Source organism: Ceratotherium simum, chromosome 30 (genome assembly GCF_057802395.1).
Source record: "Ceratotherium simum simum isolate JZ-2026a chromosome 30, ASM5780239v1, whole genome shotgun sequence".
Taxonomy (NCBI): domain Eukaryota; kingdom Metazoa; phylum Chordata; class Mammalia; order Perissodactyla; family Rhinocerotidae; genus Ceratotherium; species Ceratotherium simum.
Window position 1 is genome coordinate 9,503,553 of NC_141929.1, and position 72,089 is coordinate 9,575,641.

The following is a 72,089-nucleotide window of genomic DNA, read 5'->3' on the forward strand; positions in this document are numbered from 1 at the left end:
CTGAAAACCAAATTTAACTGGGATTTCTGTGTTTTTATTGCCTAAATCTGGCAACTCAGACCTGACTTCAGTGGCAGAGATGGGAAGAGAACTGATATTTCAGACTCATTCCCCAATCACACCTCTGCCAGGAAGGTCGCCAGCTTGGGAGGGCTGGTTTGAGCATCCTGCCAAATGGCAGGGTGATTATACCCTTGGCAAGAAAGGGACAAACAGAGAAAATCCATTTCTTGGTTAACTTGATGCTAGAGCAGGCCTTCACTGAGGTCCACATATATCCCTGGGTCAACGCTAACCATTCACATGTGTTATTTGATTTCATGTTGATGACTATCTGAGGAGTAGGACTTCTAGCTCTGTTTCTATCTGTACAGATTCCCTGTGCCCTACTGTGGAAGCTGACCCTGCCAGGGATCCAGCCCAGGGCCCCCGGCCCCGAGATGCAGAGCTGGACCCAACAGTGGCTGACACAGACTTCACCCGTCACTCACTGGAGGCGTTTAGTTCTGCTCTTCAATCTCTGGATACTTTACAATGTTCCTGCTTCAAAAAGGAGCACTCCATGGTGCCTGCTGTCCCAGGTGAGTCAGAATCCAAAGGCGAACATGGTTGGTGATAAGCGAGAAAGGACGCAGTCCAAGAGCCCAGGTGGACGAGTTTGGGTTGGCCACACCCAGCACTGAGTCAGAATCCCCGCTCCGTCATGCCTGTGGGACTTTGGGCAAGTTACATGCAATTGTCTGGGCTTCAGTTTCATTTGCTAAATAATCGGGATAATAATACACACACCATAGGCATAGTTAGGATTTAATGAGAGAATGCATGAGAAGTACGCATCAATTGATCTATTATCTACCTCAAAGGATTGGTGGAGAAGTGTAAAAGGGATCTAAAGTAAAGAAATGTAGTATGTGCTTCATAAAAGGTGATTATGATCGTTGTTACCAGTATCCTTTGGAATTGGTTACTGGTTTACCAAAAGCCACTCAAAATTCTGTTCCTATCACAGAAGGATTGGATAAATGACTTCTTTGATATATTAGCTTTTCACCTGGGAGACCCAGCTTGCTGATCTGACCCAGGTTAAAATGACTGAAAATCAATTTCATTTGACAGCTGTGGAAAAAACGGAATGCATGCACACACTGATGAGCAGCAGAGCCCTGCAGTGTTGCCACTAAGCGAGACCCAGAAAGGGCCTGCTGTCCACGATCTTGTCGCCTGCTTCCCACTGGGGGCTGCCTGCCTGGCCACCCATCACCCATCATAAGATGGGTGGTCTCCCTGCCTCACTGATCCCGTGGTCTCCGGGGCCTGCAAGGTGCACACAGGAGCCCAGGCACTGGGGCCCCACTTGTTTCTCTGCTCCTGGGGCCTGGTCTTAGAGACGCATCCCAAACCTGCAAACTCAAGAGCATTCTCTGCTGCCATGTAGCATGGTTAGTGACCACAAAACAGGTGGAATGACTGGGATCTGAGAGCTGTGGCTATTAGAAAGATCCATGAAAGCCAAGGGTAATTTTGTCCACCTATCTCTTGCCAAAGAACAGATGACTTCAGTCCCTGCTCCCTCCCTGCCTTACCCCCACCAAACCCCTATTTTCGGGTCCCCATACCGTTCCAATCTCAAGTGTTCCCATCAAGTCCATCTGCCCAACTCTTGAAATGACACATCCTCTGAGGCCACTAGGCATAGGTCAGGCTACCTTGTGTAACCTCAAGAAAACCCTTGGCCTCCTGGAGCCTCCATTCCCATGTTTGTCAAGTGGGGAGAATAAATCAGCATTAGCACTGCCTGCCTTATGTTGTTGCTGTAAGAACCAGGGGACATATTAAAGCCAAAAGGGCTTTGTGAACTGGGTGTGCCTTCAAATGGGAGTTGAGGAGTGTTCTCCGTGCGCTAGAACACTGTGAATGTTCTCCGTGTGAGAGGAGGGACATTACTCACTGACCTCATTCTCCTGGCCATTTTTCCATCTGTCCTGATTTTCTTCCACTGGCCCCAGGGCAGGGGTGGGATTGTCACAGGGTCACTTCCACAAGAGACTGTTCTCCCTGAGTTTTTAGCACAAGTAACCCAGTACCCAAATTGAAGAATCTGGCTACTTAGAGATCCTCCCTATGGGTTTATTTTAAACTAATTGCTAAGAATAGTCACTAATCATTACGACATAAATAAATCCTATGGCTGCTTCACCTGCCATATGGAGATGCCCCTGTAAGAAACAGCATCTTCACAGACCATACCTGCCCCTGAAGATATCTGCCTTGAGTTATATGGTCTCTCATTCTCTCTCTCATCTTCATATTTCATGAACTACTTTCCTGATCAATGAGCCACGTGGACCACACACTATTCTCTCAGTTTGAGCTACTCTGGAAGATGCTTGCCTATTTTTTTAAGTACAGACCACATGGAACTCCATAAAAAATTGACTGTGTGCCAGGCATTGTGCCAATAATTTATTTAATCAACACTGTCATCTCTAAGGGTTAGGTACTATTATTATCCCATTTTATAGATGAGGAAAATGAGACCAGGAGAGATTAAGCAATTTGCTCAGAACTAAGACCTAAGAATTAAGAGCCAGGATTCAAAGCAAGAATTCAAAGGAAGGCCTTGAAAACACTTTCCACTAGGCCTGTGAATTAACTCACAATGCTTTTGTGTGGACAAAAGACCTGCGAGCTGGTGCTGGGGTTGGCCTCATTTCACAGAGGAGGGGCAGCTGGGGAGCCTTCGTGTGATGAGTTGAATGAAGAGATGAAAGATGCCCTTGAACCTCAGCATGTGGGAGGGGCCTGGAAGATGCTGTGACCCAGCCTCAAGGCAACTGAAGAATACTCCGTGTGTGTGATTATGCAAAAGATTGTTTAATGAATTGCATGGCTCACTTGTCACAATATCTGCCTTCATGAAGTGTCTTTCATCTTGGATCTCCAAAGCAGGTGTAAAAGCTGTAATTAATTGTAATGATTGTTGTGTTTTTTAATAGTTACCTGCTATAATGTCCCTTTGACAGGTGAAGGTGCTGAGGCCTTGGGTCAGAGAGAGATACCCTAAATGTGGAGACCTAAGACATAAACTAGCCAAGGCTCTCCCACCTTGGGGAGCAGGACCCACTGCAAATGCCTTATAGCCTCACAGGAAGGCTTAGCACGTCATAAACAAAGAACCGCCATGGACCATACAACTCCATCTCCTCTTGCCTTTAGGAGGGGCTCCCATTTCTTTCTGGATGGAGGAAAGTGGTCACTTTCTAGGCATTTTCAAACACTTAGGTGTAAACAGTCCTTTCCACGATAAAGGCAAAAAGGGGTGAAGATTCAAGATGCTACTGTAGCACACACCGACCTCAATTTACTCATTGATCACACAAGGGCAGGAGTCATGATAAATTCTAAATCACAATGATTTAGCATCCTTTTAGGTGATGGTCAGTCAGGTGCAGCTACAAGAGGAGACGAGGAGAGGCTCAGGAGAACAAAAGTTATCATACCCACAGGTGCTGGGGGCAGGAGGCACAGCACGCCATGCAGGGCCACATGGAAAGATACCAGCGTGTTCAGGAGGCAGCAGACAGGAGCAAGGTGAACACTTAGGCCACAGCCTTTGTTGGGGTTCCCGTGGGAAAGACAAAACAGGGCAGAAGAAACAGTTTAGGATTGGTGAGTTTCAATAACGTCAACAGGCTTCAGGCTCTAGGGGTGGTCCCTAATTGCCCGGTACCTTCCCTTATGATTAAGGCAGAGGAATATTGCCTCCTGGGGTGTATGGACCAGATGGAGGAAGTCTGGCTCTGGGTTGATTTATTTGCATATCAAAGACATGCTGGGCCCTTTGCCACCTCTAGGAACTGACTAATCCAGGGAGGGACAGTCTCTCTCCAGCCAGAAAGGTTTTTTAAGATGTCAAAACATCATAATATACAGAAAATAAAATGTACACACATATATATATACACACACACAGACAATACAACAACTAGCTTCCATAAAACACTGTGTGTGTGTGTGTGTGTGTGTGTGCGCGCGCGCGTGCACTCGCGTGTGTGGGGGTGCTGGGCTGGAAGAGGTAGATGAGGTTTGGGAAGAGAGTAGAGAGAAACTTTCTCCTATCTCTTAAAAAAAGCAAGAATTAAGAACTAGATGACCTTAGCTTCTCTTGGAGGAGTTCATAAGATCTCCCTACATGAGAGTTTCTTTTCTCCCTCCCTTTCCATTGACTCCAGTGACTGCACATTTGACTCCAGGATAGTCTGAAATACAGAAATGATGACAACCTGGGCCACTGTAAGCTGCATAGAGAACACCTTCAGTTAGGCTTAGAGTTGCCTTTGGATTCCTCTATTGTCTTGCCCTTTCATAGCATTCTAATGAAACTAGAATATTCTTCCAGTTCTATTTCTTCAGATGTTGTAATTCTGAAAATCTCTGTCACAATGATCACTCAGTGTAGCTACGTGGATTCTCAGTGCAACCCTGTGAGGTAAACAAGATTTGTCCCAAGGCATTAGTAAGTGAAGAGCCAGGGTTCAAACCAAGGGCTTTCTTCTTCTAAAACTACCCCACTGTGTGTGAGTAAGACAGAGACAAACCTTGGCGGAGCAGCCATTTCTTAGGAAGTGATGAAGTGGAAACTCACCTTTGGAAAATAAATTCTGTAGAAAGAAACAAGGTGGTTTCTTTGGGGCAGACTAATGAGAATCTTTTAATAATCAGAAGGTCCATCGTGGGAGTAGATCCAGACCCTTTACCCCTCTTCAGTTCAACTCCTAGGTATGTACTCTGGAAAAACTCTTATTCATGTGCATCAGAAAACATGGACAAGAATGCCATATAGTCATAGTTCTTCTTTTTTTTTTGTGAGGAGATCAGCCCTGTGCTAACATCTGCCAATCCTTCTCTTTTTTTGCTGAGGAAGACTGGCCCTGGGCTAACATCCATGCCCATCTTCCTCCACTTTATATGGGACGCTGCCACAGTATGGCTTGCCAAGCAGTGCGTCGGTGCGCACCCGGGATCCGAACCAGCGGACCCCGGGCCGCCGCAGCAGAGCGCGTGCACTTAACAGCTTGTGCCGCCAGGCCAGCCCCCACATAGTCATATTTCTAAAAGCAAAACAACCACACAGAAACCAGGTAACTGAAAATTACCCCATTACCATCAACAGAAGGGTAAATAAATAGAACACTATATAGTAGAGAAAATAAGTAAACTGCATATAGGTACAGGCACCAACATAGATGAATCTTAGAAACATAACATTGATAGGAAGAAACAAGTCCTGTAAGATAATATAGAATATAGTGACATTTTTAGAAAGCTGAGAAACAAGCCCCCACCCCATGTGTAGCTGAGGTGTACCTACATAAGAAGTACAAATCTAAAGAAAAGCAAGAGACAGAGACCCATAAACATAAAATTCATGACAGTGGTTACTCAATAAGGGAAAGTGAGGGGCCTTGGGAAGGAAGAGTCATCAATATTGGTTTATGGTTCTGAAGACATTCTTTTCCAGGCATTTTGTATTCAGTTTCATGACTAACATATAGATTACATATATAACTTTATATGTCTCAAAAATACATATTTCAAGAGAGAAGCTTCCTAGCACAAATGGCCCAAAGGCAAACTGTTTCGTTCAGTGAAAGTAGATAAACATGAACTTCAAGAAAAATACAAGGCATGTGGAGTGTTGGGGGAAATGGGGGGTCCAGGGGGGCTTGGGAAGAAGAGGAAAGTAAAGAAAAAAACGGAAGCTAGAAAGTTGTGAGAACAAATGTCTATGGGTCTTGATTTTCTTTCTCCTTTCTCCATAAGATGTTCTCTTCTTACACCCTCTAAGATGCTTTTTTAAGGACCCGTGGACAAGGGGAAAAACAGAAGCCCCCCTCCCAGGACGTGAGGCTCCCCCACTTTCATGCTGGCGAATACATAGGCTGGAGAGGGAACCGACCTCAGAGTCACACTCGCAGGGCCCTATTTCCACTCTGAAAGTGTGACCTGATCGAGGTCTTCATGCCTCCCAATAATGGGGGGCATGTGAACAAAATAGATACATGCTCGCGTCGTAGACTGCGAAATGCCGTGCTTCTATGCAGGTCGTTGGAGCCACGAGGAGACACAGGGTCCCAGCTCGCTTGCTCTGCCCATAAAGATCCTCGCCTCATTTTCCATTTCATCCCGGTTGCACTTCACCATATTCAGAAATACCTCTCAGTTTGGGAAGTTAGAGTTTGAAAGAGGTAGAAGTGAAATTCCTCCCAAATATGACTGACCCTACAACACAAAATATCCTAATACAAAGTAAGAAGGAAATCATCTGGATACGACCAAGATCTGTTATTGAATATCTTAAAATGCTTATGTTTGGATTTTGGACTTAATGTTGTTTTGAATTTGTATATGGATTAGATACTCAGTTAAAAAACACCTTAAGGATAATCATAATGATGTTAATAATACTAATGTCATCCATTGTTGGGTAATGTCAAGAATGTGCTGCACACACACAGGTGGAATCACATCCGGCGCCTATTTATCTTCAGAGCAGTATTCTGAGGTCAGTATCATTGTCCATTTACTGATGGGGTTTGGGGGGCACTGAAACATAAAGCAACTTTGCCTCAGAACATTCCACGATTGAAGCAGCCGTGCTGGGATTTGAACCTCGGTCAGTCTGGCGATGAAGACACTCATATTATATCCAAGTCCTGATATATTATTTTCCAAAGATTTAACAGCCAGGAGAATGTAACAGCCAAGCTGAGAATAACCCTCTTTTACGAAGGGCTTCAATTTATTTAACACATTCACCTACTCAGAGCAATTAATTTCCAAGCGTTTGCGAGCCGCCTGCCTTCGGCTCCAGCTCTGAAGAGGGAGGGCAGATGTCTGTATCTCGGTGAAGCCATGGATGGAAGGAAAAAGCAAATCTATTCTGATTCTGCCTGCCAAGCCACACGGCTCCCTCCAAAAATCAAGAGTTGTTTCTATTGGCAAAGGACATTAAAAACCCGATGGTGGTTGATTGGAGTGGATCTCACATCAGCTGCCTTGGCTCCTGAGTTCTCTGGGCTGCTGTCTGGCTTTGTTCCCAGTGACAGGGTAAAGACCATGCCAAATGCCCCTCAGTCCAGGCCTGGGGTGAGGCGCTGACCACGCAGCTTTGCATGGGGTCCACAGCACAGCTCTGAAAGTTAGGGCCTCCACGGGCACCTTGCTAAAGAGGAAACTGGGACCAGAGAGGGAAGGACATTTGGCCAATGTTGAACAGCTCTCAGGAGGCCAGAAGAGTTTAAGAGTGGCTTGTCTGCTCCAAAGCTTCTGCCATTTACAACCCAGCAGGCAATCTCTCCAAGGCAGGGCTTCTGACTAGGGGAGACTGTACCCCCCTCCCACCCCTGGGCATAGTAAGTAATGCCTGGAGACATTTTTGGTTGTCACCAAAATGGGGCTGGGGGCTGCTGCTTGCATCTGGTAGAGGCCCGGGTGCTGCTAAGTATCCTACAATGCATAGGACACCTCTCTCCCCCAACAAAGAATTTTTCAGCCCCAAATGTCAGCGGTGCCAAGGTTGAGAAAACTTGGGCTAAGTTTGGCATTAAGGACAGAAATGGGAGAGAGTTAAGTCCACTGTTGGAAAGGGGACCCTATTAACAGCAACCTGCCTGTATTCTGCAGGCCCAGGCTCTAGCCTGCCTGACTCTTAGTAAATCCTGTGCCATCCTCTAGGTGGGATAGTTTGAAACACCCAGAGACAGCAGAGAACTCCATTTTCCTTCCTAAATCTCTCTCAAGGGGCATACGGCTTTGAGGAGCTGTCAGGTGTAGGGGAGTGAGATGGGAGTGGAGGAGAAGGGGTACCTTTCCTCCAGATGTGTGGGTGATTATAGACAGGTGACACTGGGCACCCAGACTGCATCTCTAGGGAAAAGTCCTGCTGCCCAAGAATCACTTCTCAGAATCAAAGGGAGTGGAACGTTGCCTGTGAAGGGTTAAGCCTGTATCTTCTCTTGCTGGCCTGTCTCCCAGGCTAAGTGAAGGCTGCTTCATCTCAGATGGATATGAAAGACGAGCGGGGCAGATTGAAAACAGCTGTACGCCCAGTGAATGGGCCACACGGCCACAGTGCCACGCCGAGGTTTAGCTCCATCCTGCCCTTTTGTTTGACTTTGGAGGAGCAGCACAAATAAATACAGTAGGTTCTGTTTAAACAAAGAGCTCTGATCAATAGAGGTTTGTATAGCTTACGACCTTCAACCATAAACAGAAATTTGAGGTAAAAATCCACAAATCCCAGATCAATTACCAGATTATTTACCCTTTTGCACTGCTAATGTTCCAATCTGCCTTGCATATTAAATAGCCGGGGAAGAAAAGGATTTTTGTTACAGGGCAGAGGGAGGGCTGTGTGGATCCATGAGTCATGGTAATCAAAGTGTGGGCCATACGTTTTCTATATAAACCCTGCTGCAGTGATGGCGCAAATCAGCTAAGACAAATTTAAAATTCCAGGACTTTCCAGCCGATGTTACCAGTAGCTTTCATAATCTTTCTTTTTTTGGAGGGGCTTTAACCATCTGCCACAAAATTGTCATTGCATTGTGGTTTGCTGTAAAGGAAAGTACACGTTTTAGGGGCTTCACCCCCACTCTGGTCCTTGGCAGCTGTGAATCCTGGAGAAAACCCCTGCCCTGGGTTGCTCTGGGCTCAGTTTCCCAGGATGTAAACTTGGGTTTGCATGGAACGGTCACTCCCCAGCTCTGTACCAAGGGCAAGTTGTTTAATCTCTGGAAATCCCTGTTTTCTCATCTATAAAATGGAAAAAAACCAATACGCTTGACCTCCTGGCATTGTGATGAGAATGAAATAATGGGTGGCTTATAGAAGCACAGCCCACGTCTGGGGTACAGGAAGTGGCACTCAGTGGGCCGGAGCTACCGTTGTCATCATCATCGCCATAATCCTCAGTGTCCCTTCTCCTCTAATGTCCTGACTTTTGACATATCCATGATATTTTGGGATGAACTCTGAGTCAAACGCTTGGGAGAGAGGCTGGGAATGAAGAACTGGGGACTGTTCGGGAGAGGAGCGTGTAGTGCCGCTAGGACGAGAGGAGAAACATTTTCCTCACAAGTCACCCTCAAGACCCCGGCAGGGAAAGGTGATGGTGCCTTCAGACCACCCACATCCCCTCTCATCCACCCATAGAAGTCTTCTGCTTGAGTGTTTGCTCATCAGAATCTGTAGATCTATTATATTTCCTGCAAAGAAATGGCTTAAGTGCCCCCCACCCATGATAACCCTCTACAGGATGCTGGTTTCAGCAAACACAATGCCCACCCCATCTGCTAAACTGTAAATCCCTCTGAGGGCAGGACCTATGCCCATCTTGTTCACCTCTGATCTCTAGCCCCTAACCCTGTGAAGGGCCCAGAAGGAGCCTCAGTACACATTTGCTAGATGAATGGTCCTCAGGACTCTCTCCCTTCTCTCTCTAGCCTGGATCATAGACTTGAACCTTTCCCTATACTCCCCTCCTCTGGTCTCCTAAGCCAATCACAGAGAAAATGTTAGGAGGTATCCTATTCTCCATGTTTCTTTTCCTCTTATCCATAGTATAGGAATGACAGAGAAAGCAATCTGTGCCCGGCACTGTATGGAGAGCTTGACATATGTAGACTCACGAATTCACACAGCAACACCATTTCAACCACATTTTACAAATGGGAGGAGTGAGTGTTAGGGAGATTATTCATAAACTGCAAAATGGCAGATGAGACTCCAAACAAGGTTTGCCCGACGCTTAACCATTAGGCCAGTGGTTCTCAAACTTAAGCAGCATCAGAATGACTTGGAAGGCTTGTTCAAACACAGGTTACTGGACCACATTCCAGAATTCATGCTTCAGGAGGTCTGGGATGGGGCCGGTGAATGTGCACTTCCAATAAGTTGGCAGGTGCGGCCGCTGCTGCCGTCCAGGGACAACTTTTGAGAAACATTGCACTAAGCGTACTTCTTCTCTGGCCAAGTTTCCAGCACCCTTTCCACAAGAGAGCAGACAAGAATCCTCACCAGCACACAATGGATCCCAGCCCTAAATTTCTGGATATCCAGTGGAATACATTTGTATCTTCAAATGGAAGACAACTTAAGTCAATGACCAAGTTCTATTATAATTGTTCTTCTCACATTTTGCTGAGAGAACCAACTTACTTTGGAATCATCTGTGTCCTACAATTCATCCTCAAGTATTATATGCAAGTTGAACTGAGAGTGAAATTCTCATTAACCAAGTCTTGTGAAACTTTTTTTGGACTAAGGTGTAGGGGATGGGAGGGAGGTCCAGGGGCTGAAGAAAATTCTTCCAAATTAACCAAGAGGTCTAATTAGAGCAGAGGTTGGCTGTTTCTTTAAAAGAAAAGCAGTTTCTTGCATTGTAATTATTCTACATATTATAAAATGTGGAAAGTAATGGGGTGAGGGAGAAGGATTAGAGACTTACATTCCTTAGTAATGAACTACATAAGCAGTAAAAGCCCAAGTTAGAGTATTTTTTCCAAACTTTCACTCAATAAATATCCTGTCTCCGAAGTATCACAAATTCCAAATTAGCAGCATGTGGATTCATGAAATCCATTCACTTCTCCATTCATGCATCCCACAAACATTTACTGAAGCCTCTCCTCTGTGCCGGGCATCTGCTGGGTGCTGGGCCAGGGGAGAGTCAAAGGGGTGTATGCAGTTCTGAGATGTTGACGTTAACAGAAATAAGATATAGGCCATATCCTTGAGGAGTTCACAGGACAGTGGGAGACAAAGAGTCATGGAAGAGATGTTTGTGCCTTTGTAAGTGGGTGGAAAGATTGGGGAAGGGGTTTCCAGACAAAGGAACAGCATATAATGATAGAAGCTGTAGTAGATTGGTTGGTGCTCCATCCAGGTCCCCTTTACGAGGCCACTGCATCTGTCCCCCAGCTGCTGTGCTGATGGCTGAGGGCTCAGAGCTGCTCCCTTCTTAGCCAACTGGAACCTCCTTGCCAAAGAGGTTATACCATCTACCCTGCCTCCTCCCCACCCAGGGGCCAGCCCATGACTGACTGTGTGGTGGGTTATCTTGAAGTAAGGGTCCACCAATTCTTTGGTGTAATTCTTACTACAGAGCTTCTCCTGGGATCAAGCTAAAACTCCACCTGAGGCCTTGCTTAGCTCTTTCCCCTGTCCTATATTCCATGGTTCCATTCTTCTTGAGAGCACTCCTTCAGTAAATCATACACATCAACCCTGTCTCAGGCGCTACTTCTAGGGAACTTGATCTAAGAAGGAAGTGTAGTGGCTGATCTATGGTCCCTGGAGCCACATTCCTGCGTTTGTTATCCTGGCTCTGACATTTACTAGGTGTAGGATTCTGGATAAGTTACTCAGCCTGGACTAGAACTACTAATAGAAGCCCAATGGATCCAGGAGGTAGATTCCCCAACTCCCATCTTTTCTTTGCCCCATCCCTTTTAAGGAGCACCATCATGTGCATACATGTGTGCACATCAACACACACACGCACACACATACACACACACACACACACCAGGTAATAAGAAGAAGCAAGAGGAGCAACCGGGGGCTTGGGGACCTGCCACATAGATAACCTCTCCCTAAAGACTTGAGAATTAGACGGTAACTGGGCATCCTCAACCTAAGCTGGGATTCCATTGTGTGCATCCTGGCCTTCAGTCAATGCCCGCTCCGACAGACCTCTAAGATCCATCTATGTCAGTTTGAATGCTTTTAGAAACAAATTGTAGAAAACAACTAGCTGAAGCTGTAGGAAAATCCATTATTTTGTATAACACATATTGCCCAGAAGTAGGGCAGATTACAGGATGAGTCCATTCTGTGTTCAAGGATGTCAACAAAGACTTGGATTTTTTTTCCATTTTTCTGCTCTGCTATCACCAGCATTGGCCTGTGTTACCTTAGGGGGCAACAATAGGGAGCACCATACCTCCTTGTTCCCCGTTGCAGGCTACAGTTCCTTCTTCCATCTGATGGGTCCATCTCAGACCATGTGTCTGGCAGGGACCAACAACAGTTAACAGGAAAATACCCTGCTCTGATTATGTTAAACTAATCAAGACCCACATTCCCAGCTGGGAATAGCATGAAGGCAGTGTGGTGTCTCCAATGATTAATAGCTTGGACTCTGGAGCCAGAACACTAGGATTCAAATTCTGCCTGAGCCACTTACTAGCTATACGGCTTCAGGCACGTTGTTGATTTCTCTGTGCCTCAGTTTCCTCATATGTATGATAGAGGTAATAATATGCTCACTTCACAGGGTTGTTATGTGGATTGGACAAATTAGTAAATGGCAGGCACTTTGACAGAACACAGTTCCTAGCAAGCACAAGTGTTAGCTCTTACATATTGTGTTGTGTCTGAGCAACATCGGGGTACAGCTGGGAAAGACACATAGAGCCATAGATCTTAGGAAGGCAACTAGCAGGTCCATTATACCGTCTCCTCAGCCCAAGTCGATGTTCTAACCGTGTTCAGCTCAGCATCCTGAGTTGCGACATCCTGGCCAGGTGAATACGGTTTAAAAACCACTGCATTTCTGAAATGGTTCTTGGCTTTCAAAGTACATCCCCAAGCATTTGGAAATTGCAGCTCTGAGCCCTCGTCTTAGTAATACCATCTCTCCCCAAGCCCCACCTGAAGCCCATCATTAAATCGCCTCTGAGATGGGGCAGAATTGTCAGCTCTGGGAGACACTACCTCATAACGGGGGGGGGGGGGGGGGGGGGAGGACCCACCTGTCTGCCCGTCAATCAGGGGCTGCACCACCAGGGAGAGGTTGTCCTGGGCAGGCCTGGTGTGCTTCCACAATCAATGAGAAGGCAGACTGAGCTAATCACATTTTGCCCCTTCCGGGCCTCGAAGACTGAAGCCCTTGCACGCTGGAGCTGTGGGGACAGGAATAAGAGTCAGGCTGGCCAAAGGGTGTGCGAAGGAAGAAAGGACTGCAGTGAGCATAGAGATAAAAGCATCAGGAGAAGGTGGAAACACCTCCTGGCAGGGCTGTTTATAGATGCCCAGTTAGTTAATAGTCTACACTGACCCTGAAGTTGGCGTTTGTATACTGAGACATCTGGATGGGTTTCAGACGATCACTGAACCCCTTTATTTATATCCATGTATGTGAGCCTGGGCCGCTGGACTTTTCCAGTGGGAAGGGCTGCAACTTCCAATGGTTTCTCAGAAAGGTCAAGATCACTGCACTGAAATGAACTCCTCAAATCACAGAATTAACCCCCTCTCTTCCTTGCCCATTGTCTGATGGCTTCTCACCTCCAACAGGAATATCGTTAGCAAGTTGTATCACTCAGATCCAGTAATTTGTAAAACTGAGGCCAGGATCTGGGGATGTTAAGGACCCCAGTGCATCCTGCTGAGGGAGTGGTCCAGGCCGCACCTTGCCCGAGCCGCCAAAACGGAGTCAGAGAAGCTCATTGCTGGGCTCTAACATGATTTGATATTTTGCACAAGGATGAAATTAATGAGCGAGAGGCCTGAACTCCGCGGCCATGCGGAGCTCCACTCCTCACTCAGCAAGGCTCAAAATTCCACCAGTGCGTCGCCTGGGGCAGCAACTCAAGTGTGGCCTGGGCATCAAACAGTTCCTTACCAGTTTACAACCAGATAAGTACAGAGGTGGAGGTCTGCATTTAGGAAATTTATAGCAATTTCACACAGTAATTTTGTCTGCTTAACCTAATAGTTTAAAAAACGGGGCTTGCATTTTCTATGGCTTATTCTTTTATTTCTTTTTTCTAATAATTCATTTTTGTTATATTTTATAACCCTATTAGTTTGAAATAAGGATAAAATTAAAAACAAAAAAACAGCTCTTCACATAGAGTTGGAGAAGCACCGACCCAGGGAATCTTCGCCGGGTTCCTGTCTGGGCACCTCTGCCCACGACTCTCCTTGGACATCTGTCAGGCCAGTATTGGGGTACAGTGGACGGATGAGCCTGAAGCAGAAATCCAAATGTGAGATTTCTTTAAGGGCTCCTGCAGCCTGAAAATTCACGGAATTTTCACTTCCTTCGACAACATATCTACTTTTGTTTTAATATAAAAATCAGTTTGCTGTTTTTCATTCCTTTATTTTTCTTCAAATTGTCAAATAGAATTTTACCTCCAAGAAGAGGCACAGGGGCCAGCCCGGTGGCGCAAGTAGTTAAGTGTTCACACTCCACTGCAGCCGCCCCGGCTTCCCCGGTTCGGGTCCCGGGCGTGCACCAACGCACCGCTTGGCAAGCCATGCTGTGGCGGCGTCCCATATAAAGCGGAGGAAGATGGCCATGGATGTTAGCCCAGGGCCAATCTTCCTCAGCAAAAAAAGAGGAGGATTGGCAGATGTTAGCACAGGGCTGATCTTCCTCAAAAAAAAAAAAAAGAAAGAAAGAAAAGAAGAGGCACAGTAAGATTTTTGTGTTTGTTTGTGCCTTTGAAAAAACACAGGTGTTATGTGTGTGGCTTTGTGCACCCTTTGAAACACCATCGTACAACCCTGGGGAACAACAGCATTTGTCATTTTGGGAAGCAGCTTTGCGACAAACATTCAACAATGTTTAGGTCTCAATTTTAGATTTAAAAGCAATTGAGTGGAAGAGGTTTTTTGTGTGTGTTCTTTTTTTCAAAAAGCAAATGTAAGTTCAATAGTTTTATACAAATGCGGCTTTCAATGTAGCCTTAATATATCGTCAGTGTAGTCTTACTATACAAGAGCAAACTCTTATATAGTGTTTACTGTGTGCTAGGGAACATTCTAGGTGCTTCTTCTACATCAGCTCATACAATCCTTAGAGCAATCCTTTGAGATAGGTGCTATTAATATCATCTTAATATTATAGATGCAATGCTGATGCATGGGGATGCTAAGTCACTTGTCCAAGGTCACACAGCGAGTAGGTAGCAGAGATCAGATTTCCATCCAGGCAGCCTGGGGCCAGAGACCTGCTCTGAACCTATCCACTGGACTGTGCCTCCCCAGAGCCCTCCAAATGGGACAATCTTAGAGGCTGTGTCAACTCAATAAACTACAACTGCATGAAGAATACTACGATTGCATTTGACTCAGGACCAAAGAATTATAGGGAAGCCAATGTCGTACACAGCTCTACATTAGACTGTGCTCAATTGATTGGGTTATGAAACTGGTAAACAGACTAATTTTTAATGCATATTCTGCTGTGCATTCTGCCATCTAAGTAATAGTCTCAAGTTGGGTCCATGTGGAGAATTGTGTTTGGGGCTGTCCAGTTCAAGGCATCCTGGTTAGAGCGATTTGCAGGAAAATTTGGGGAAATTTTATAGCCACAAGGACACCCAATCAATTCCACTAACTCTTTTGGACATGCCTGATTTTGTCATCACTGAGAAGATTCAGCTTTTGTGAATTATCCACATGCCAACCCACATCAGCATTTGATTTGGTGTTTCAAGAAGCCCATTTGGTTTTGAAATTAGTTGAAGAGGATGCTATTTAGGGGCCATGTGAAAAAATATATAATCTGTCTTGTGCTTATGAAAAAAAAATTGCTGTGTTCTGATTAACTGCACTTGACACTGAGATATATCCCTGTGAAAATGACCTCCATTCGCAGTCTGATTTTGACTTGCAGGCTGTGGAATTAGATTCCACCTCACTGGTTTTACGTTTCTCCCATCGTTTGTCCATTCATTCACCAAACGTTTACTGAGCACCGACTATGGCCAGGCCCAGTGCTAGGTGCTTGGTGGGGAGGAAAAAGAAGAGAATATCCAAGGAGGACTAAGCCTTGGTCTCTGTCCTTGAGGAGTCCTCAATTTTGTCAGGGAGACAGACATGTAAACATGACAGTGCAGGACGAGTGCAAAGCCCAAGCCAACACCTATTACAGATCCCAAATTAATTCATTTTCTAATCGCTTGGTCACTTTGGTTATTACAAATACCAGGCTGTACTGCCTGAGGGTCAGTAACTGAGCTGTTATTTACTATGTTATCTACAACTAAGGTTGAAACAACACATTGGATGCCTATAAGGCTAAATTCAGGATGACGAATAGAAATGGTAGCATTGGTCCAGTTGATACACTCATGTCAAACAAAGCCAACAAAGGACAGACAACACATCCCTAATGCACCTGCATTTACCCCAATAACGACAACCCCTCCATCTGCCCCAGGCTTCACAAAGCACTTCCCTGATTGAATTGCCTTATGGCAACAACCTCTGAACATAGGCATTATGATCTAGGAAGAAGTTAGGTGACTTGCCAGTTAGTGGTAGAGCAGGGTCTCTAACCCAGGTCTTCTCATTCCCAAAACCATCCTGGTGGTTTCACCCTGATACCCTAATTATTTATTGTACACCTATCGTACATTCAGCATTGGATTCACTGTACGATTGGACAGCATAATTCCAATATCCAGATGCTGGGTCATCTGGGTCACCTGACCAGTCATTTTATGAGTGTAGGTGGGTGGCCAGTCTATACCCAAGAAAGGAATGCCCTGCAACAGTAGCAACCATGATGAACCCAGGTAGGAGAAGTAGAACCTTCCAGAGCCAGCTCTCGACAGTCCACTCAATTCACCTTCCTGGCCTCAAAACCTTGATGTTTTCCTTCATTGTTTGAAAGAAATAATTCTCTGGAATAATCTTCAGGATGGTCATCAAAAAACACAGACTTTTTTTTTTTTTTTTTTGGTTTTGACTGGCAAGGGAAACTCAACTCAGCGTTTTGAAAGTCAGAGTGGCCTTTGTGTTTAGAAATTAACTTTTTACAGCACCCGGGGGGTAGTTATTACTCAATGGATACTTTTAGGAATTTAAATGTGATCGATTAATTGATGGGAAAAATTATATTAGGTAAATGCAAATTCAGAATTGAGTGTGGTGTTCACTGTGGCCTGAAAACATTTTAAAAGGCCAGGTTAGGCCTGAGGAAATTGGAAGTTTTAGTCTTTGCTATTAAAAAAGAAAAAAAAAAAAAAGAATGAAAGAAAGAAAAAGTGAGTTTGCAACAAACTCAGTAATGAAGGCCAGAATTTTTTTCCTTTCCTTTTTGACAATGTTATCACAATCTGTTCTCATAATCCGACGTGCCATAGAGACTCTAATGCAAGGAATCAGGCGGGCTTTTGTTCAACTCTTTTTGTTAGAAATTCTGCCCTACAAGTCTTATCAAGCTTATAAAGCTCATAAACACTGGAACCCCAAACAACTTAGGAAGATAGAAAGACAAAAACTGAAAGAGAAGAAGAAAAAAAAAAAGAATGGTGATAAAACGAAATTGAAGAGGGTAACACAATAGAATCTGTAGCCATTAATTTTTATAGCTGATGCAGCTGCTAATATTTTATGAGGTTTGGAAATATGAGTATAAAAAACACCCTCATATCTGCCCTCGTTCTCTTTCTGTTGTTGTTTTAATACAAAGATAAGCCCATCATATTCTGTCCCTTGAATATAGCCTTATTACAGTTAAACACCCGTATGGCAGAAAACATTCTGTTCATTGGAATTTTTCCAAATCAGTGTCCTTTTGTTTTTGTTCAGTTTGGGTTTCCATCTTCCCCAACAGAAATTCATGGACCACTTCACATGCCATTTCTTTCCCTTGTTCCTTTTTTCTTCTCCTTTTTTCTTTTTTTTTAACTTATCAGAGCTTATTTCCAGTTAAATCACAGCAGGGTTCCTGTTTACCAGCTTTCCTGGACAGGACTGCCTGCAATGTCTCCATTTAAATGTAGATTTTCCTTTTACGCTGGGGAGGGAGGTGAGAGCTTTTCTGCTGCAGAATTAACATCAAGGTGGAAATATGAGCTTGAAAGAAATGCCTTGTTTCCCTAAATAGGGCGATGTGAGTCCAGGGCGAATACTCCAAGCCATTTATTTACAAGTTGCCTTGTACCCAACAGGGGAAAACATTGCCCAAGTCAGATCATATACTTATTGAGGCCACAGCACTAAACTTTAGGTCAAGGAACTCAAAGGTTAAAGGTGTAGATACTCACTGGATGCAGTGGGGGCTCTACCCATGACACTTTGGAATTAATGATAAATGCAATTAAAAGGGCATATTTAAGAACTGTTCACATCTCTTTTCATTGTTCAGGAGCCATGTCTACTCTGAAGAAATGGAATAAAAATCTACACACTGTAAATAAAGCCCAATCATATGTAGAACAGAATGTACTTCAAATCATACTGCCAAGCCCAAAGACACTTTTTTTTTAGCTGAACTGTGATAGATATCTAAGTTCATCTTAAAGGTTAAAAAAATCATGATTTTGTCCCTCTTTCTTCTGCCCTGTTTTATTGCTAGGCCATTTAAAGAATGAGCAAAATTAAGTATCCATACTCACTTCTAGGTAATTTATACAGGTTTTTTTCTCAGTTATTCATGAGACAATTCTTCTTCCAACCTGGACATTGACCAAATGATTGCATGGAAAAAGTAAATAACTTTGTCAAGAGCTCTTCAAATATCCTCACCACCGAGCCCATAAAGATACTTGTACAATTATATATCTTTATTCGGTTTACCAAAAACATGATTCTTCGCTGCTGCTAACGCCCCAAATAGAACCCTGATCATGCCATGGGAAAACGCTTCCTAGCTTAAATTATATACGATAGTTAATCCACCACCATTTACCAGCTGTGTGATTTTTTTCAAGTTACTTAAGCTCTCTGTGCCCCAGTTTGCCCATCTGCAAGCTGGTAATAATAACAGTACCTGCACCATGAGTTATCTGGAGGATTAATTCATTTAATGCATGGAAAGACCTTAGAATTGTGCCTGGAGCAAATAAGTCCTCAATAAACATTGGAAATACACACACACACACACACACACGGATAGATACAGAATTCTCTCCTAGAGACTTAAGGAGCCAGAGAGAAGAGAGAGAAAGGAGTAACTGTAGACTAAAGTCAAGTATCATCTGCTTTTATGGAGCTCTTGATATATGAAAAAGCAGGAAAAATAAAACATACTTCCATGAACTACAGGCCAATGATAAGAAAATGGTACGGGACTAAAGTCAAAACCAGCAGACCCTTGAAGAAATGGGAGAGGAAGAAGACAAAGGCAGGTATTTAATGCAGACCCCCACATGCCTGACTTAGTTCAAAGGCCCAAGATCTTCAGAGAAATTGGGGGCTAAATAAATTAAGCTTCCCTTCCCGCTTTGACAGTCAGACCAAGAAAGCCCTCGTTTGCACTTCATCTGGTCTAAATATTCAGTTTACAAATGGATGTTGTTGGGCATCGTGTGCTATAGATGCTTTATGTTTATTTAAGAACTCAGTTTCAAGGAATGTTTTCCAGACGTGCGGTTCACCGCAATAGACAGCTGCTGATGCTCTGATCCCATGAGCATTATAATATGTTTAAAAATTGCGACACTTTTAAAACCAGATGTTCTACATAAACTGCACACAGGGGGAAAGAACGAGAGAGAGAAAGAAAGGGAGAAGAAAGGAGGACGGCAGATCCATCACTTGGCATGACACTAGAGCTCTTCACGCTCACAGAAAATTCACAACAAATTGAAGCAAACCCCGTACAGCTTGTTCTGCGTTTTCTTCTGCAGAAAAGATTAAAGGAAAATCATTTTAACAGAAAGAAAAGTTCCGACCTCTGTAAAGACAGCGACGGAGCTGCAGCTGAAGCCTGAAGGTCACCACTGGTACTGCTGTGGTTCGAGGTGCTTTGCCAAGGCTATTTTCTGGGATCCACTGAGCATGCGTGTACTTCACTGCTTCCCAACTTGGAGGTTCTGCGTGTATTGCTCGCTTTTACAAGCCACCTCCACTTTCATCCTAAGAGTTCCTTCGGGTGGAAGTGGGCCTTGTGTGATGTGTGGATGTGTGTAGCTGTGGTGCAGTCACATGGTTAAAAGTGGAGCTTATAGGGTCAGACTACCTGGGTTCAAACGACAGCTCCACCACTTAGCACACATGGACAAGTTACTTTTTCTAAGGCTCCATTCCTTCCTCCACAAAATGGAGACCATAATGGTACCCACCGAGCAAAGGAGCTAAAGCATTTAGCACACAGCTCCGTAAATAATAAACACTCATTACATTTTAGATACTTTACATGTAAGACCTTCTTCTTCCAATTTAAACCATTTAAGACTAACTTGACTTGAGAGAAAGTTTGGCAACGTTATATCCTCCCCTGGGATAATTGGATAATTTAGGGTGTCCTCAAGGCAGTCTTGGAAATCACCAGTCCACACAATTGGAAATGATCAGTTTGGGGAGAAATGGAGTGATAGCATAGTGTAATGGAAAGGCGGCATAATCAGACAGCCCTGGGTCTGTGCCCCGGCTCTGCACTTCACAAGCTGTGTGGTCTCGCGAGAGCCTCTTCCCCTTGGGCCCTGGTTTTCCAGCTGGATGCTGGGCAACACAATCTCTTCTCAGAGGGGGGGGGAATTCAAAGTAGCCAATTTAGGTTAAGTGCCTTGCACGCAGTAGATGCTCAATTAGTGTTTATTTCTTTGATTCCATCATCTATATGTCTCCAGAAAACATGTTTTTGTCAAATAGCCTGTGACCAGGTGCAGAATTTATCAAACTGTATTCCTCCTTGCTCACATACTGTCTCTACTAAAAACCAACCAACCAACCAACCAACCAACCAACCATCAAAAAAAATACAAACAAAAATATCAGAGCAAAATAAAGCAAAATCTTTAATGGTTATCCATTGATCTTTGCATAAAGTGCAGGACCTGACCCCTATTACCTCTTCAATTGCATCTCTCACAATTTCACCCCATCCCATCCTCTCATCCAGCCACCCTGAAATGAGTCACTTCTTCTCAAACATCACTGTCTCCGTCTTCTGGCTTTTGCACTTCCTGTCACATTTTTGTCCCACACCCTCTTCAATCTTCATGTCTCAGCTTAGACTTCACTTCTTCTAGAAAGCCTTCTCTGAGGTGTGCCCCATTCCTTTGTGTTTTCTTAATACTTAATGCTTACCGTTATCCCAGCCCAGAGTTCCTTTCCTATTTATATTTCTCTTATTTGACTGTAAGCATTTTCAAGTCAGGAGTAGTGTGCTATTTGCCAGGTTACCTCAGCAACTGGCATAATGCTGTTCCTGGAGAATTGAACAAATACTTGGTGAATATGAATAAATGCATATGAATAAATGAATGCACGGATGGATGGGTGGGTGGATGGATGGATGGATGGATGGATGGATGGATGGATGGATGGATAAATCTGATGGATGGATGAATCATCTGGCACTAGGAAGGTGTGTCTCTGACCTCAGCTACCTAGAACATTTTTGATAGGTTGGTTGTGAGATTCAGCAGCTAAATGTGGCCCAGAGAATCAACAGTGATGACTGATTATGAGTCCAGACCTTTTCTAGTTACTAACCGGACTTTAGTAAGTTCTCCATACTCCTCAAGGTGGCCTGCTCAGCTATGGCAGATCTGCTCTGCCTACTTCTCCAGCCTTATTTCTCGCCACTGACTGCCTTTCACTTGTGCTCCAAAGTCACCAGCATTATCTTTGCTCCTCCACACCTTCAAGGTCTCCTTGCCTACAATCTCTTAGGCATATTCTTCTCCCATGTTCACCTGCCTGACTCCTACTCTTCCTTTGGGGATGAGCTTCAGTGTAGCTTCTTTAAGTGAGTTTTTCATAATGTGCTCCACGTTCACCTCAAGTCTCCAAACTGGATAAGGCCCATCTGTTTTTTGTGCTTACAGCCTCTTCTCCTGCTCAACATAGCACTCACCACAATTCTAATTATGTAGGAATTGATGTGATTATTGGTGTAACATCTGTTTCCTCAACCACAGTGTAAGCTTGAGGGACCAAGTGGAGAGTATCCATTGCAGTAACTCCAGGGCATTGCTGGGCCTGGGCAGAGAGTATGTACTTAAGAAATAATGCTTGTTACTGAAATTAATAGGTGAGAAGCAGGGGTCCATGAATCCCGTAAAATTGTTTGCAAAGTGTGGGATTGGTATTCAGTTGGCATGAACTAATATCATTGTACCAGTTGTTTAGAGCACGAGTTCATTCTGATTAGTCAGATCTGATTGGTTAGTTATGAAGATGGTCAATATTTCAGATTTTATATCAGATTTCCAAAGGAGTTTGTAATAGATCCCCGTCACCCCAAGTGAAGTTAAGATCTACTGCTCTGGAGTCTGAAAAGAGCCCATATCATGGAAAATTCTGGAAAACCATCAGGGTCTCTGCCCACAGTCCTGGGCAATGCGTCAGCCTGTGTTTTCCATCTGTGCCTGCATGGTATGCTTCCCCCAACATGAGGTCCTTCGCAGCTGTATGTTACACACGAAGGATATTCTGGGGTACTTGAAGTCATCGATGATTCATCTCTATGGAATGAGTGGCTCACCAAGAAAGACATACATGGAACAGAACAACATGCATCACAGTTTCTCTCCTTTGAGGAAGAAACGCTCCAAAAATGTCTGGGGAGAAATAGATCTCAGTAGCTCACATGGCAGATGTAAGCATCTCCCTCAATCATCACCAGGGCATCAGGTGGAGGAGGAGGAAGAGGATGAGCCAAGTAGTTATCTCTTCCTAAAATTAAAGTGTGCAACCCCAGCCCTGCCCAGATACCCTATCACAAATGTCAAAGAAAAGGGTCAATAATAGTAAGGCGACACATATTGTTTACTATGAGCAAAGCACTACGCAAAGTGCTTACTAGGCGTTCTTTATTGAGTATTTATTTAAATCCTTACAACCACCCCATGAGCTTGGTACAGTTGTTATCTCCATTTGTATTTGATCAAACAGAGCCTAGGGGAGGTTAAGCAACTTTCCCAAGGTCATTTATCTCACAAGTGGTGAAAGTGGGATTCAACTTGATTCAACCTAGCGTCTGAGTCCAGGTTGATCCCTAAATTTCTGAACACTGCGTTAAGGGATCAAGGGCTCTCTGTTTGGACGAAGGGGACAGCTATGCTGGCAGACTTACATAATCATTGAACAAGTATTTATTGTGCACCTTCTATATGCCTGGTGGTGTTCAAGGTGCTGGGCATAGAATGGTGGGCAAGTCACACTAGTTCCCTAACCTCTGGAACGTGGTCTGAGGGAAATGAACTTTAAGCAATTAATTACATTGGAAGAGTGCTAAGAAAGGAAAGTAGAAGTAGTGGGAACCCAAAAGCCAGCCCAGGATATTGGATGCTCAATCACTAAGAAGACACACCCTGGAAGGTGCTATTATTGATCTTTCAACAGAAAAAAGGAAGCCCATGAAATTATGATCAATGAAGGCTGTGAAGGGTCTTCCACATACTGTAAGCCCTGTAAGGTCCGTAAGAGCAAGAATGGTATTGGATTCATTTATTTCTACATCTCTGGTGCATAGCACAGGGCCTGGCATATAAAAGAACCTCACTCAATATTTGTGGATGCATGGATGGAAGTATGAATGGAGGTCATATATACTCAATGGAAGTATAGAATGAGCTGAGAAAGTTCTTATCACAATGAACAATGATTAAGTTGGTAAAAGAAAGGAGGAAACAAGGAGCAGCCATAGCACCAGGGTGATGTGACACTAAATCAAAAGTCTTCTGAGATGTTGGTACCAACGCTTATCCAATCAAGAACCCAAGTGAGAGCAAGGGGATGAAGGAGAGGCCACTAGTTACTACACAGATAGGAGATGAAGATATGGAAACTCATCAAGGATTAGCAACTTCCAAAGTCAAGACACACATGAGAAATTAAGTGGGAAGGCCTGGTTTGAAATTCTTGTCTTACCAATAATTAAGTAAAAAGCTTCCATGCGCTGATGGTTGAATGAGTCTACCTACCATTTGGTGTTTAACATCAGCTTGTAGATTAGACTGTTGTCACATTCACAATGCCCAGCTAAGAAAAACAACAGTTGTTTACATTCTTAAACAGGATATGGAACTAACAATATAAATGATAATGTGTAAATGATGGTGAGTGAATAGTTTAAACAATAATATCTTTAGATGGAGGGAATTTCTTGTGAAATTTGATGACCTGAGAAAGTTTAACAGGGACTATAGGACTTGAAAAATACCAGTGGTAGCAGTTGTAGTAGTAATAGAAGTAGTAGTAGCAATGGCTGTGACACCAACAGCAGTAATAGTAAAACAAATAGTAACTACTGTCATTGAAACATCCAGTAACAGGTTTGAGATATATGATATATGATATTTATGTATATGTGTGTGTGTATGTCTAGAGAGACAGAGAGAAGGAGAAATCTTATTTAATTCTCACAAAATCTATGATATATAGTTACAATAATTACTAAACCCTTATAATAATGGGGAAATGGAAGCACGTCAAGATTAAGGGTCTTGCCAAAGGTTACACAGCTAGTAAATAGCAAGACAGAATTTGAATCAATTTCTGCCTGATACTAAAGCCCAGGATCTTTCTACCAGATGCTGTTGCCTTGGCACTTGCTGGAGTTTTGAAACTCAAAGAAAGGTAAAGCTGTCTGGCAACTCGGCAAAGGCAATTACGAACAAACCAAGACCATGCTTGGTATATGCATATGTCTGGCTTGAGTGACCTGTGAATGTTGGGGAGAAAAAATAAAGCAGAATAAGAAAGGTTGACTGGGTCGTGGAGAGCTCGATTACCAGAGGATGGGGTCTAGACTATCCTGTTGGCAACACGCAGCCCTTGACCGGTTCTGAGCAGCAGCATAATTTGTTAAGAATTATTTGTTGGACTGGAATCTTAAGAGAGAGGATGGAGGCAGGGAGGCCAGCCAGAAGGCTGTTGCAATAACTTCTTTGAGGAGTCCCAGACCCGTCTTGTTATCTCATCATGAAGAAATGCCTGTAATATATTTGCCCAAGTCATTGGCGTCAACTCCTCACCAAGACATTAAAGGCCACGCACGGTCTGACACCAACTCCTTTTTTAGCATCCTCTAATGCCTTCCACCCACCCTTGCTTATGACACCTTAGACCATCGATTAGTTGTTCAAGTTGCCTACACTCCTGCCCAACTTTAGAGTGTCGTACATGCTACCTTTGTTCCTGGAAAATACTCTCTGTGTTCTTCAGAGAACCAACTCCTACCCATCTTACACAACCTTCCAGCCTCAACATCAACCCCACTTCCTCCTGGGAAATTTCCATGATCCTTCTGAATGGCTGGATGGCACCCTTCTGTGTATTCCCTTAATACCATGACTTCTGCTTCCACCTCACTTACCATCACTATATTAGTTAATTAAATAAGCATGCAGTTACTTGATCAACATCTCTCACCCCCTCTCTAAACTTAAGCTTTATGATGTCAGGGATGGTGTCTCTCTTTTTTACTGCCATGTTCTTATCTGTGCTAAGCACAATACCTGATCAAGATCGGCACAAATAAATATTTGCTGAATGAATGTGGGGAGGATTCAGGATGCTCAGTCTGAATGTGTAGGGTGGGATGAAGTGGGTTTTGACGAGGATGAGTAAAAAGAAGAAGGATGTTGAGGCTGGGCTTGAAACATATCCTTTTGTTCTACAGCCAGCTGTGGCCAGTTGCCAGTCTCAGCAGCAGGAAGTAGAGACTCAGTGATTAACAATTAATTGACCCACTAAACTAAACCAGATCCAAGAAAGGGAGGCAGTAACACCCATGGCATGTGGCTCGCATAGGACACCTCTGACTACAACTGCAGTCATACCTATGTGCTTTGGTCCCTTCCGTCTTGACAGAGATGGCCATCCCTGTCAGAAATTCCACCTTTCTGTGGTAGAAACAGTCATATATATGTTAAAAATTGTATGAAACAACTAGATTATCTCTGTCCCAGTGTCCAAATGAAGAGACACTTTCAAATCCAATGGAAGAGAACTACATTTCTTGAGTTCTTGCATGATAGGAAATATCTGTCCATTGCCTTTATATTTGTATGATAATTTGACTGGTTATAATTTTAGGTGTCCCGGTTTCTTTCCTTGAGGCTGTTTTATACACTGATCCACTGTCTTCCAGTATTGAATTATCACTGACGTGAGGTCTGAAATCAGTCTGATGTTTTTCTCCTTATACATAACCTAACTGGATTGACATAAGATTCCCACTTTTTCTTTGCAACTTGAGAACTATGTGAGGATATGTCTGGTATAGATTAATTTCCGTCAGTTTTTCCTGGGGCTTATTATGTTCTCTCAAATTACATCTTCAAATGGTTGTCTCTACTTTGTTTATGCTGTTGGGTCCTTGTTTTAGGCATAACAATTGTGCTATGTTTCATCTATTTTATTTCTAATCTCTTTTAACTCCTTAAAACTCTTTAATCTCCTTTAACTCCCTAAAATCACATATTATTTTATTTCAGGAAAACATTCTTGAATTGTATCATTGAATATATCTTTTCTCTCTCTTTTAAATGTTTTTCTCATTATTTTAGCTTAGTTTAGGTATATCAGTGGTGTATATTCATAACATACATCAGTTATGTCAAATCTCTTTCACTGTCTTCCATTGTTATTATTTTATCTTAAATCCGTTTTAACTCTTGCCCTTCTTTAATTTAATTTTAGTCACTTGTCTCAAGTCTTCCTTTGTGTCCCTAATTATTTGTCAGAGATTCTCCCTTTAGTGGCTTTCTATGTGGCTTCCAAAGATCTTCATTTCTGTGATGGTTTTGTAATTCTTTTTCACAGCCTTCCTGAGTTGGGCCATGTCATTTTTCATCTGCTTCTATTGTTTTATCATTTATTTCTTGAGCCCTTGTAGGTCTGCTTTGAGATCTCACTTCATAGAGGTCATGCTTTGGTTAACCTCTTAGAACAGTTGGCCAAGTGTCTGCAATTGCCACTGCCAGCTTCCCCTGAGATGATGATAACCTTCTCACTGGATCACACTACATAAGAACATTCTAGCACAGGATGTGGTCGTCCCAATTTGCCACTTAGAGAATGGAGAGTTTGTAGGATTTGGAGGGAACTAATATGCTCAATGGCGGAATCATGCCTGTAGTTGGTCTCCTTAAAACCTAATAAGTGCTAGAACCTTACTCAAAGGGTCCGCCATGGATCAGCAGTGTCAACAACACTTGAGAGTTGCTAGAAATGCAGCATTCCAGAACTACTGAACCCAAGTCTGCATTTTAACAAGATTCCCAGGTGATTCGTGTGCACATTAAATTTGTGAAGCACTGTCCTAGAAGACCATCACAGCAGGGCCTATCACCTTGGAGATTATCCACTCCTATTCTGGTGTCTTAAATGATGGTTTTTACTTTACTTCATGATGAATGTCTTAGGAAGACAGTTCCCAGCTTGAGAGAGAAAGTCTATGACTGTATTTGAAGCTCCACACTTTGTTAATATTTTTCAAAATGTGAGTCCTTGTCAGCCGAGATTTACTGCCTGTGTGAGGGCGAGAATGGCTGCCTGAGCGAACACACTGATCAATAATCCAAATTAAGAAATCCCATTCTTAATGCTTACACCATACCAAAATGACGGCAGGGCCCAAGTTGTAACTATTACAAACTTCAGCTATTAGAGATTCCACTCTGATTTCTGTAGCCAGGAAAAGAGAAAGATGAGAAAAACCGCTCTGCTCCTCTTAAAGACTGTACGTCTTTGAGATATGACCAATGGTTTGTATTATCCCTGCAGGAATCTTTCATTGTGGGCTGTATCATATTTTGAAAGAGTACATCCTGGGCATCTGTTAATGAAGATGGAGACACTGGGTTGAGAGTAGAATATGAAGCTTACAAACAAAACAAATTGTTTCCTGAAGATCCCAATATATCTGACATCCTAAATGTGACTTTGAGGCACTCAACTCTCTTGGGCTGTGATTTGTTTTCTAAAAGGACAGCTCCAAAGAACATGGTCTTCCAGGGCTCTGTGAGAAATGTGAGTTACATGGAAGGAAGAGCTTCCTCACAGCACGAGGCAGAAATCAATGAGAGGATTGTCTACGAGGGTCTCAGCTTCAGGAATGTCTTTATACACATAACGGATAGCCATGTGCTACAGAAAGATATTCCCTCTGGAAGCTGCAGGATGCAGTTGATGACCTTCAGAGGCATTTACCAATTTTTCTGTGTTGTAGCGATGTGACAAAGCCAAAATATTTTGGAAATAAAATAGAAAGCATAAACCTGTGGTTTGATGTTTGCGGCACAAAATTTAGAGTACCAATTCCACTGAATTCAACACCCTTTTCACTAGAAATGGAGACATCTTCCATGAAAGTAGAGGGCCCAGAGGTACCTTATACTTCACTACTTCCAATCTTCAACCCGGTTTCTCTTCCTTGGTTAACACTATAGGAAGAACCCAACTATACTATGCCACCATCTTTGTATCATCTCGCTTTTAGAAATGTATGCGCTACTTAGAGAAACATATTTAATCCTTTTAACAGACTTGGAGGCAGATACCGTATTATCCCTGTTTTACACATGAGAGAAATGAGGCTCAGAGAAGCTGAGATACTTTCCTCAGCTTCTAAGAGTCAGAATTCGAACCCAAGCAGCCCAACTCTAGATTCAGTCCGCTTAGCCACTAACTAGTTTAAGCTGCTGAGAACCAGGCACTGTCCTAAGTTGTTACATAGATAAGAATAGAATACATAAGATGTAGAGGAGAGCTGGGGTCATCTTGGAGGTAGCCTTTGAAGAGAGGTAAAAGCCCAGATAGTCAGTGGGTGGAACGCACCGTTATTCCATGCCCCGTCATGGTAATAGTGAAATAGTGCTTCTCTACCAACCATGTGGACACATTGTGAGGAATGCTTTTATCTGCAAGTAATAGAAAACCTGACTCTAGAGGCTTAAATACATAAGGATTTAGTTTATTTCTGTTGCACGAAATCCAGTGGTAGGGAGTTTCTGGCATTACATTAATACAGTGGTTCTCAATTGGGGATGATTTTGCCTCCCAGAGGGCATTTGGCAATGTGTGGATACATCTGCAGTTGTGACAACTGGAAGACACATATTTTTCTGGCTGAAGAAGGTTCACCATGAGCTCACATCCGCCACAAATCTTCCTCTTTTTGTATGTGAGCCACCACAACAGCATGGGCACTGACAGACAAGTGGTGTAAGTCCACGCCCAGAAACGGAACCTGGATAGCCCATGTGGAGCATGCTGAACTTAACCACTAGGCCACCGGGGCTGGGAGACTCCTTTGTGATTGTCACTAAATGCTACTGGCATCTACAGGGTAAAGGCGAGGGATGCTGCTAATCATTCCACAATGAAGAGGACAGCCTCCCACAAAGAACTATATGGCCCCTAAATGTCAATGGTGCTGACGTGGAGAAACCTGGATCTAGTAGTGAACGAGAACAAGGCCCATCTCTGCATTTCCCTTGGCCTTTGCCTCATGGCTTCAAATTGGCTGCTGAATCACATCCTCACTTAAGACAGGATGACGGGAGATAGGAGAAAACGTGGCTGCCATAGCTGTGTCTTTTCCATTTGTCGGGAAAAGAAATGCCTTCCCAGACCCCGAGAAGACGGCCACTTCCATATGACTGGCCAGAACCGTGACCCCATAAAACCTCTGGGACAGACAACGTCTTGCATGGGACTGGGTACATTGCTCCCCCAAACATCTCAGCATCTGTTAAGGCAGGCATCTCGGGGCAGGAGATAATTAGTGTGTGCCATAACAGGCCAATATTTTGAGCTGATATTCTCAAAAAATGCAGGGAGTTCTTTCTGATCAGTCCTGTAGAGGACAAAAAATTGCAGTGACTGTACCCTCTTTGCTGGTGGTAAACTGAGCAGACCCTTTACTCTGCCAGTGCCTCTGTTTAAAGGACTAGCCCCAACTCCCCAAAGCAAATGTTTTTAAAGCTTCTTTTCCCATTGATAAATCATCTGAGCAGAGACAGATTGAATTATTTATCCGGACTCTGACAAGCAGTACAGGCTATTCTCAATGCGGCTGTGGTCCAGTTTTAGAAAATGTATTTGCAGAGCAATAAATAACAATATTAATCCCAGACTCTTTTTATTGCTACTCGATTGGTTCATTCAACAGATATGCAGAGGGCTCCGATTATGAGTGCTTGACTAAAGTATAAAATGACGGACATGATAAAATTTGCAGAGGCTAAGCTTCTTGAGGGCATGAATCATGTCATTCTTGACGAACATGATATTCCTAGAGCCTGGCTCACTGAACGGCTCATGAATTTCAGTATGTTCCTTAAATGAATGAAGGCATGCAGTGCTATCTTTATGGGGATTATATTCCAGTCGAGGGTGGTGGTGGATATGGAAAGTAAGCAGACTATTATGATATACTTCACAGAAGTGTCAGATCCTCTAGGATGATCTCCTGATCCAGCTCTGGGGGAGTCAGAGAAGATTTCCAGAAGGAAAAACGATAGAAGCTGAAACCTGAAAGATGGAGAGGAGTAAACATCAGTGGATCTCTGTCACACTCCCTACTCACCTCCTCAACCCAGATCACCTCCTCCTTCATCCATATTCTATTTGGGGAACATACCTATAATTTTATTTAAGAAGGCAAACAACTCAATATAAGATGTTAAAATTTCCTTTAATTTCTAACAATTCGTGAGTCTGTGATTTAAGTTTAATATTTCTAGCTTGAATCAACATGTAGATAGCCCTTCTTCTTGAGGCCTCACTATATACCAGAGACAGAGGAGGAGAGAAAAGAAATGCCGGACACTCAGAGGCAGAGGCTGCCTCTGTGGGCAGCTCAGGGGTGTTTCTGGCTGCCAGCAAATGTGTTTCCATTTCACTCACTTCCCCCTCCCACCTCACCCTTCCCAGCCTCCACATTCTGGCGTACCATTGCCCAAGAAACTGCAAACTTCTCCCTGTGGACAGCGAAGGTGGGAGACAGCTGAGACTTCTTACACAAAGCTCCCTCCTGGGGATGCTTTTATGACGTCCTTAGTTGGGGCAGCTTCTCTGATGCTTCCGTGTAGGAAGAAGTCATAATTTTCTCCAGATTAAGAAGGAACATGCCCTACGTGAGGAAGACCCTTAGCCAAGGATGGATTCACCAAGTGAATAACTCATGACTCAGCTCTAGAGTTGTCTCAGTCACAAAGTCTTTGTTGACCACTCTGCCTGGAGAAGAATTGCTTGCTCTCACCATGCCTGTCTAAACTTCTCTCAGCATGCTCATGAGACTGTCACACTTACTAACTTTTAACCTATCTGTCGCTTTCTATCATTTGGTGAGCTCTTTTATTCAGGCATTCATTCAACCAATATTTACTGAGTGCCTATGGTGTGCTTGGTGGAAACAATGGTCAACCAGACAAACACAGCAGTTCCTGTCCTAATGAATATTATATGCAGGAAGGGAAGACATTGAATTAAATACCCCATTGTAATAAAGTACAATGAGAAATAGAGATGGGGGGATGATAATGTGCTGTGGAGACCCTTAGCAAGGCCTCTGGCATATGTAGTAAGGCCGGTTGGGCCCCACAAGAAGCGATGTGTAAGCTGAGGACAGATAAATAATGACAAAGACTGTGTCTCATTTGTTTTGTGTCCCTAGGGCCCAGTAGGATGCCTGAAACAAAAAAAAGTATGTTAACTAGAGTAAATGAGTGACTCTACTGCTGGGTCCTACTCTTCGTCTCTACCTCAGTGGCTTACTGGTGCACTCAGCCCTCACCAATTCTCCTCTCTTCTCCCACAGCAGCCTCCCAGCTGGCCCCCTCACCTACACTACTGTATGTACACACTCCCCACCCTCTGCCACGATGATGGTCTTCAATCCCAAAATGGATCACATAATTCCCCTGCACAGATCCTCCCACACTTCTGCATGGCTCCCCAGGTAGACCCCACACTCTTGCCCTTCCTTGTCAAGTCTTCTATTTCCATAACATAGAGTTCTGCATGGATCCCTGAATTTGCCACACTATTTCTGTTGCACCTTTGAACCTCCTGTTCTCTTTGCCCAATGCCCTTTCCGTTTTTCCTCACCTGGTGAACACCATAACTTGCTTGCGGAACCCATACATAGAACTCCATCTTGGTTATGCTTTTCCCAACTCACTTAGTCACAGGTAGGCTCCCTTACAATTGTATCATGAATGTTGATGAGCCTTGCATCCCCAGTGGACTGTAGGAGGCTTCCTCAAGAATGAGGACATTATTTTATTAATCTTTGTTTCCCCAGCACTGTGTCTGAAATACAGTAGGGACTCAATAAATGTTTCTAAAAAGAATAAGGCATTTTTACTGCCTTCCAGGAATATTCACCATAAGACATGAAATTAATAGCTTTTTTGTTTTCTAAAAGTGATAGCTACCACTACAGGCAAATCTTATAATTGTTTATTAAATACTAAAAAGTTTTTTATGAGCCCCAGCAGAATGACTGCATGTGGCTTTTGTTTATCCTGCTCGTATTTTATTTCGAAATAAAGAATCAGCTTAGCAATGGCTGTGCCAGGGTCTCTTGCCTAAAGAAGATCTTTCAGGGCACTTTGAGAAAGACCAAGGCAAATGGACACATTTCAAGAGCAACTTACAGATATTCTTTTCCAGAAAACCATCTGTAATAGATGGCTCTTGCCAAAGGCTTCATTCTCCAACAGTCTGCTGGAAAACTGAAGCAGGAACAAATCGGATTTCCTCCTTGAAACAGGACTATAAGTCCACGAAAATAAGCAAGCCAGCTCTGCCCTTGCTGGATGAATTTGACACAGCCCTAGGGCAAAGATCACCTGACAACTCTCCGATTAATTGGGGTATTTTCTTAACTGGTCATCAAGAAATGAAAAGTAAATATAGTACTGTACTTTGTATTACCGTGATCACATTACGAGGTCGATTTATCATTGCCGCTTGTACCTTCCATGAAAGAGTGCTTACTGCTGAGCCGAAAGCTCTAATGAACTTAAACTTTACAATAGCTACAGGAAATTAAGCAGTGTCATCTCAGAAGACACCATCCCATTCATCAAGTTAATACTAGGGTTCTATGAACAGGATGTTCTGGGGTTAGTGAATCTTTTGAAGCATGTGATGACTAAACAAAAATATCTTTGATAATTTATATAATGGATCACGCATTATACACATGTGCCCAAAGTTTCCAACTAGGCAGCGAAGAGTTGTTGTTTTGTTTCTGATTTCAAAACCATTCTGGCTTCACCAAAGTGTTATTTGCAAACAGGATTGCCGCCTATTTCAAATAGTGATTCAAAAGGTTTTCCAAATGCTTTTCAATGAAATGGAAAGAAAGAAATAAGGCATATTTGATGTTAAGGAAACAAATTTTACCTTATTACGTTGTCTCTCCTTACAGAGACTCAAACGCTTAAACACCTAAAGAGAATCTTGAACACTGGAGCGATCATGTCCATCAAATTCCAAGAATTTCCTCAGTCCAATTCTGCTGGTGGTAATGTTAATAATATATCTTTTAAAAGTTCCAAGCATGAATTATTTGCAACACACGTTTGATGGTAATAGCATGCATCATACATTAGCACTCAAAGCTGAATAATGCAGGGCTTGTGCAGCGTGGGTCGCTAGAATTTGGATTTCTCCAAATCATGTTCCCTTTGGTCTCTCACTGAGAAGACAGTCCTTGCATGAGGTTAGTCCCACTGTGACAGTAGGCAAAGCTCAGTTACTTTGGTTGATGCAAAAGAAGCAGAGATGCTTCATCATTTCAGGATTACGCCCTCGGTGTCCAAGACACCACCCCGGAGCTCCAGACGACAGTTAGTAATTAATTGATGAGAGTTTGTTTTCCAGACACATCGCTAGAACATGTGCTCCGATTGCTGCACGGGCAGGAAGAGTTCAAGTGGAAAGAGGACATTAGATAACATTTTCTTTGCCCAAACGAAAGCAAATCAAAAATGCACCAGGAGAATCAAGCTGAGAGGGTTCACTTGGAAGGCGCATCTGGAGTTTCCCCAAATGATCAGGTCTTTCCTCCTCTTTACTTTTGACCTCTTTTTTTCCTCCTCTTCCTGGTTCGTCTCTGCATCATCTTACTTTCGATCTACATTAATAGACTATTATCCCAGGCTCTCATCAGATTTTTCAGTGCTAAATACCCAGTGTGAAGAATAATGCCTGATGCATAGTAAGCACTCAGTAAAGACTTGTTTAAGGGCCTGGATATATATGTCGGATTGGATGAAAGCCCTATAGAATGATAACATGTGTGTCCCACTTCTGCACGTGCTGATTCTGATGACATACGTTTCCCCAAAGAGGACTGGATTGGTTCAGTTAGGCACTGTTGTCTTATCTAGGCAGAGCTCTCACAGCAGGCTACCCCACAGGCCCCTGGTTCATCCATAGCCTGGCCATGTTTGGATATGGGACCCTTCACTTGTCTAATCATCTGTGGCCTGATGGGTGAGACATGTGGCATCAAATGGCAACCTCTACATAAGGACCAACCTCAAGTGAATATGTTTGGGCATGGTGAGCATTCAGGTATTCTGGACATCACTTCCATACTTCAAAGAATATGTCCTAATCATCTGACTTGTGTTCAGCACCATGCTAGGTTCTACAGATACCAATAAAATAGAAAGAGTGGTTTAAAAATGTCTCCTAGGCAAGAAGGAAGGATCAGAAAGGGGCCCAAGGACATTTTGGGTGGGCGATGGATATGCTCAGTGTCTTAATTGTGGTCATGGTTTAACAGGTGTACACAAATGTCAAAACATCAAATTGTACACTTTACATATATGCAGTTTATTGTACATTAATTGTATCTCAATAAAGCTGTTAAAAATAAATTAAAGAGATGTCCTCCAAAATGGTGAGGTGATTGTTTCCAACGCTTGGCCATTTGTTGGAATTTCTAGTTGGGTCAGATGTTTTTACACCTCTCCTATTCCAGAGTGTTTGTGTGAAAGTTCAGTGAGAAAGCTCTTGATCTGAAGTAATTAAAACTAGGTCTGAAGGACGAGCCAAATCGAACAGATGCTATTTAATGGGGAACAATGTGAAACTTCTTTGTGACTCAAGAGCTAATGACAAAAGTATGGGATTAGAGAGAAACGGCTTCACAGGGAAATAGATAGAAGAGACGAAGGGTGTGTAACTGACAATAAATTCAACAGTGTACCGTGATTGCCAAAAAAGATAAAAAAGAGTAAGATTTTAGGATGCGTTATCTACAAAAAGGGAGGAGGTTGTTTTGTTCTTCTCCTGAGTTCTTTACCCAGCTGGAATAAGGTGTTTGTTTCTGGTGGACCAACATTCAGAGGGGCACTGAGGTAGCATTTTTAGAGGACACAAGCCAGGATGGTAAAAAGATGTAAGATGATGTAGCATGAGGAACAGTGGGAGGAGCTAAGAATGTCTAACCCAGGGAGCACCTTCAATGATCTGCCAACTACTGAAGAATAAAACCTAGCAGGTGCCCGGCATTCTGTAAAACACGTATCACATGCCTTAAGTCTTTAAGTCTGCGGAGCAAGCCTGGGCTCACTATGTTCACCAAATTTTTCTGGCTTTCAACCTTCTAGGGACATGGTAAGATTGCACTTTATTTATTTACTTTTTTTAAAGAGAAACCATTTTATTTATTTATTTATTTTTTGTGAGGAAGATCAGCCCTGAGCTAACATCCATGCCAATCCTCCTCTTTTTGCTGAGGAAGACTGGCCCTGGGCTAACATCCGTGCTGATCTTCCTCCACTTTATGTGGGACGCCGCCACAGCATGGCTTGACAAGCGGTGTGTCGGTGCAGGCCCAGGATCCAAACCGTGGGCCACCAGCAGCGGAGTGCACACACTTAACTGCTACGCCACAGGGCCGGCCCCAGATTGCACTTTAAAATCAGGCAGAGCCATGTTACCTTCTTTGGCCAATGAAGTGTGACAGCAAATGATACATATAATTTCTGGGTGGAAGTACACATTAACAGAGACCCACCAGCTGGGTCGCTGAGTGAAGACGACGACGTGGGTCAAAGGCTGCCCTTGGCCAGATTACAAAGAACATGAGCAAAAATGAAACCTTAGCTATTTAAAGCTACTGAGACTTGAGAGCTGTTTGTTACTGCAGCGAGACAAAGTTCACCCTGACTGATATAGATAGTAGTTAGTATCTTCATATTTCAAATGAGGATGTGATTTGTTTAAAATCCTACGTCCAGGCAGGGACAGAGCCGTGATGTGAATTCTGATGAGGCTGGCCCCAACTGGCACGCACTTCATCACTGATGGGCAGAGGGGTTCAATCTAATGTGCAATCTTTGGGCAGAAGAAGGAGCAAAACTAGAATTAGAAGAGACCCAAATTTCAGTTCAACATAAGAGATCACAACCACAGTTATCTGACAATAGAAGGCGCTGCTATCTCCCCATCTCTGAAAGAGTTGAAGCAGAAAATTATCAACATCTTTTCTAGGATGTGGTCATGAGAATTCAAGCACTGAGAAGATGTTTGGACTAAGAGACTTGCTAGTTTTCTCCTAGCCCTGATATTCTAGGAGACTGTATCTTTCAAGTGGTAGATATGCCCAGAGGGCATTTCATACACACCAGCTGACTATAGTGAAGCATTCTCAACCAGAGAGGGGAAAAGGCAGCTCCTTTCAGCATCTAGGTAACTGGTAAATTAAATCAATGCCGATAACCCACACACCCTACATAAGTTCAGCAGAACCTAGCTGAGTCCTCAGATTTTAATTGCAGGAAACGATTTGTCTGCTGTAGTAATGCTGCCTAGAGCCTCCGGTCAATCTTTGTTCTCTAAGATCCCCCCAAAGCAAAATACATTTTTATCTTTCTATTTTGTCCTTGACACCCCCAGCCCCACCCCAAGCCAGGTTAATAAATGCCAAGGTTTTGTTGTGACCGGCCATTCTCTCTGCGTTTTAAATTCCACCTTCCTTTGGAGGGATCCTAAAACCCGTTCTCCCCCTGCCTGAAAATCTCAGCCACATAAATCATAGAGCAAGGGGATTTTTATGCAAAATAAAGCACTTTCCATGCTTTTTCCCTTTCAATGATTACATGATTTTCCCCTGAAACTGAACAATATATGTTTCATAAATAGTCCCTCTTTCTGTAAGCAAACCTTGGAAATGGATTATTTGTTTGGTCTGCATTTTGTCTCTCAGTGTGGCAGCTCCCAGAAGCCAGTTCTTGGATGCACACCACAAAGACGAGGAAGTGGAGAGGCTGAGAGTTATCAAAGAGCCTGTCCTTTTCTCTGGACTTGCTCCCTCCGAGTGGCACATTGCCTATTAGAACTTAGATCACGAGATACTCAGAAAGCCTTGAACAGAGTCGATTTCTAATCCCAGAGGGGGTGGTGCTCAAATTATCAGTGAGAGAAAAAAAAAAGAACTGTAGAAAAAAAATGAAAGATATGTTTTAACATCTGAAAGTTCCTAGCCTTTCTAAGCAGATGTTTATTTTTAGTAACCTCATGTCACTTCTGGAAAAAACAGAGAAAGTTTAATATTCGAGAGAAGTCACCATTCTCTGCTGAAGATACCAAACCAGAGGAGGTCAGCAGCATTCTTTACAGGGTGATGCAAGTAGATACACAGTCAGCTGAAAAAAAGGACAACGGCGATCACTTTGAAAGAAGGGGCACATTTAACACCAAGGCTGTGACTGCTCGATATCGAAATACTTCCGAAAGGTGTTTATTCCCCATTTACAGAGAACACCACCCGCCCGCTGTAGAAATGGGGATGGAGTTGGGGTCTCCTGGCTCTCTGACTTAGCGTGTCCAGTGGCCACGTGAGAGCCAGGGCTCTCTGCCCAGCTTGTCTAAAGAGACTGAGTCATTTGATTCCCAGGACAAAGGGGCCTCATCAGAGTGGACACAGCCCAGCAGGGAAGTCCTGACATCACACAAAATAGAGACAACCTCATTATTCTGGAATGTGAGGGGTTTAAGGGAGAGTTGGGTTGAAATGTGCCTTTGTACCTTACCTAAATCTGAAAGAAGCCTGTGAGTTTTCAAGTATCGAGAATATGGTAAATAATTTCATCACCCTGCAATACACGAAACAATTGATGTGAATTATGAATTTGTCTATTTCAAATTTGCTTTCTTTCTCTTAGGAAGGTAATAGAGCCTAGTGGCTTCAGAACAGGGGGCTCTGGTGTCAGACTGAGCTCAGATTTCACCTTTCTTACTTGTCGCCTAGCCTATAAGATGACTTTGCTCAAAGTTCTTCTCCAAACCTCTGTTTACTCATCTGTAAAATGGGATAAGAATGGATTATGGTCAGGGTTTGTGCAATTCCTGGCACTCTAAGTGATGTTATATTCATTATGATCACACCACCATCATCACTGTAAGGAAAGATTTCCTAAATATTTCAACTGGACACCCTATTGCTACTGTGATGACTTTAATATGAAAATCATTAAAAATGATTTTCAAAAGTGCAAAGATCCTAGACGTTGTAAAAAAAAGTGCCCAGTATGGAAAGCCTGAGTTCCCTACATTCGAATTCATCAGCATGTGTTAAAACGGATTGAGTCTCAGTTTCTACATTAACGAAATGTTAATTACACTGCCCGGGATGGGGTAGGATGTAAAATAAATGGGCCCACCTATGTAAATGGTGAGTCTGATCCGTGGCACACAGCGTGGTTAGCATAGGAGTGTTTCCCTGCCCAGCCTTTTCATGAACTCATATCCAGTTCTTGTGGTTTGACAAGCCTTCGAGAGTGTGGGACGGATCCCAGGAGCAGCACACGCCACCTCGTTGTTCCTGACAAGGGGTCTCTGGAATGGGGGCCTAACCCCAACACCTGTCATCTCCACCCTCATAACTCTTCATGCCATACTGCAGCCACCTCTGACCACAGCATTGAGACCTCCCGCCCCTTACCTCCTGGACTACAAGCTTTCAGCAGCAGCTAAAGAGGCTGTGCCTCTTTCTCAGCCACAGTGTACAGAACACAAGCAATGTGTCTGCACAGGAATCATTCATTAGGTGTGCTTATTGAACAAATGAATAATAGAATACAGCCTACCCCTGTCATTTAACATCGCAAGCCATATTATATTTGCTGATTTAATATCATGTCTTTCCAGACAGCACCTAGATACTGGTTTTACCTGGTGTCATGTCCTCAGGCTGAACACAGTGCCTGGCACACTCTGGATACTTAATACATGTTTGTTTTGTGAATGAATGAAGGAATGAATAAATGAGTAAACCACAGAGTGGCTCAATGAATATTTAATGTTTCAGGCTAAATAAAACATTTGCCATCTGATGACTTGGGTAAATTGGGGTATATGCATCAGCTCATTAAGTATATGGCAAAGGATCAGTCATTGAACTTGTCTCTTTATAAAATATGATTCAGGGGCTGTAATAAACCCAGAATTATGCATGCATGAAATAAAACTTTGGTTGCAGGCTTTCTGTAATGACTCTGTTCATCTAAGTTCCCTCCTGATTAGAAAGTCCTTTTCTTTACAGTCTGTTTTCTTCATTTCCTATCCCCCCACCTCACGCCTCCTCAGGGACAGACCTGTAATACCAGCTTGCTTTGTTTGTAAATTTTTTCTCAAAAAAAAAAAAAAAGCGTTAAATGCCGTGTGATTCATTTCATAGACACAATTTAGGCTTTATTTTATAAAGTGGAAAAAGCACATAGGCTCAACAGAAATAAACAGCAGGACATTACCAACTGTGCGCAAGGATGTAAAAGGAACTCTCAGACATTAAAATGGTGAGAATATAACATAGGAAAGCTACTTTGGAAATTTGTTTGTGGTTTCTACTAAATCTAAGCACACGTCTACCCTGTAATCCAAGAATTCTATCCCTAGGAATATTACCCACTAAAAATGGGTGCATATGTCCAAAAAAGACATACACAAGACTGTTTCTAGATGATTTATTCATCTTAGTCAAAATATAAATAGATGTAGTTTCTCTACAATGGAATACTATATAGCAGTTGAAAAGAACAAACTACTACAAAGTACAACAGTACTGTCCATTTCAAATTAGTCCAGAAGAATCTCACAGATATTTTGTTGAGTGAAAGAAACCAGACACAAAAGAGTACATTTTGTATAATTCCATTTATAGAAAGTTGAAAAACAGGCAAAACTAATTCATGATGATGGAAATACGAATATTGGGTGGGGGGAAGGAGACTAAACTGGGGAGGAGCACAGGAGCCTTCTGGAGAGCTGGAAATGCTTTCTGACTTGTTCTCAGTGGCAGCTACATAGGTAACCCATATCATAAAGACGTATACTTAAGATGAGAGCACTTTATGTACTTTGTGATAGGTATATTATTCCTCATTTAAAAATTTAATTGCAACAAATATCAGGATTCTCCGACTATACCAAGATTGCTTAATTTCTTTATTCATTGGTACAATCTCCATCTTATTTCTTTTTAAGTATCAATGAATGGCTTTGAGTAGATTTCCTAGGTACTATTATAATAAAGTCAGTTCTACTACCCTGATGCTTGTAACATGGACCTCTTAGCTCAGAGGACGGTTGGTATCGAGCGGTGGTAAGCTTGAACTCAGGAGCCACGTGAACGGGATTCACACTCCGGTTTGGCTGTGTATTAGTGGTATGACCTTGGCAGTGTTATCTTAACCTCATTGAGTCTCAGTCTATTTACCTAGGAAGTGGGAATAATATTGGTATGGTCTCAAAGGGATTAAATGAGAAAATATATGTGAAAGTGGTTAGCTTGGTGCTTGGCACAGAGTAAAGGGTAACGAGTCATACTATCAGTAGTAGTAGTGGTTGTAGTGGTATGAAGAGCAATCACAAGGTAGGCATAGTATAACCAGAGTCCCATTAGCCTGTCCAGACCGTAGCCTAGACTGCTGGGCTTTGAGCTGCAGGTGTCACGGGCAGGGGATGTGAGCACTGTGAGCAGTAATGATACTGCGGACAGATCACGTCAGAATGGAAACCTCCGAGTTTGGCCTGGAAAAAGGACACCACGGCCTGCAAGACATTTGTTTCTGGATCTGGAACACCCCATGCTTAAGGCAGAACATTTATCCATGTTCCTGGTGTCACCAGAGCCCAAAGTAAAGCTAGATGGGCCGTGCCTCTGTCTGAACCCCAGTCTGTGGTTCCATGGGTGGAAGGATCGCATAATTCCCCATCATGGTTCTCCCTCAGTGGGCTGCCATAGGACAGTGTGTGATTACTGTGTAAAAAAGACACCAGGGGTTAAACCTGGTGGAATCTGTGTCTGGTTAGATGATTTACGCTCATAATTACTTTCCATCACCACACTGGAGCGTGTCTGCTTGTTCATAATGGGAAAAGTGATTTGCTGTGGTGTCCACATGGAGAAGGCTGTGTGAGTCACAGGTCCAGGCCTAGCTCAGAAAATGCAGTGTGGCTGAGTCCTTGCTGGGGCTGATCCAGTCTGAGATATTGCCACTCTTCCAGGCAAAGCTTTTGACACTCCAAGACAGGAAGGACCATGGACTCAATCAGGACATAAAAGACAGGTTAATAATTCTCCCAGCGAGTCTTACCACTGTCATCAGCAATGGAAGCTATGTGCTAAGCACTTTACACGTAGTGTGTCACCATGACCTCACACCTACTCTATCTAGGCACAATCATCCACATTTTAAAGATGATGAAATGGAGGGTTGCAGGAGTGAGGTCAACCTTGTAAGTGACAGAGCCAGAAATCAAATTCTTTCATGCCTGACTTCCAAGTCTGAGCTTCCCCAGTGGAACCTAGTAGACTGTTTGAGAGTCTGGCTTTGCATCGGCTCTGACGGGGCTTAAGACTCAGGATCTCCTAAAGAATGATCAGAGTGTCTCCTCTAAGGACTTGTGTCTCGGTCAGCCACTTATCCCAATTCTATTTGCCAGCTCCCAACCCTCAACCCAAATATCACGTCCATTTGGGAAGGATTGTAAGTTCATGGTGGCCCCTTGCTTTTTCCAAGGAAGCTGACCACATGAAGAACAATTCTCAGGAAAACTTGGAATCAGAATAATTCAGCTTTTTCAAGTCAAATTTCACACATACTTTCATTCCTAGAAGATCCCAAGATGAAAAGAGGACATGAGAAATCTCATATTGGCTCCATCAAAACGCAAACACGTCCCAATTCACTGAAGTGCATATTGCTTGGAGCTTGATGACAGAGGCCAATAAATAAAAGTAGCTACTATTGGCTACCATGCTTAGCATTTAGGATGTATCCAATGAACTATAGGAATTGTTTTTATTGTCATTCTGTAAAAGAAGGGTATTAGTTTTCTTCTCCTGTAGATCAGCTGAGAGACTTCTTACAAGGATTCAGCTTCCAAGCAAGACTCTAACCCCCAAGAGAGTCCCACATGCCACTGTTTTGCATGGAAAGGAGATTCCACCATTGCCCATGGGCTGCTGGTTCCACCATTGCCAGATCAAGGTGAAGCCCACTTGTCCCACAGAATCTTGCAGGTAGTGTGTCTTCTGGTCATAGGATAGCGTCAAGCTCTTGATAATAGTATGCAATACTGGAGGAAAGAGACAAATGCACAAGCAATTGCATAAGAGGAACTAACACCTCTTCTGCAATGGAATTTATTTCTGCCTCCACTCTGGGGCTGCCAGGAGCCATTGCGCTTGTCTGATGCAGAGGTATTCTCCATCAACCCATCTGCAGGTGAGTCAGAAGTGCACTTACACAAACAAGTTGTTTGTATAGGACACTGAGGTTGCCTAGAGTTGTGGCGACTGTGCATTGGGAGACACTTGAAGTAGAACAAATGGCAAATATGGGTGTGTTGCCGTCACATCTCCTAGATTTACATCTGTTTAGAATATTTTTAGCTCAACACATTTTTTTGTCACTGAAACTGAGTGGGAGCTGTCACATACAATTTGAGATAGGGCCAGGCTTGACTCTGTTTTCTATTTTCCAGCAGCCAAAGGCCCACACCTCAGGACTCATTTGGGTGATTATGGAAAAGATGAAGTCATTGCAGATTTCATCACCGGGAAGGCCTGCCATGTCTTATAAGTGATTTGATATTTACATAGATCAGGCTTCGAAAATAATGGACTCCCAGGAAATATGTAGTGGACACGCCTCCCTGGGTCACAGAAAAGAAAATGCTTAAAGTAAGGGAAGGAACTAAGGAAGTATTTCCCAAAGTGTATTCCGTGGAAGCCCAAATTCGGACACCTTCCATGAAAAGGGGGTTCTGTTATCAAATAATGGATGCATATTATAGCCCCATCTTAGAGGTCCCCATAGTACAACAGCAAACATAAAGTTCTAACATCTAGCAGTCTTGAAGCCTTTGTCTCAGGGTTTTCTGAAAGTATTTGCTCATTGAAACATTTTTTTTTTTCAAGGAACACCTATTACCTGCAATGACTTCAGGAAATAACCAGCCAACAAAATGGCTCCCACTGTGAGAAAGGCCCTGGAAAACATTTCCTCTCAGTCTGCAAGTCCTCAGAGATGGCTCCCAAACAAAAGTCCTGCCGAATAGATTCTAGTTGGTGATAAGTATTTCATGCTGATCAGCTTTTCAGAGAAGGAGCTGAGATGCTGGAGTAAAATCACCCTCAAAAATACAAGAGAAGTTCTTCTTAGTCATTGTCATTTGTTTTAGTCCCTCGGGCTGCTATAACAAAAATACCACAGACTGAGTGGCTTAAACAATAAACATTTATTTCTCACAGTTCTGGAGGCTGGGAAGTGTAAGATCAAGGTGGTGGCATATTCCATGTCTGGCGAGGACCTGCTTGCTGGCTCATAGAGAGCCGTCTTCTCACTGTGTCCTCACATGGCAGAAGGGGTTGGGGAGCTCTCTGGGGTCTCTTTTATGACAGCACTAATCCCACTCATGACAGCTGCACCCTCATGACCTAATCACCTGCCAAAGGTCCCACCTCCTAATACCAATGCACTGGGCATTAGAATTTCAACATATGAATTTTCGGGGGACATAAACATTCAGTCTATAACACCGTCTAAGTTAATATCTCAGAAACTAAGTCAAAACCCTAGGTAGGAGACCAAACATGACCTTAATAAAGGCCTAAGCAGGACCTTGCTTACTGACCTGAGCTCTGAGTCATTAGAAGAAAGTCCAAGTCCCTCTTCCATTATTAACAGTAGTGTGAACTTCGCCAACTTTCTTAACGTCCTCCAGACTCATGATCTTGAACTTTAAGATGATGACAATATAATAATAACAATAGCATCTGCCTGTGTGACTCTTGTGAGGATAGAGTGAGACTACAGATGTAAACGCTGGGCCTGTTATAAGCATGCGATAAATGCTAGCTATTAGAACTATTTTCTCTTTGTTCTTCTCCGGTCTTCCCATAGTGATGAACACAGAAACCCTTTAAACAATGAAATTTAACTACCTTTTTCTAGGGCAATGAAGAAGGAGGCCGCCAGACTGAGGGCATGTGGGACCCCAAGACGTCGAGTTGGCAGTGGCAGCCCCGGAGAAGAAAGGAAAGCAGGCTAAGGGGCTGGGGCCTGTGCTAGATGGAGACAGAACAGCACAGAAGCAGCCCAGAGGCCTAAGAGCCACGTAAGAAAGGAAAGGACACGAGTGCTGCCAAAACAAACTTGTAAAACATTGCCACAAAATGCCACTGAGCTCCCTATGAAATGCTGGCCATACCTTCAGGGAAAGGTAGAAACAGCTATGCAATTTGGTTGCTTCATTTTTCTCTGGCATTTCTAGTTTAGCATTTTTTTTTTCTTTTAACAAAACTTTGCTACCATCTGGGCCTACAAGTTTTTCAAGGATAGGTAGGCCTTTCCATTACTTCATTACGCGGGGCCTCGGCATGCCAGCCTGAAAAAATGGGTACTCACCACGTGCTTAGAATCTACAAGGCTTATGTGTGGATGGGGCACTGGGTGACAAAGTCAGGGTTTGACTTGCAGATTAGTTTCCTAGGGCTTCATGACAAATTATCACAAGCTTGGTGCCTTAAAACAAGAGATGATGTCAGCATTAGAGGCAATGCTCCCTCTGAAGGCTGTAGGGGAGAATCCTTCCCTGCCTCTTCCAGCTTCTAGTACTACTGGCATTCTTTGGCTTGTGGCTGCATCACTCCGGTCTCTGCCTCCATCTTCACGTGGCCTCCTTCCCTGTGTGCGTGTCTCTCTGTGTCCTCTCCTCTTCTTATAAGGACACTCTCATTGGATAGAGGGCCCATCCTTATTGAGTATGACCTTATCTCCAGACCCTAAATGAATTATGTCTGCAAAGACCCTACTTCCAAATAAGTTCCCACTCTCAGGTTCCAGGTGGACACGAATTTTGGGTAAACAGATGGTATTCAACCCATTACAGCTTGGGGCCCTGAGGTAGGAGTTCCCTTGAGGGATTGTGATGGGCCAAAAGAGAGGGCTAAGTGGGGCCTGGTCACTCAGCTAAGAAAAGAAGTATTGAAATGATGAGAGGAGCAAGCAGGTGCTCCTTGTGCTAAGTGTCTCCACATATTATCTCACCGAATCCTCATGATGAACATATTGGGTGAGTGCTCTCATTGTTCCTGCTTTGTAGAAGAGGAGTGAAGGCTCAGTGATGCTATGGAACTTGCTCATGTTCCTAGAACTAATTCGTGGCAGAGTCAGCTCTTGAGTGAAGGTCTGTGTGCCATTGACACCTGTGCGCTGGAAGTTTGCACAGGATAACAGCTGTACACCATGGTTTCTTTGGGCCTTGCTGCAACTAATGCAGAAGACCAAGACTCAGTATTTAATAGATTTTTGGTTGACTGCATAAGACAAGTTAAGGTTGTCCTCACCTATAAAGCATTTTCTTTACACTGCTCATAAGCCCCCTGCCTTTTTTTCCCCATCACCTCCAACAATACACCTCCTATTTTCTCCATAGGCCTGGCACAAAATTTACATTTTCTAGAACATTCTCTAACTTGGGATGAGTCTTTGAAAGTCTGTGTGAGTAGCACCATGGCAAAAAAAAGCAAGCAAACAAATAAGTCAATATGCTGTGTCTGGCGCAGGCCTTCTGGGCTCCAAGCCCAGGGCTGTCGCTGAGGTATGATGAAAATTCTTTCAAGTCTCTGGGTCTCTGTGTCCTCAGGTGAAAACCAGGGGCTTAGAGAAGAGGATTCCTCACGTCTGGCCCAGCTCCGACTTGCTGTTGCTCTCCACCCTCCACGGCTGTGGTGTCTCCAACACGAGCAATCTGATCATCTCAAAATGAAAACTGGCTCCGAATTCTGTCTGGCACCGTTAGCCACAGGCCTTTCTTCCATGCGTTCCTTTGCTCAGTCATTGCTTTTTTCTTCCCTGTAGAAATCTCAGCATCCAAAGAAATTCATGGTAACTCAGACGGAGAGTCTGGCTTTTTAGCAGGATTGACTTTTCTATATTTAAGATGATTCCAAGACCATGTAATCATCCCCCCATCCCACTCTTCTCCTGTCTGGCCCTTACCCAGACCTTAACAGGAGACTGGGTTTTCTGCTTCTGGCTCATCCGTCTGAGCTCAGGCCCAGGTCTCTGAGCGGCTGCAAGAGGACGGTACCACGTGCACTTCTGGACTGACCCAAATGCATGTTAGTGGCTGCAAAGAGATTCTTCTGGAAGTGCCGCATACTGTCTCATCTCTGGAATGGAGTTTCTATTGCATTTTCAGTTGAAAATGACTTGTAACCCCACCCTCTCACCATCTCCTGAGGATTTGCTACTCCTTAGTCATCAGGAGTGGGTAGATTGTCCACTCTGTATACAGAATTGTCCTAGACATTCTAGAATAACTAGAATGATCTAACAGAAGGGAGAAGTCTGTAGAGGTGGAGTCAGCAGTCACTATAGCTGTCCTCATAGCGCATCTCGCCCTTCCCAGGCCGGGCACATCAGGAAGGCAGGAGCTGGTGGGCAAGCCTGGGAAAGACTTCTGGATGCCTGATACCAGTTCTGTCTTGACATTTGCTTAGAAAATGAAATAGGGGAAAGGAAACGGGTAAAAGTAGCTAAGGCTTCTTAACAGCCCTTTGGCCTGAGTACTCGCTGCCGTTCTGTGAAGTGAGGCAGAGGGGGCCACACACAGGCGTGACTGGAACTCTCCGTGGGCTAGAGAAGAATGCCTTTAGAGAAGACAGTCTGTACTGCCAGCAACAGTTATTGATTCATATTGTATCTGCTGGTGTATTGATCCATTTATTCAAAGTATTTACTGAGCATCTACTACATGGTGTACCATATGCTGGGCTCCAAGGCCATTATATAGGTCAGAGATCCACAGACATCTTCTGTAAAGATCCAGAAAATAAACATTTTAGGCTCTGTGGACCGTAAGATCTCTGTCGCAACTGCTCAACTCTGCCGTCGTAGTGTGAAAACAGCCCTAGATCATACACGAACAAGTGGGGGTGACTGTGTTCCATTAAAACTTTATTTATAAATACACAAAGCAAACTGGATTTGGCCATGGGCCCTAATTTGCAATCCCAACATGGATGAGTAAGATAGAGCTCATGTTAGTTGGGGAAGATATCATATATCCTTTATTTCATTATTTGTGTGTGCCTAAGTTGCATAAGCAGGGAAAGGAAGTAGTCAAGAAGAGGGAAAACGGAGACAGCTTCCCAAAAGAGGAAATACTCGAGCTGGGTTTTGAAGAAGGAATAACAGTTCATCAGGCTCGGGAGAGAACAACAGCGCAGACACAAAGAACAGCATGAAGGAGGGTCCAGATGTGTGAAAGAGCGTGACCTCTTCTGGGAGCGGGAAGAAGCTCTTGGTGCATTCGGAAAAATGAAAGAACGGAAGAGGTAACGCACGCACATTTCTTTTATTATTTTTTTATTATAATTTTATTTATTTATTTTTTTCCCCCAAAGCCCCAGTAGATAGTTGTATGTCATAGCTGCACATCCTTCTAGTTGCTGTTTGTGAGACGCGGCCTCAGCATGGCCAGAGAAGCGGTGCGTCGGTGCGCGCCCGGGATCCAAACCCAGGCCGCCAGCAGCGGAGCGCGTGCACTCAACCACCAAGCCACGGGCCGGCCCGCACGCACATTTCTAAAATGAGGCTGACCAAATCTTGCTTTTGCTTATTGCATCCAAAAGGATAGAACAGTCCCAAAAACCTGTGACTCCAACTACCAGGGCAACAGCCTCAGTCTTGTTAATGACAACTCACTGTACAATTAACTCTATTCCAGGTATTGTCCTAAGGCTTTAATGCATTTTTTAATCTAATCCATTCAAGAACAGTATGAAGATAGCATTATCAGACCCATTTTATAAATAAGGAAACCAAAGCCCATACTGAGTATGCCATTTGTGGAAATTCTTATAGAGGTCTTCGGTGGCAGCGTGGGATTTGAACCGAGGTCTGAGTGACTGCAAATCCCATGCCCTTAAACACTAACTCAGCTGTTCTCAAACTTCAGTATGCAAAATAAAAACTCGGGAGGTGGGTTCATCAAATGCAAGTTCCTAGACCTGGTCCCAGAGGGGCCTAAATCACTGGTGTAAAGTGGGGCCTAGGAATTCGCATGTTAGCAAATACTTCCAGGTGGCCTTTATGTAAGCGGTTCTTGAGAACTACACTGCACGGTAAGTTACACTGCATCCTAAGCTCACAGAAAAAGGAGGGTGACCAACTGTCTCAGTTTGCACAGAGAAAGTCCCCCATCCTGGGGCACCTGGGACAGCTGGTCACCCTCCAAGCCTCGCTCAGATCCACACATACCACTCCCAACACAATGCCTGGCACATGGTGGACCCTTGAAAAGCATGTGTGGAATGAACACATGAATGAATGATCACAGCTCACAGTGGAAGCCCAGGGTTGATTGTCAGGGCTTCCCTGCAGCCAGAGATTTGAGGGACTCTTCAAGGGCTAACTCAGAGGGACAGCTTCTCCTGCTCCCCTGAGGAGTTAGTCACAGCCCCGGAAAAAGTGATGCCTCATCACGTTGCCATTTGTGTTTGCGTGTTCAGGCGACTCATGTCCTTAATGCAAGAAGAAAGGAGAAGGAGGCAGGAGCAAATCTTTTCTGTCATGATGATTCTTCCAGCTCTTTCCCCAAACGCTCAGCCCTCCCCTTCCTCCTCTGCGAGTGGCCTGTCCACCGCGTGGTGGGGACTGTAGGAGGAATCCAGTGTTGGGACTGGATCCTGTCCAACTCTGCCTCAGATCTGTTGGTGACCCTTCTTGACAAGTCAATGACCCTCTTAGGACCCGAGAAACAGCCCTGTAAAGCTGGGGGCATTGAACTCCTTTCCCGTTTCTCTCACAAGGCTAATGAGGTGCTTACAGGTGGACAGAGCTATGCAAAACCAGCAAGGTTCAGATAAGAAAATACATTTTTATCATCAATATACATCCATTCATCATTCACCTACTCAATGGATGTCTTGAAGACCTTGTTCTGAGCCAGGTACGGCCCCAGGCTTTTGGAATCTCACTAGTTCAGAACTTTCGGTCTGTGGGGGAGACGGTGGTGTAAGAAAGAATCACATACACCAGGATATCATTATAATTATCACAATCGTGATGTATCCTACAGAGAAAAGAAGAGGGCTTTGTCAGACCACATGACATGGGGACCTGGCCCAGTCTTGGGGTTTATGGAAGGTTTCCCTGAGAAAATAACACTTAGGCTGAGGTCCAAAGTTGAGTTGGAGTTAGCCAGGTAAAGAAAAGGAGGAATGGCATTATAAGACAAGGGAACAGCATGTGCAATCACACATTTACAAAGGGCAGCAAAACTTTCTAACATCAATCTTTCTTCCTTCTCTTCTTACTCTTCCCACACTTTTCTCTTCCTCCCCTGTATCTCCTCTTCTCCTTCATCTCCCTCTAAAGTTTTTCTTGTTTTTCTTCTAATGTGCTTAATATGTATTAATCTATGTGCTGCTGTTGTTAAATAGATATAATCCCTGGACTAGAAATAGGGTCCCAATTCACATAAGTGCTGTGTGCTTTCCTTCCAAATTTCCATCTAAATATGGCCCAACACAAACATCAGTGTTAAGTGGTGTGAAAGAAATACAAGGCCCTGGGGAACACCTCATTATATTGCAAATCACTCAAGAACGTAATTTCTGGTCCTGACTCTGCACCAGCTCCCAAACCCTCTGTGGGCTCCCGGTGGGCCTGGAGTCTTCAGGTGGGCAATGCAGCCACAGTGGAATTGGCTCAACTTGCAGATTTGGTCAAGCTTAGAAGACTTTTCCCTGGGAGTAGAAACAAGTGGCATCTTCTGGAAACAGAACTCTTTTCCCATCGTTCACTCTGATTTGTGCTCCATTAAAATAAACCTTTAGTGTCAGCTTCTGGTGCGAGCCCTGGGACTCTTCTAAATGTATCGTTTCACAAAGACGTTTTCATTGTTAATCGACAGGCGCCATGGATGTGACGCTCTGCTATCGGAGTACAGGTTTTGCAGGTTTATTTATTTACTGAGAGGAAAACAGAACAGTGGTTCCATTTGCCACTGCTAAATTTATTGTCAGTCTTTCTGTGTGGTGTAAAATTTTTCGTCATCTTCACCAGCTCTCAAAAATAAGCATTCCAAATATAATCGCTTACTGTACAAAGATGTGCTGATGCTACTCGTTGCAATTTTGCAAGAGAGGATGGGAAATAGTAGCTCTAACTGGTAGGAAATGAATCTTGGGGAGAAAACACAAACCTGGGGCCTTCGTAAAGCTTAGAAAATATCAAGAATTGCAAAGGTGCCACCTGGCATGGCCCACTGGAAAGTGCCTGGGTTAATCACTGTGGACATCAAGAGAGGGGAAAAGGAGGGCTTCCCAGGACTGTGACAGCAGTGAAGAGTAAAAGGATGCACTTTCTCTGCAGGATGGTCACAGCTGATGGTCACAGCTAATGGTCAACCAATGGGCCCACCAGATCTTCCATCCACACTCATTACCTGGCACCTGATACCCTTCTCTCCCCTCTGCCAAAATAAAGGGAAATGTCATGACATTGGCTGGAGAATTAGAATTGTGTAATCTCAAGCAATCTGGAAGTCCCCAAACCTTTCCACTCAGTGGGAGAAGCTTCCTGAAAACAAACAGGAAATGGAATACTGATTCCCAACCATGTCACCCCCAAGCCAAAGGTATGTGGAGCGGGAGGGCCCCAGCTCACGGGAGCTGATTGAGCACATCTCTTCCCAGCTCAGTGTTCTATGACCCCTTATTGGTAGCATGAGATCGGCAGTGGTGGGAGTATTTACACCAGGAAAACTGGCAATCTCTACAAATCAGGACTTCAGTTTCTTTTGGAAAGTCAATTTGCCAGCACACTGGTGCCTAATATCCACATTGTTATCCATCCTCTATTCCTAGATTGCGTATCTATTTATTCAAACCGTATTTATTGAGCCCTTATTATTCGCCAGCCCTCTGGAGTAGGAAATCTGGTCCCCATTTCATTTATGTGAAAACTGAAGTTCAGAGAAGTGAGCTGGCTTGTCCAGAAACACTCATGCCAGTCCTCTGCCAGGCACCAGGATGCAGGGTAAAAAAGACAGACGAAGTCCCTGCCCTCATGGAGTTTACGTTCCTCCCATTTTTAAATCTACAGAAGTTTTTAAATCTACATAAAATTAAATCTACATAAAATTATTCATTTTCCATTTTTATAAATGACTTAAAGGCATGTAAAACTGCCCATCCGAGCTTCAGATCCGTTGAAAGAAGCAATGCGGTCACAATGAACTAATGTCCTCTTAACAAAAGCAAAGACATTTTACATGACATTGGGGGAGGAGATGTCTTTTGCATGTTTGATTTCCCTTCATATCACTGATTATCAAAAAGCATCATAGATAAACCCCTGTAGTAGGAATTCCTGTTCCCACTTTATATACGAGAATCTGTAGTTGTGAACTGGCACAGGTAAGGTTACTCCTTTAGGAAGTGGAATAAGGATAGAAATTGATGCCAGAGACCCCCACATGGGCCTATGTAGTCCCAGGTGCCTTGTAGGAAAGTGCTTTACAAATGCCAGTGCTAGTTGCCATGACTATTAGTTGTTAACGTTATTATTACTACTACATTTAAAAATAAATGCTAATGACCTTGTAATACCACACAGGATCCTAGACTTCCTTTTCTAGGAGAGAGAACCCATGTTAACTTTTTAGGTGTTGCGCCCCGTATCAGCCTCCACATAGTCTGGGGCAGTGGGATGGGGGTATTGGAGGACGGGTGAGAGAGCCAGGATTTTCGGTGAGTGCCAATACTCCACAGTGTCTGAAATGATGAGCAGAAGAAAACTCCGTTGGCTCCCCGGATCCAGCCATTAGGCTTTAGCCAAATCAGAGCCATCACGAGACTCTGAACCAGAGATGTGCAACAGCTGCTAGAAATCAAGGCTTCTCACCCCATCCACACAGTAAACCACTCTTCTTAGCAAAACAAAATGTTCTCGTTTATAATTATTTTTTTTAAAGAAAGTCATGCGAGGCATTAGAGTGGTGCTGAAGCTGGTTGTGTTCAAAAACTCCAAAAATGATAACAAATGTTTTTATTTTATTTCATTTTATTTTCCACACCATATGGACTTGCCAGCTCAATGCATCACTGCTTGTTTATCCTAGAGCAGCTGTCGGCACCCTGATAATGCTATGGTATCGCTCAAGCGCAGACTGCCAAACCACAGTATATGGAAATCATCTCACAAATTGAAAGAAAAAAATAAAACCTCACTTCAAGTCAGACTCCAACCACGAACTTCTGCAGGGAAAGGGGTTGGGGAGGGGATGTGGAATCCTATAAATAGTCTTAAAATTCATAATTGTTTTAACCAGGATAACGTGTGATTTGTCTGGTTCATCACAACTAGGATTTGACCTTTACAAAGGTACAATTTACATTTCCTTGCCAAGTGCAACTTGGTGTTTTCTTCTTTTAATTACTAAACTATGATTCAGAAGTCAGCCACAAGAACACAGTTTGGAAACTTGATTCTCTATAGGTTTTAGGCGCTTTTTATATATTTATTTGTTTTGACCATGAAAAAATAACCACACATGACAGCAGTAACCAGCCAAAGACACACATCTCAGCCTGCTGTCCTAGGATCACCCAAGACTTATTAAAGTCAGTTGACCAAGTCCAGCCCCTGCATCCTACATAGAGAAGAGTAAGTTAAGCAGAGGATCTAACCACGAAGACGAGCCCCCCAGTTGGGAGGAAACGGGCTCTATGAGAATGGATAGACTGTTGTACTTCTGTTTGGCCTATTGGCCAAAATTCTACTAGCTGGGACTTCCTTTATTGTCCATATATTATACTGCAAACAGCTGGGAAGGGGACTAGGAAGGAAGAGGAAAAGAAGTCAGAGACGAAGCCTCCCTATGCACGAGGACTACACGTTGTCTCATATAATCCCCACCGGACCTCAGCGAGGTGGGCAAGATTATCCCCATTTTATAGATGTAGGAACTGAGGCTCAGAGTGGGGAAGCAACTTGTCCAAGGTTGTTGTGGGTTGAATTGTGTCCCCAAACGTAATGTTGAAGTCCTAACCCCTGGTACCTGTGAGTATGACCTTATTTGGAAAAGGGTCTGTGAGGATATAATTAAGATGCAAGTTGAGATGAGATCCTATTGGAGTAGAGTGGACCCTTAATCCAATATGACTGGTGTTCTTATAAGAAAAGGAGAGGAGACACAGAGACAGTCACACCTAGAGGCAAATGCCATGTGAAGACACCGACATGCACAGAAAGGAGATGATGTAAACACACACAGAGAGAATGCCACGTGACAACGAAGGCAGAGATTCCATGGAATGCCAAAGATTGCCTTGCTGGCAACAGTAGAAGCTAAGAAAAAGGCATGGACTAGATCCTCCCCTAGAGCCTTCAGAGAGAACAGGGGCCTGCTAACACCTTGATTTCAGACTTCTAGCCTCCAGAACTGGAGAGAAAAAATTTCTGTTGTTTTAAGCCACTTAGTTTGTGGTAATTTGTTATGGCAGCCTCAGGGGAGGCTAACAAAGGGTTAATATGGTTTAGACACCTTACAATGGCTGGATATCCTTTACCTAAAGTGATAAAGAGAAACGCTCTCCGTGCAAAAATTCCAACACATTTCAAAGAATTCCGAAGATAAATGGGAAACACACCAGGGAGCTGAAGAATTGGGGAACTCCCTCCAGGCCTCCACTTATGACTCATGTACTGAATGACTTCTCCATGCCATACACTCTACCAGTCAGCTATGGTCCCTGCCTTGGAGAGCAATGATCTAACGATGTTGGTGTTATTATCCCCAACGTATGGATGAGGTCCCCAAGAAGGGAGATGGAATCATAACGGAGATAATAGGAGCTTGAATGCCCAACTGCATCTCAGGATGGCTGGAGACATCTTCTTAGTATAGGGAATGTTTAGAGCAATGCTTGATGGCTATGGAGGATTAGATCAGGTGACAGGAGGGAACAACTCCAAGGAAGGGTGTCTGGCAGTGACGTCCACATGGGAGGTCAGGGGGCACTGAGGAGAAAGGCTAATGGGTGCAGAAGCTATGCATTGGCAAGAAGGGGAAGGCTTGAGCCTTCCCAGGAAGACCTCGAATGGCAGGTCGAGTAGTTTCCTGGGGCTCTGGGAGCTTGCTGCAGGTTTTGCAGAGAGAAGAGACAGGCAGGATGCCCGAGCTGGTTCTGAATGACTAATCTAGCCAGAGAGGATCTCGAGGAGCCAACTGCTGTGTTCAGACTCATCCCTGGGCAGAGGCTTTCTCAGATTAGTTTATTTCTCCGGAACCGGTCTAGCCAGTTCAGGTGCTGGGGATCCACTGTCATTTAGCCAAAACCGTGGGCTCCCAGGCCTTGACATATCTATTTGCCTTTCTCTCTCATGACATAATCTAAGCACCGACACAGGTCATTTTGATGATGTGCCCCATCATCTCATTTGGCAAGAAAAATCCTACCAAAGAGAAACCCCAACCCAGTGTGGGGGCCTCTGGGTAGTGGGTTTAAGGAATGAAGAACCATTTTGCTCACATGAAAAATTTGCGGGGGGCAGGGGTCAGGGCTCTTCAAAGTCTTAACATCCACTTAGCAAATAAAGTTTATTCCTCAATGAATGTCACAGTTCTGATTCCTTCCTAGGTTTAAAGCTTACACTAATTAGTGTGAACACTTAAATCTCCATGTTTTTCAGTATGCTTATTAAGTGTCTATTTTATGTCATTCTATCGAATATCTATTTTGTCAGGCACTGTGTTAGATTTTTACATAATTGTGAACATTTGTCCATTATCTCATGTAATCCTAATGGCCTCAAGTGTTCTGATCCCTATTTTACAGATGAGGAAACTACGGCTCAGAGAAGTTAAGGGACTTGTGTAAGGTTAACTAGCTGGTAAGTGACAGAGCACAGGCTTCAAATACCTGCCTCTTGATTCAAACCCCTATTTTTTTTACCAACTCTGTTACCTTTCGAAAAGATTAAAAGATGAATAATGTCCTTTATTTCCTAGACCCTAAAAGAACAGGCCCATGATCTGTTCCTTTATTGGCTCAGAGAGGGAGAAGCCCCTCTCAAAATATCATGCTCCTCTGAACCCCATCTATTATCAAACACACAACACATGTACACACACAACTGAGCCCACAACAACATCCTCACCCTTGCAAAGGGCCCCAGAAACAGCTTGAAATGAAGATTGTCAATTTTTAATCCTTTGATCTAAGAAAACATGGTGGGTAAAAATCCTCACAATGTGTCTCAGGTGGTGACATTACAGGTATCTCTTGCTCTACATAGTAATTGCTTTGCTGATGAGTTGCATGTAATTGATTATTGGTAAATTCTATGTGATTTAAAATTCACTAGAAGAACTATGGAGTGTAGTTCTGCAGCATCTTGGTTTGTAAAATGAATAATCCTTTTATAATTTATCCATTTACAAATAGAAATATTTTTCAAACTGTAATTGTAGGAGAGTTGCAACCACCCACCTGCTAAAAGAGATTATTTCTTTTTCCCTTCTCCTCAGAAGCATCTCTGACTTAAGTTTTATCAATCCCAAAACATTAAGAGATGTGAAGCTTTTAAATCTCTATTAAGGGGCCGGGCTGGTGGCTTAGCAGTTAAATGTGCACACTCCGCTTCTGGCGGCCCGGGATCGGATCCCAGGCGCGCGCCGACGTACTGCTTCTCCGGCCATGCTGAGGCCATGTCCCACATACAGCAACTAGAAGGATGTGCAACTATGACATGCAACTATCTGCTGGGGCTTTGGGGGGAAAAATAAATAAATAAAATTATAAAAAAATAATAATAAATAAATAAATCTCTATTAAGCCTTTAACATAAACTCTTTAAAAGAATTCACCTCTAGCTAGGTATGTGCATTCCACACCATTGGGTCTCAGTTTTCTCATCTAAAAAACTGGACTAAACATTCTTTTCATTAGCTTCTGTTCCTGAAAATCAAATGCTTTCACATCTCCCAGGCTCTCTAAGACAGAGTTTGCAGATATTGAAGTCTAGCATTTAGCTAGAAATGATGAAGGGAGTCCCTCTTTCCACACACATAAAAACAATGAATTCTAACCATAAAAATGAAAATAAATGGATTACTGAAGCCGCCTGGTTTATCAAATGTCTGTTACACAGACCAATGCATCAAGCTGTATATAATCCACTCATTAGAGTCCTCAGTGGGACCTTCGGCTATACTCAGAGAGGAGCAAGAAATCCATGCAAATAGCGGCCATTAAAAGATCATCCCCTTTCTACAACTCCGCTCACCCTGACTCCAGATGGAGGCTGCAGAGAGCTGGAGGAGCTGGCTTCTGGGAGGAGGGAGGAGTGGTCTTCCCAAAGGCAGACCAGACCACACCTAGTAGGGTGTTGGCTTACAAGCTGGCCATACTGGCAATTGACATCCCAGATGCTAGTAACTTGCCACCAAAAAACAAACACTGGACAAAACACACGAAGAGTTAGATTTGGTTAGGATTGCTGGATGGGAATCCACAGACTGAGCAGATCCACCAAAGACTGAGCCAAAATGGGGAAGGCTTGAGTTTTATCTAGTTCTTTAGCTCTGCCCAGTTTTTCTGTCTTTGTCTTCTCTGTATCGATAAAAATAATGGTTAAAAGCATAACTCCACACTCTACTACGTTTCCTTCAGAAGTTTCTGGAAGTCTCTAAGCCTCCCTTTTCTTATCTTTAAAGAAAGCATAAGGTTGCTGTGAGGATGAAATAAATTTACATTCAGCACTACTCCTGGTCCACAGAAAGCATGCAATAATTTGAATGCTCTTATGGTTTCTGTCGTAGTAGTGGTGAGGGTGGTTCTGAGGATGGTGGTGATGATGTTGATGGCGATGATGGCAGCGATGGTGGTGGCAGTGATAGTGATAGTGGTGTTAATGGTGGTGGTGCGGATGATGGTGAAAGCTGTTACTGCGATATCCTTGGAACTAAAACATAGTCTCACTCACTATCCTTGATTCAGCTTCTGCTCTCCCATAAGCCTGTAGGTCCATTCAACCTCTAACCATCATTCTTTTCTTGGTGTCTCCGTATGTCTACCCACGTGATATAAGTCTATCTTGCCATCTCCCTTTCCACTATTCCTCTTCTCAAATTGAATTCTCCAACCCCAGGCCCATTCCACCTGCCCCACTGAACCCAAGCACTATACTAGTGGCCCTATATGTCTGCCATGTGCCACTAATTTTCTTCTTCTCTCTTTCCTATTTTAGAGTCGCTATGGTTCTTTTCATTTCTAAGCAATTCATGCCAAGGCCGCTGATCACTAGGAGGCAGCTGGTGTGAGAGAGGTAGCTCTAGCTACTCCCTCATGGTTTCTCACAATCCACCATGACCCAACCCTCACTGGTATGGGCCACTTGCATGATGACCCCCAGTGTCCAGCATCAGCATTTTATATTCCCACAGGGTCTCTAGCCCAACTAGAATGGTGACAAACACTCCTTAATGGTGTCAGGTAGTGATCCCTTTTTGGTTCCTATTGCATTACTAAGCTCACCGTGAACATGGAACCCCTATCTGAGAACACTTCCCTTCATAAGCTGAGGGAGCAGCCAATGCCACTTAGGACAATATGGTAGTTGAGAGTACAGGCTTTGAAGTCAGAGAGGCCAGGAGTTACATCCTCATTCTGACACTATTAAATGACCTTGACCTTGACAGGTTATTAAACGCTAAGTATCAGTTGCCTCATCCATATAGTAGAGATACCAGAACCTGTCAGGGTCAGTTGAAGATTAAATGAGACAATACATTTAAATGCTGAGGTTAGCACCTAGCATATATGTTCAGCAAATATTGCCCACAGCTATTTCTCCTTGGCTTAAAAATATGAAGTATAATCCAACAATACCGTTGTTAAAGGTCATTCCTCTTGTCCAACTTCACAGAGATGCTGAAGACCAAGGTGACTTGAGATGACAGACCCAGTAGTAGATGCCCCAAATGGAGACCCTGAGACCTCTCAGATAAGCAGAGGTACAGAGGAAGGTATAGTACATGAAGGTGAGATCAAGAAAAATAAGAAAATTAGGTCCATCTTAAATTACCTTTACCCAGCATTAATCACAATGAATGCAGCATGCGGTCTATCTTTATAGCAACTTTAGAGGTCAAAGCCAGTGGAGATTTTGAATTTTTTTTCTCCTTCTCAAATTACTCAGGACTCAAAGTGGAAAAGATGACCTGTTGGTTTGCTGACTGGATATTTTAGGCAAAGTCATGGGGACTGACTTTTCTCTCCCCAGGCTGGAGTAAGGCGATGCTTTGTCAACCACCTGGCTCATTTCATTGCTGTTGACAGTTGATCCTAATAATGTGGTCAGCAAATCAGGCAGGGGGCTCCTATATGATCTACTCCTGCTCCTGGATTTCCCATACACGCTGTCTCCGTTGATCAGACATAATCAAATAATGGCAGAAATTCTACTTCTCGATGGGCCCTATAGGCCATTTCTTTATGACATGACCAAATTGGCCATGGCGCATTCAATTTGTTTTAATGGCCAACACAGAGGCAATTAAGCGGATTGACTGTGCAGCGATCCAAATTGTCCATTAAGAAGGTGGCCGGAATAACTGGACCAAAGGCATGTAACCCTCCACTTATTTTGGGATGTCTAAGCTTGGCTGGGCATTTAATTTTTTTAAAACCCCTGTTAACTAGTTCTGTTAAATGTTGACACTACAGTTCTTTAGAATGAAGCAAAACAGGTTCGGAAAATGAGGGATTTTTAGGATGATCCTGAACCTTCTGATCTGAGTGAGGTAATAGGAAGTAAGCATCTCATTCAAGCTCTGAAGATTTACAAGGATATGAGAAATTAAATGCATTGGTGCAGATTGCTACTAATACTTGTTTTATGAGGAGGGATTTATCTTCCCACATTAGCAGCCCCCAAGGTTGTGATCTGTCTCTATAATATGTACCTGCATTTGAACAATTGACAATTGACTTCATCTGTTTCTACTTTGCTGATTCAATCTGCAAAGGAAAACTACTCTTGCAGGAATTTTAAAGATGAAAAACATACCCACTATATTATTGAATACAATTGATCTTTGAGTACGTGTGTGTTTAGATATACGCATTTGATTCCTTTATACAAATATCAGAGATACTCTATATAGGAAGGCTCGTTTAGTAGGAAGAGATAGAATGTGTCTGCTAATATGTGGCTTCTCTGTTTTCACTGAAAAGTTTAGCGGTAGAAAACTAGTTATTGACAACAGAAATAGGCAAAGATGAGTGGAATCAACCTGAACTATCTTCAACTTTCATGTTGAGCATCTTTGAAGTCCCTATTTCCTATTTCAATTGGCACTTTTCCTTTGAATATTTGTCATAAATAGTCATTGGGCAAAATCAAAAGAGAGAGTGTCAAAATAGAGTAACTAGTAAATAAATAAATACATCTCACTTCTTTCCAAACAATACATTTCTCCCACCATTTGCTAAAATTAATAGTATCTTAAATGGATATTGTGTATTTGGGCATTCAAAACACATTTTCATTAGTTTCCTTTTACCCTACAGGGTTCCTTCTAAGTCAGGTGTGGCTATCTCCATTTGACTGATGAGGGAAGCACAGAAAAATTGAGTGACTTAGCGAGGTTACATCGTTATTAGTGGCAAACAGAAGACCCAGGACTGCTGGTTCAGAGCCTGGGGTTCACTCTCAAGATAGACCTGGGTCCTCTGGCTGGGAAGATGTACCCAACTGATGGTAAGGAATGACCTGTAGTCACACTGACAATCTCTGCCCCAGTATCTCACAGTCTTGAAGCAGGACAGGTCATCTCGGCCAGCCTATCCCCAGCGTCTCAATTCCTCTGAGCCCAAACAACTTCCTTAGAGGCAATAAGGTATCCAGGTTAAAAGTGGATTACCTGGATTTGAATCTAGTCTTTGCCATTCATTAGCCACATCTTAACTCCTCATTTTCCTTAGCTGCAAACTAAGGATAACAACAGTATCTACTTTACAGCTGTTGTATATTATCTCCTGGCTGGGTTTGTGACTTCTCTCCTGTTTACCAGTATATATTGATTGGACCACTCAGTAAACATTTTTTGAATGAGGAATAAACAAGATAAAAATGTCAAGTGGCTGGTTTATAGTCATAAATACTCAATACATGTTCATCACTAGTAATTATGGTATTAGTAATGGATTATATCAGAAAGATAGAGACCTAGTTTCTGCATGTTTGAAATGGGCTAAATGATATTCCTCTCCTAGGGCTGTTGGATATTTTAGAAAATCCCATGCAGGATGCCTGGCATGGTATTTACTCTTAGTGTTGTTGTAACTATTCTTCTTATTGTTGTTGTTGTTGTTATTATTTAGAAGCTCTGGGATCCCTCCAAGACTTTGCATACCAGCAGAAAAAAGGAAAAGGTTATTAGCATTCCTAGGTGCTCATCATATGCCAGAAGTTTTACCTACAATACAACAACTAGCCTATGTAGAAAATATTTATATTCCTATTCTGCAGGTTATGGAAACAGAGGCTCAGAGCTGTACAAGGTCACTGCTGTGGGACTTGGGTGCCATTCTGTTTTTCTCTAAAGCCTTTGAATTTTCAGACTGGGTGTCACCTCAGCCAGTTGCTATTGCCCTTCACCACTTTGGAGCACATTGTTCTCTAGGGATTAATGCAAGAGAGAACTCTGAGCACGAAGGATCATGTGAGGAATAATCTAGCTGCTCCACCATGGGTTTGAGGATAGGGCGAGAACTCATATCAAACATCTGGCATATAGCAGGGACTCAGTAGGTAGCTACTGAATGGGTAGATGAATCCCTCCTCAGACGGAGAGATGGTCAGAAAGACAGTGTTCTCAGGGCCTGGTCACCTGCCTCCGGCCCCAAGCAAAATCCCAGAGGCTCCATGAGAAACTTGAGCACAATAGATCTTTGACACGATAGCATTACCATAAACACTTCTGAGGACACATCCGATATTTTCTCTCAATTTAGAGGGGAAGATTAGTTCTGTGGCCCTAAGTTAACACCTTCCCTTGTGCCCTTCCACCCAGCTCCCCCATGGTCCCTTCAACAGACTCCCAGTGGTCCCCATTTATAGTCTATGGCAAATTTAATAATACCTGTGAAACATGAACCACCTTATCAACCCCTCTCTTTTCTTATGGTAGCACAATTAGCCAGATGAGAAAGCTCTTTAAAATGGAAGAAAACACTAAAAAAAATATTGATTTTCTACAGAGCCATAATGTTAAATGTATCATTCCAAACTGAAGTGGGGACCAATTTAGAAGGGATGCATAAATCTCAAACTATCTGCAGGCAGTGACAATTTTTTAAAAAGAGTAACAAAAAATTACATATGTGGAAGCGTGTCTATCATTAAATTACTCCATCTGGATTTCCACTAATAAAATATAAGGACTTGTTACTATATTAGGCAAGTCACTCCCATTATTAATTTGTTAGATAAATGGCTTCTATATCTTGGAACTTTAAATGAAATGGAATTCACTAATCCTAATTGCTTTGCCTTCTACCGGAATTTTTTCCCATTAGTTCAGCATGTTTTTTTTTTCTCTTTTCCACTTGAAGAGAGGAACCTTCTTTAGCTTAAAGCCTTAGGGTATACTTCATGGGTTTATTAATTATCAGGTATTCATTCAGAGGGGTTAATTAAGCAATAACTTTCTGTTGACTGCGGTATACAAAGAATAAAAGGCTGGACTTCGCCCGCTGATTAAGCACCTAGTGACCATGCCTTCCTTTTCCTCCCTGTGGTGAGGGGAAATAAAAATCTTTGACCAGTTTTGGTCTTGGGTTGCAAGGCCACCCAGGAAGCCAGTTAAAACCAGTTTATATTTACAACTCAAGCAATTTGAGATCATCCAAAAAAGAGAAGGGATTCCTGCCTCTTGAGGTTTCTGAGAGGAAATATTGTTCCCAGAGTCTTCTCTAATAATCACTATTCTTTCTTTTTTAGCCCAAAGCTTAAATATTTGCACTTTCCCTCCTTTCAGCCAATTGCTCATGACAGCTTTCTTTTACTACGGCTTCAAGATGTCTGTGGCATGCTTTTGAGCTGCAGAAGGTAAAGAATGACTTTCTTCCCTCTCTCTAGAGAGTATGGTGGAATTAAAATAAGTCAATATGATAACTCCACAAACTAGGCAGAGGTGGTGGTAATTTGAAACTTTTATTAATAATTTTCATTTTAGAGTGCATCTACTCAGCTTCGCACTCAGTGGTTGCAGTTTCCACAAGCAAAGCTGGGACAGAAGCCCGCCTTACGTGCCAGGATGGGGGGCTCCTTGAGAGTTGGACAACAGCTCATCAAGCAAGAAAAGAAAGAGATAAGCGTCCTCTAACACAGTTCCATTAACCCAGCTTTTAGGAGGGAAGAAAATAAAGTGACTTTATTGCCAGGGTCTTGGAATGCTCTAGAATGTTCCTCTGGGAAGGGACAAAAAGGAAATCTCATGAAAAACCTATTCGACAGAGGCTTCTAATGCTCTAGCTAACTCTGCCTGAAAATGAGGTGGCGACAGGAGACAATGGGAAACTGCACCTCTGGGTAGGCAATCCCATCCTCTCCTACCTCCCTCGTCTTCCAGAATAATTCAAACCAGGCGACACCTTATCTGGGAAGACATATAGCACAGAGTACAATGATCACAAACATGGATTTGGCATGATTTGCACATGGATTCAAGCCACGACTCTGCCATTTATTAGCTAAGTGACCGTGGGCAAGTTGTTAAGCTCTCTGAGACCCACACACATATGATCTCATTTTTTCCACATACTATTTGATGACATAGGTATTTTTCCATATAATGGATGAGGAAAAAGAGGAATACAGAGGTTAAGTAAGTTATCCAAGGCCACACAGCTGTCTCAAAGGTTGATATGAGATTGAATAAGATGTACGTAAAATCCTTGGTACAGGACTGGTCCTACTGAACACCTGATAAATGTCAGTGGCTACTATCAGTATTACATCACCCATGCCAATTTAGCCAGCTTTTCCTTAGCTAAATACTCTCTACTTCTAAAAGAAATAGGCCTCTACATGGTGACTACACAATTTTTTTAATGTTACAGAAATAAATCTATTAAGTTTTTCTTGCATGGAATTCTGACCTCCCAACACACACACACATACACACACTCACAACTAGTCTTGCTCATAGGTCTTTGTGTTTTATAAAATGTATAGAGTATCAAAATTGTATAGAGAATCCATTCTCTGTATATGGGGATATACACACATAGGACCACAAAACTATTGCAATACACACCCCTGAGAAAGGACATCATCACACTCATATTGAAGAACAAGAATACTTAGGCCATAGTGACTTTCTTCCAAAGAGTATAGTACAGAAAGGAGCGGACAAGACTAACTGTATGGTGCACTGTGCAGTGGAGAAGTCTGACAAACACTGCTTCAGCCAGGTCATCAAGGTCAACACCAGGAGCGATAAGTCACGGGGACGGTATGTACCTTTACTGTGATATGTGAAGAAAATGGCATGTTATCTCTATGGTCATCCTCCACCAAACCCATAACCATAGTCTAATCATGACAAAAACATCAGACAAATCCCAACTGAGGGACGTTCTATGAAATCTCTGATCAGCGCTCCTCAAAGCTGCCCAGGTCATCAAGACCAAGGAAAGTCTGAGAAACTGTCACAACACAGAGGACCTCAGGAGACATGACGACTAAATGCAATGTGGGATCCTGGATGGGATCCTGAGACAGAAAAGGAACATTAGGTAAAAACTAAGGAAATCTGAATAAAGTACGGACTTTAATAAATAATAGTGTATAGACATGGGTCCATTGATTGGAACAAATGTGTCATACCAATAATGTGTCTTGATGTTAATAAGGGAAACTGCATGTGGGAGCCATGGGGAGGATAATTTGGAAATTCTGTACTATATGCTCAGTTTTTCTGTCAATCTAAAACTGTTCTTAAAGTCTATTAATGAAGATTATAGAAATCAATTTAAAATAAATTTTAAAAATGTATATAACAAACAGAGGCATGCCTTACTGACTATATGGCCAGCTCCCACTACCGTGCCCAGATCAAGGGGGACCATAGTCAGGCAAATACAGTAAGAAGAGTGTTCAAGACGATCGTCTTCTGCATGTTCACTCCCTGGGACTGTCCGTATTCTATCCTGGAGCCCATTTGGCCAGTAGGAACATCTATAACCTTAGGCTGCCTCTGATATTGAAAGTCCCCAGAGCAAATCTGGGCCCCTTTCTGAAGAACGGATCCTTCTTATTGCAAAGTCAGGGACTCAGTGAATCTGTGGCGCCAAGGGTCAACCCTCTCTCTAAGTCTGTGTTGTTCTGTCATGCCTCCCCACTCCAGAACAGGGTTGGAGAAGCTGAGGAGAGGGGCCACACTCACGTACGCATTGAAGTATTATAAAAATATTTCAGGGGTTATTCTGTGCTAGGATTTATGTTTGGAGCAAGTGCCCGCCTTCAGGAAGCTTACAATCTCCTGGAGAAGTCAGGGAGGCTGCTCTGCTACTAGGTAACACCAACCTTTAGATCTATCAGAGGGACCAAGAGAATAAGCAGTGAAGGGCAAGGAGATATAAATCTGCATAAGAACCAAGGGGAAGGGTCTAGAAGGATGGTGTTCACATATGGGGTCACTGTGGTCCACACACCTAGGGTCCTTCCCATGAGCCCACAGCCCTCTCTTTAGATGCCACATCCCAGGCCTGTGGGGGAAAAGCAAGCCTCAATTCGGCATTTAGGAGAACAAAGGAGGAGCAGTTGTGACCCAGAGACTACAAATGTTTTTCTTAAGCAACCACAAGGGACAGCCTCTTTGGTGAGTGCACTTACCAGATGGCTGCAGCTTCTCAGCTGCTTCCAATCAAATCTTGCACCACTGAGTTGGTGCATCCCACATACTCAGCAAGATTCTGCTGAGTGGAAGAATAAAAAAAACAAACAAAAAACACTTATTTTGCTCCATACCTAGAAAGTGTGCTCTTGGGGTCTGGGGGACAGCATCCAAAACTAACAAGAAAGTATCAGAAGAAAGCAATGGAAAATTGAAGACAGCACCCTGTCCTGGGCCATGTGTTTTGTTTTAAGTTTACGGTGTGGGAGTAAAGGCAAGGAGAGAAACTGGTTCTTCAAGTCGGTGTGGGCAGAGAGAGGCAGGAAAGCACTGGAAGAGGACATGGGGGAGCTGGTTGGGGAGAGAGGAGGGAGAGAGAGGGGAAGAGAGAAATAAGGACAATTCAAGATATTTGCAAGGTCACAAGGTACTACAATTCAATTTATTATTATAAATATTATTAGTTTGCAAATTATAACTTCTCTTGCTTAATTTCATGTATGAAAGAAAAGACTGAATTCATTCAATCATATATATATGAATGACATATAAATGAATACATATATTCATATATGTACGTATATATATAATCAGTGCTCATGATATGAACTTTGAAAAACACACTTTAGTGGGAATTTTAAAATTTATCATCCATACCCTACCTCCCTGAACTCAAATGGTTTCCTTTTAAAGAAACTGCTGGAATAACTGTTTTTCCAGGAAGGGGGGGGTGGTTAGTGAGGAATGAGACAATTTCTAATGATATGGTGGAATATGATGCTGGTCGGTTTTCACATCTCCCTGTCCACACACACACACACACACACACACACAGACACACACACTAAGATACAGCCCCTGAAACACTCCCTCCAACAAACAAAAATAGTAGTAGCCTCTCCTTCTGAATGTGAATGACATTTTTCAGCTCCTTCCTAGAAATAGAATGTCCTTTTGGGAACTGGGACAGTGCCTGCTGAATTGGACAACCCCAAACAGTGCATGGGCCCTCGTGAAACGGGCATTGCACAGACACCCAAGGTTGCCAAGGACGTTCAGTGTGCTTCAGGTCTGCGCACCTGGAGCCACCAGACTTGTTCACACCTGTTTAATCATTCCAAGCCCCAGAGCAGGCAGAGCTGTTCCTAGAAGCCACTTAAGAGAAGGAAAGGCAACCTCCGCTGTGGAAGGAGTCTTTTATGTGCCCCACCCCAAGCCTTTCCAGATAGCAGAAGTGTAAGAGGTCTGATGCAAGCTTTGGTTTGGTTTCTACTCAATAAATTGCTTAGATTTTTGTCTTGTCTTCCTCCCCCCACACCAAATCACACAAACAGGAAAGTGAGGCCCAACAATCCTCTTATCACTGCAAGTAACAATGAGTACTTAGCTTAGCCACCTCCTGACATCCAATGCTCTCCCAAACCCTGAGATTCAAATCCCACAAGATGCAATTTCCGCATCTATAACATGGGGCACAATACCAGTTCACAGGGCAATGTGAGGTTTAAAGGGACGGAGAGATGCAAGTTTGCAAGACACCTGGAACTTAGGTTACGCCGGGGTGTGAGCTTCCCTCCTCTGTCCCCTGTCTGCACAATCCGGATCCAGCAACGCTCTTCTGATAAAACATAGTTTGGCAGCCTGTGAAATTATTAAATGTTTGGATTTGGATGATGGCGAGGGAGAAAATTATATCCCGTGCATCTGAAATAGAACCAGGAGCTCGGGAATTATCTGGCAAAGGGAAGCTTGATTGGGAAAAGTGCTCCTAGGTTTTTACATTTTCCAGTATAAAAGCACCACCCAAAAGGATCGAGTGCTCGATGTGCTGAAGCTGAACGTGACTTAGTGGAGAGAAAACTGGAGTATGAACAGTGAACCTTCCAAGGAAAGAAGAAGACCGGGGTCAAAGGGAGGAAGAAAAACGAGAAGGAAAAGGCTGTTCATTCCTGGAATTGGAACGGAACGCAGCCTTCCAAACCCACGCAACCTCTCTTTGCCCAGAGGTGACTTTGGAATTTGTGGATTCCTGCAGCCAATGGTTAACGGTTAGAAATCCATCCATAAAATTTGGTCATAAAGCTATAATTTTCCCTCTGGAAGATTGCCTCATTGTGTAGAAATTTTGCTTGTTTGTTTGTTTGTTTTAATTCTTGTAAGATGCTAAAAATATCATGGGACTCATTGTTGACAAGGGTAGCTAAGTGTTTCTAAATCAGGATTTCAATGGAGGTTGCTGCCATTATACGTAAGCTTTCTCTGAGAAAGAATACATACGACGAAAAGGGCCAGGATGCAAATATACCATCCTGTTTATTTTATTTTAATTGAGTCAAGACTTTCTTCAGTCGTTTAAGCCTGCCAGAGGCATTTTAAATTTTACAGGATCCCAACGTGTCCATATTATTATTCACCACTAGGTCCCAAGTCCCTTTACTAGTGTGGTTCCTAGTATATAATAGATGACCAATAAACATGGAACGGGAGGATGAAGGAATGTTAGCATTAACTGTAAGTGGTTTCAAGGTCTAGCTATTTCTGTTTCTCTCTTCAACCCACCACTCAAAATTCCATTTCCTAGTAACTGTTCAAATTATGCCAGGTAGGCCTGGTTTGGGCAACCTCTAGGCTAACCCTGGCTTCTCTCCCACAGCCTCTCCTTAAATAGCCTATCAGTGTGCTGGCTCTCTTACCCCTGCAGAGTATATAACTTGTAGGAGTGTTTTCAAAGTCCTCTGATTGTAAGAATCACCTGGGATGTTTTCTAAACACACAGCTTCCCAAATCCTTCCCGTGGATCTCAACCTCAGTTGCACATTAGATTCAACTGGGGAGCTTTTAAAACTGCTGATGACCAAGCTGTCTTCCAGACCAGTTCCATCAGAAACTCGGGGTGTGGGATTCAGGCAACAGTAGCTTTAAAGCTCCCAGGGTGATTTCTGTGTGCAGCTGAGTTTGAGGACCACTGTGGAGATGGTGATTCAGCAGGTCTGCGTTGGGACCTTGGAGAGTGTATGCAAGTACTCCAGGTGATTCCAAAATCATGGAGAGATTTTGGAAATATTGGGCTACAGTCTAGGAGCCAGATCAAGCACTGTTTCTGAAAGGTGGGTCAACTTTTCATAAGACTGGTCAGTTGAACCTCACTCCCCTCTGTGTAATTTAATGGTCCAGTGGCAAACACCTAATCAAGTTGGACCAATCACATTCTCTCACCTGGGATATTGGAAGGGGAGTCACTTGGTTGCAGGTGGTATCCTTCATAAGAACACACAAAGTAGATTTGGGATGGTTGTGTTTATCCCATTGCATGGTGAAGGAGAAGGAGGGAATGAAAACTTGGAGCAGACCCACTGAGAGAAGAGAAGAAGTCAGGAGAAGAAATAGAGAGGGAAGGAGAAGGAGAGAGAGGGAGAAAGGTACTCTTAGATCCTGAAAACTTTCTTCCTGTTCCTCGTTCCTAATCCTCACGAGGCCCAGGTGCCTTCTACCCATAGGTTGGTGATACCTCCTAATTCTTTACACGTTCAATGTGTTTCTATATATTTCTTTATATTTTCCAGATTAAGTGGGTTTTTCTTTCTGCAACCAAAAGATCCCTAAGCCACGACTGTATGATAAATGAGATGTATCAATGGCAGACTCCAAATGAAAACGCAGAGACCTGGAAGAACCGTATGTTGCAGAATTCCCTGTGCTCACCTGAAGCAGTTCCAGTCCTACCTGTGCTCAGTCCATCCTATTAGAGCATCCACGAAGCCTCAAAGCTTAGATAATGGAGACAGACAAGCCCACTGGCTGTGTAGACTTGGATATGCTACTTGACGTCTCCAAGTCTCAATTCCTTCTTCTAAAAATAGGTGTACCCACCTCATCACACTGTGGAGAGGAGGAAATGGGATGATACAATAGAAAGCAGCTCAACAGGCCTGAGTTTACAGTGGATGCTCCAGATTTGCTACCCTATTCCCTTCTACAAAGAGACGTCAACACCGCTTCCCAGATGTTAACCTGCAATTTAATAGATTTTATGTAACACAGATTTTATGGAACAGTAAATTAAAGGAAGTTGGAAGAGATATCTTTCCTGCAGTCCTTTTCAGAGCACTTAAATGCTAGTGTGCGTTGTGAATCTCCAAAACAGAAATAGGATAGGTAGAATTGCCACATGTCACTTACGGTTACAGAATCCTCTTATCCATGGAGCATTTCATGGGCCTGGGACCCTACAGAACACACTCTGGGATATTCTCAGCTAGGCCTGTCATTTTCAAATTGTGCTCTGTGGAGCTTGGTGGTGCCAAGGGAGAACTTACAGGGATACTGCAAAGAGGATGTGGATGGTGACGGCCAAGCTGAATAAAGCTCTAATGCCTTCACCTCCACTGAGAAGTCTTCCCACCCCACATCAGGAACTAAGGATCTGAGTTTTTAAAAAATAGAAAGAAAAGATATGTATATATCTAAAAATTATTGACCTTCATCAGAGCTTAGCAAATCAGACATAATTGTAATGAGACACATTCACCACTCTTCCCAGAGCCAAAGGAACAATGTTTCTTTGTCTGTTCCAGGATCTGTATTTCCTAATCCCAAAGTTTTTTTTTTCTTTTAAAGTCAGATTTATGGAGCTATAATTTATCAAAAATAAAATTAACCTTTTTGTGTTCCATTATATGAAATTTGACAAATGTGTATAGTTGTATAGCCACTATTACATTCAATATGTAGAATATTTCCATCACCCAAAAAAGTTCTCTTATGCTCTCTTTCTATCCTCAACTTTTGGCATCCACTGATATGTTTTCTGTCCTCTAGTTTTTTTTTTTTTTCTTTCCAGAATGTCATATAATTGGAATCATATAGAATGTTTACTTTCGAGCCTGGCTTCCTTCACTTAACAATGCATTTGAGATTCATCCACGTTATTGCATGTGTCAGAAGTGTGTTTCTTTTTATTGTTGAGTTGTAAGGATATTCATTGTAAGGATATACCATAATTTGTTCATCCATCCACCAGTTGAATGACATTTGAGTGTTTTCTGCTTTTTGGTGATCATGAATAAATCCATTATAAATATTTTATTCAGGTTTTTGTGTGAAAGTATAGTTTCATCCCTCTTGGATAAATACCCAGGGATGGAATTACTGGGTCGTATGTAAGCATATGTTTAAATTTATAAGAGAGTGCCAAACTACTTTCCAAAATAGCTGTACCATTTTGCATTCCCATCAGCAATGTATGAGAGTTCCATTTGTTTCCATTCTTGTCAGCACTTGGTATTGACAATTTGATTTTTTTAAAACTATTTCAGCCATTTTAATAGACAAGTAGTGGTGTCTCACTGTGGTTTTAACTTGGATTTCCCTAATGACTAATGATGATAAGCATCTTTTCATGTACATATTTATCATCTCTATCTTCCTTGGTGAAGTGTCTATTAAAATATTTTGCCCATTTTTTTATTAGGTTGTTTTCTTATTATTGAGGTTTGAGGGTTTTTTATAGATTCTCGATAGAAACTCTTCATCAGATACTTATTTTGCAAATATTTTCTCACAATTTGTGGCATGCTTATTCATTTTAACAGCGTCTTCCAAAGGGCAGAAATTCTTAATTTTGATAAGGTCCAATTTATAAAAATGGATTGTACTTGTTGTATCGTATCAAAGAAATCTTTGCGCAATCCAAGGTTTTCTCCTATCTCAAAGTTTTTTCCTATCTTTTCTTCAGAAGTTTTACATTTAGGTCTACGATCCATTTTGAGTTAATTTTTGTAGATGGTGCAAGATACTGACGAACGTTCATTTATTTTGCATATGGATGTCCAGTTGTTGATGCACCATTTGTTGAAAAGACTATCCCCACTATTGACTCATTATTTATATCTATTTCTTTAGCTATTTTTAGTAGCTGCCCTGGGGTTTACTGCATAAATCTTTAAATTTTTGCAGTCGACCTACAAATAATATTTAACTCTACTGGTAGAGTGAAAGAACCTTATGGTAATAAACTTCCAATTCTTCTCTAAGGTAGGTGTATGTGCCTGAGCCTCAAGGGTGGGTTTTCTGGATGTTCCTGCCCCTCCTCCCATGGCAGCCAAACTCTGCCCATCAGTGGTGGCTCTTGTGGGATAGCAGTTTACTGTCCCTCCCCAGTAGTGGGTCTCTTTTGGCATTGGTATAGGACGTGGGTACCAGAACTCTTTCATTGCCAAGATATGGAGGGATTTCATCTTTTATACTTCCCCCCTCCTTAGTGGCTCTTCATCTGTGCCCCAGATGCCACAGAGGTTGCTGCCCTCTCCAAGCAGCTTAAAGATTTTGTTCTGCAGGGAAAAGGGTCCAGAAGGGCTTCTGGCCTTCCCATGGTGGCAGTTGCCCCCTTCCTCCAGGCCTGCGCCACCAAAGGAGGCTCACTCTGGTCCACTGCTTGCTCCCAATCTCACTTGTAAGCAGCTGGTGGAAGTTCATGTTGAAACTCCTACAGACAAGTAAGAGCTCCCCAGGTGTCTATGGCTCCTAGTGGTTTCATACGCTCCTGCTAGCCTATACTCAATCTTTAGCAATTCATTAAAAATTTGAAGATGGCTCCTGGTGTTGCTTCTTCCCATGGCCTGTCCTGTGGAAAACCTATGTTCCCATCCCAAATCCTCTTGGAGAGGCCTGTCTTTACTTGGAAATGGGGCTACCTCGTT